The following is a 72,089-nucleotide window of genomic DNA, read 5'->3' as shown; positions in this document are numbered from 1 at the left end:
TGGGGTGCAGTGGTGTTGCATGTGATAAGTGAAATGACAAACCACCAGCCTGGGTTTCTACTGAATGTGAAATCAGGAGCATTAATCTTAATCAAAAGCTGAGTTTTCAAGACCACCAGACTGTGGAAAGTTTCTCCGCAGGTTAATTTTAGCCATGTTTTAGATTTATTTTTGCTTCAAACTATTCACCCATGCTATACATCTTTCTTTATAAATCAGACTCAATGATATGTACTAGTAAAAACCAGTTAGTCAAAATCTGTTATTTAGAGGACACAGCTAGAATCACAGGTCTGAAGTCTCCCTTAGTTCAGCCACCAGACTCATCAGCTTCCCAGACCTCCAAGTCTCCTTCCAGCTCTAGAATTTAACCACATGTATTTACTGAGTTCTGCTAAACATGAGACATTTTGTATACTGAAAGATGTATGGAGAAGTGTAAGATATGTTCCTGATCTCTTGTTTTGGAGACTTGGCATAAAAATATACGAAGATAAATAGCAGTTATAAAAGTTAATAATCATGCCATTCAACAAATAAAGTATGTGGTATAGACCAATGGCTACTCTGAAAGCCGGTATTTCTGGCTGGGGGCAGAGAGAATTTTACAGAGGAAGGGTTTCTTGAGCCACATGTGTAAAAATAAGAAGAATTTTGATGAAATTCATGGATAATAAGAAAAACTGAAGTAAGCACCAAAAAATGGAGACTGAGAACATGTTAAACGTTTTTGATAAGAAAAAAAAGGAAATGTGCTTGAGAAACACCAGGAAGATCAATTTAACCTGAGTAGGAATTTTTAGGAGAATAGTTTGAGATAAGACAGGAAAAGGAAGCTGAGACATGATGATTCTGTAAATGCAAGGATAAGAAAGTTTGAGCTTATTCTTGTAAGCAATTGAAAAGCATTGAAGATTTCTGGGAAGGAAAATAAAGTGATAAGAACTGTGTCTTAAGAAGACTCACCTGACAATCACATGTAGGAGGGAATGATTCTAAGATGTGAAAAGATGCCCTGAATGTGTAAAAGGCAGAATGGTAGAAAGAGGGTTTTCAGGGTCACAAATGTGTATGTAAAAGCAGAAAAGAAATCTGGCTCTTTGATACTTTTTTGTATCACACAATATACTCTAACTTAAAATAATTCTAAAGACATTTTAGAATAAACTATATATAGTTTATATACATAGTTTTAGCTAAAACTATGAAACTGTTAGAGGAAAACATTGGGGAAATGCTTCAGGACATTGATCTGGGCAAAGGGTTGTTGGGTAAAACCTCAAAAGCTCAGGCAACAAAGTAAAAATAGGTAGATGGGATTACCTCAAGCTAAAAAGCTTCTGCACAGCAAAGGAAACCATTAAAAAAAAGTGAAGAGACAACCTACAGAATGGGAGAAAATACTTGCAAGTTGTCCATTCAACAAAGATAAATAACCAGAAAATACAAGGAACTCAAACAAGTCAATAGCAAAAAACAAAAGAATAAAACAACAACAACAACCAAAAAAAAACCAAAATGATCCAATTAAAAAATAAGCAAAAGATCTGAATAGACATTTCTCAAAAAAGACATATAAATTGCCAACAGGTATATGAGAAAATGCTCAACACTACTAATCATCAGGGAACTGCAAATCAAAAACCACAACAAGGGAACATCTTACTCCGGTTAGAATGACTGTTGTCAAAAAGACAAAAAATAACAAATGCCGGTGAGGTGGAGAAAGGGGAACACTCTGACACTGTTGGTGGGGATGTAAAGTAGTATAGCCATTATGGGAAACAGTATGGAGGTTCCTCAAAGAACTAAAAATAGAACTGCCATATTAGCCAGCAGTTCCACTGCTGGGTACATATTCAAAAGAAAGGAAATCAGTAATCAAAGAAATTCCTGCATTCCCGTGTTTATTGCAGCACTATTCACAATAGCCAAGATATGGAATCAGCTAAAATGCCTATCAATAAATGCATGGAAAAAGAAAATGTGGTACATGTACATAATGAAATATTATTCAGCCATAAAGAAGAATGAAATCCTGTCATTTACAGCATCACAGATGGAACTGTAGGTCATTATGTTAAGTGAGATAAGCCAGGCACAGAAAAACAAATATCACATGTTTTCACTCATATATGGGAGCTTACAAAGTTGACTTCATGGAGGTAGAGAACAGAATGATGGTTATCAGAGGCTGAAAAGAGTGTAGAGAAGGGGAGATGGAGAGAGGGGGGTTAATGGATATAAACATACAATTAGATAGAAGAAATAAGTTCTAGTGTTCAATAGCACAGTAGGACGACTATAGTTACAATAATTTATTGTATATTTCAAAATAGAGGAGAAGATTTTGGATGTTCTCAACACAAAGAAATGGTAAATGTTTGAAGTGATTGATATTTCAGTTATCCTGATTTGATCATTACACATTGTAGGCACTTATCAAAAATATTACATATACCCCCAAAATATGTACAACTGTGATATGTCAATAAAAATACAAAAAAATAATAATTCTGTACATTAACCAAGGGAATGGTCACATAGAATGAAAGAAAATGAAAAGTAAGAAAAAAATAGCTAAAGAGAAGGCTTCCGACCCAAAGTCTAAGAGAAGCATTGACCGTGTTTTAAAGACCCCAGAGACATCTAGAAGAATAAGAATTGAGAAAAGAATCGTTTCACAATGTAAATAATGCATAAATAATGAACTAATTAATTGATTGACTAATTTTCTGTCATTATAAAGGTTTGGGCAGGAAGGAGACTTAGAAATCATCTTCCTCTCAGGACAGTAACAATTTGTGCAACAACCTTTTAAATAGCCTTCCAACTTCAGTGCTGGGTCCAATAACATGAGGTCACTCCTGTGCTAAGTGGACTATCCAAAGACTTGCAAAACCCCCATATGATTACACATATCTCAACACCCATTTTTCCTCCAAAGGTTAGATCACCACAGCCATTCCAGATTGTCCATTTTGTCAATGTCCTTCTACAAATGGGGGCCAGCACTACTGAGCACATTGCTTTAAAAGTGTCCTAAAAATCAGAGTACTGAAGAGGATGATAACATCTCCCTGCTTTGGTTCACACAGCAGAGCCTACAAGTGTGCTCAGTCTGTGTCTGTGCAGGACTAGGGGGAGGATCTTTTTATTAGATACTCAAGTAAACAAGGTTACTTCAGACTACACTTGTGCATTTCACTGTGCTGAACCTAAATGTGGCATGTTTTTGTTACTCCCTTTAGTGTTTTATTGTTTTTGACACCATTTCAGCCCAGACCTAGCACTAGATCTTGTACCTGGAAAGTGTTTAATATTTGGTGGATAAACAAATCAAAGAATATACTTTTTAAATTTCAATTCTGTCAGCATATATATTTATGCTTTGTTTCAGTTTCCAAACATTCGAAAATCTGACAAGTATATTATATCAGTTAGGGATGCTTTTGGCAGCAAGTAACAGAAAAATGTGTGCATAAAACCTAAACACATGAGTTTAATTTTTCTCACATAACAATAAATCTGAGAATAGGCAGCCCTGGTCTAATGTTGCCAGTGACACCATTAGGGACCACATTTCCTTTCATCTTTTCAGATTCATTATTCTTAGCAAGCTTACTTTCATCCTCACACTTTTTGTCCCTCCGTCTCGAGATGCCTATCGCACCTACAGACACCACATGCACATTCCAGGCAAGAACCAAGGGAAAGGGCAAAGGGGCAAATTCCATGCCAGCTGGGTCTGTTCCCTTTGTATCAGAAAAGAAAGAACTTTTCCAGAAGTGTCACTAACCATACTTTCTTTTGCATCTTATCAGCCAGAACTGGATCACATAGTCATCCTTGACCAATGACTGGCCAAGAGGAATAACTGGCTTAGCATTATTATTAATTTCCAGGGATTAAGAGTGGGCCCTTCCTCCCTGAAACCAAAGGGCTTCTGCTACTACCCAAACAAATTTGAGTTCTGTTAGCAGGAAAGGAGGGATATGAATATTGGGTCAATAACGACAAGTACCTAGCACACATGCCTTTCAATGTATATTTAGATAAGCAAGTCTTTGTGTGACTTCATTCAAGGTCATCAAAATCATGTTACTAGTACAGAATTTAATAGAAGACCCTAAAAATGACTTGTTTACCTCCCCATTGAGGTTATTAATTATCCACCATGAACCTAGAATAGGAACTTTTAAAAACCTTAAATGTGCACAAGTGTTCCAATTTAGAATTTTAGGCCTGGCTACTGTATTAGTCCATTCTCATGCTGTTAATAAAGACCTACCTGAGACTGGGTAATTTATAACGGAAAGAGGTTTAATGGACTGATAGTTCCACATGGCTGGGAAGGCTTCACAATCATGGCAGAAGAAAAAGAAGAGCAAAGGGACGTCTTACATGGCGGGAGGCAAAGAGCACGTGTGCAGGGGAACTGCCCTTTATAAAACCATCACATCTCCTGAGATTTATTCACTATCATGAGAACAGCATGAGAAAGACCCATCCCCATGATTCAGTTCCCTCCTACCAGGTCCCTCCCATGGCATGTGGGGATTATTACAATTCAAGGTGAGATATGGGTGGGGACACAGCCAAACCATATCAGCTACTTTGATATCCTACCAACACCCAACACTTCATTTCTTCACCTTATGCTCTGTGTCTGTCTACCATAAGCATCTGAGTTTGTTGGCTGGGCGCAGTGACTCACGCCTGTAATCCCAACACTCTGGGAGGCCGTGGTGGCCGGATCACGAGGTTGGGATATCGAGACCATCCTGGCTAACACGGTGAAACCTCGTCTCTACTAAAAATACAAAAAATTAGTGGGGCGTGGTGGAACGCACCTGTAGTCCCAGCTACTCAGGAGGCTGAGGCAGGAGAATCACTTGAACCCAGAAGGCAGAGGTTGCAGTGAGCCAAGATCACACCACTGCACTCCAGCCTGGTTAACAGAGCAAGACTCTGTCTCAAAAAAAAAAAATAAAGAAAGAAAGAATCTGAGTTTGTTTAGGGTAATGATTATGTTTTCTTCATCTCCAGACATCACCAACACCTAGCACAACAGTTAGCATGAGCTCAATGAATATTTATTTTTAAAATAAAGTCCAAGTTATTGATGGATTAGATAGTATTATAATATGAATGTTCTATTCTCATTAGAAAGACTGTCTTGGAAATACATTTTTTGGTGCTACTAACATTTCAGCAAGTTAGTTTTCTTCTTGTGTGCATCTACTATGGAAGCTATAAATGCAATGCATACTTAACAGTCAATACACTTGTATATCTATACAATGAAATATGGCTTGGCAAGATAAAGGAACAAGCTACAGATATGCACTGTGATGTGGATGAATCCCAAAAGCATTATACTCAGTGAAAGATGCCAGGCAGAAGAGGCTACATGTGCTGGGATTCTATTTATACGAAATATCCACAAAAGGCAATCTATAAAGATAGAAAGTAGATTCGTGGTTGCTAGGGACAGGGGATAATGGAAATTAGCAGTAAATGTGCATGAGGGATGGAATTGGCATGACGAAAATGTGCTAAAACAGATTTATGGTGATGGTTGCACAACTTGGTGAATTTACTAAAAATATCACTTGAAAAGAGTGATGTGCAAAATATGCTTTGATAACAGTTTTAAAATCAGTTTAGGTCTCTGGAAGTTTTCTGGCATTCTTAAGAAAGACCAGCACCTATCTGCGTAAAGTTCTGAGTCGTCATGAGCACCCCTCACAGGAGGGCAGTTGTCAAATGTGAGAGCACAGAGGCATTCGAGGAGCATATTACCACCCCAGATAAATTTTTGTTTGAGATAGGGTCTCACTATATTGCCCAGGCTGCCCTCAGATTCCTGGGCTCAAGTGATCATCTCACTTGTGCCTTAGTCTCCCAGGTAGCTGGGACTACAGGTGTGGACCACCATGCCCATTTCCCCCCCAAATAAGTCTTTAATGGACCCTCCAATACACCGAGATTAAAGTTTCCAATACCAGTACTGGCAAAACTATAAAGGCATTTTCTCCACATGACCCATAGGAGATGCTCCCTGGATTTATGTGCCTTTCCCCACTGCAGACCTTCAAATCAGCGCTGCAACTGGATTCATGTGTCAGATGTGCTAGTTAATGCTGTGGGTCCCAAGGGAATGAGATGTGTAATTCTGACTAATTTTGATTGAAGGTAAGTGCAATGTCTACACAAACAAAAACAACAATAAAAAGAGATCTTTTAGTGTGTCAAACATGACTGCTCTTTAGCGTAACTCTTACTTGTTGTTTGTAAGTATGCTTTAAAGTCTCTCTCCTTTTTCCATTTCCCACATCGAGTTCCACTAGAAGGACTCCCTTCTGTTACTCTTTGTACATGCACTGCCTCACAGAGGAGGTAGAAAGGCTTCAGGAAGGGAAAACTGAGGGGAAAAAAGCAAAACCATCATACCACCAAAAAACTAAACAGAATATTCCTATCTCTTGCTGTCTTTTTCTTTTTTCACATTATACCATCAACACCTTCCCTTATATTAAAATTCGTGTTTCGTTCTGGTAGTAGCTTTCCCATGTAGTATTCGCAGCATTTTGCTGTTCTGGCTGGAGTGGGTGTGAGAAGCTTGGACTCTCCCACACTCAGCCTTCCCAAGATCATCATGGGAGACCCCCCCGGGCTCTGTGGAACACAGTTTGAATGGAATGATTGGCAGCATCCACTTTAATGGTTGAGCAGCATTTTATTTATGGATGAACCATAATTTTCTAAACATATTCCCTTTGTTGGCTATACAGTTTATGTCCAGGTTTTTAAACACAAGATTGTAGTAAGCAGCATGTTGCTAAGTCACTTTGCATATTCAGGATATTTTCTGAAACTTCTAAAAGTGTTACTGGCGTTCAAATTTCTGCACATCTGCATATAGGTTGAAAAAGCACACTCTAAAATTTTTGTTCCAATTAACCCCTGGCAGCAGTGCGTGAGTATTTGATTCCTTAGTAACTGAGTGTATCCTCTTTTTTAAATCTCTGCCAGGCTGATAGGTAAAAAATTGTGTTCGTTACGTAAATTTACAATTCTTTGGATAGGAATGAGGTTCAATAATTTTTCTATTTTGATTTGCTTTTTATGTTGTTCTGTTATTCTGCTCTCATGAGCATTTTTTTTTTTTTAAGATAGAGTTTTGCTGTTGTTGCCCAGACTGGAGTGCAGTGGCACGATCTTGGCTTGCCGCAACCTCCACCTCCCAGGTTCAAGCGATTCTCTTGCCTCAGCCTCCTGAGTAGCTGGGATTACAGGCGTGTGCCACCATGCCTGGCTAATTTTGTATTTTTAGTAGAGACAGCATTTCTCCATGTTGGTCAGGCTGGTCTCGAACTCCCGACCTCAGGTGATCTGCCCACCTAGGCCTGCCAAAGTGCTGGTATTACAGGCATGAGTCGCCGCACCTGGCCTAGCACTTTGCTTTTTAATTGGCAATTCAGTTACATTTCCGGGAAGGAAAACATTGGCTCATCTTTAGCTATCCTTGAGCCCAGACTCAAGTTTATGTTTCAAGTACTAGCCAGCAAGACAGACTCCAAAGTTGCATTTCAGGTCGGAATCCGTGCAGTTCTGGATCACTCTCGACCACTTTCAAGTGCATGACCATCTCTTGAAGCACAAGTTTCTTGGGCACCTAATTTAATTTAAAAACCTCAAAGAGTTCTTTGTGTCGTCTTTGAGGAGAAAGAGAAGCTCAGAGGTCTTGGAGGTAGCAATCAGATAAGCACCTTACCAGAGAATCTTTGCTGAAAAATAAATTTAAATAGCAATTAATGCTTTTGTGTAAAGTTAAAGAGGAGTCTTGAGAATGTGATAGTCCAGCTGAGCAGTGACTCACGCTTGTAATTCCAGCACTTTGGGAGGCAGAGGCAGGCAGATCACTTAAGGTCAGGAGTTTGGTACCAGCCTGGCTAACATGATGAAAGCTCGTCTCTACTAAAAATTAGCTGGGTGTGGTGGCAGGTGTCTGTAATCACAGCTACTTGGGAGGCGGAGGCAGGAGAATTGCTTGAACCCAGAGGCAGAGGTTGCAGTGAGCTGAGATCACACCACTGTACTCCAGCCTGGGCAACAGAGCAAGACTCCATCTCAAGGGAAAAAAAAAAGAGAGAGAGAGAGAGAGAAAGAATGTGACAACCCAGCTCACCTTTGAGAAGTCCTTGGGATTCGCATTGTCATTGCTTAGTCAATCTCACCTGCCTGCTTGCTTGCCTTCCTTCCTTCTTTCTGGCCTTCCTTTCTTTTCTTTCTGCTTTTAGCGCCTCCTATTTGACAATACCGCTACAAGACATTGTGGGATTTCAACAACAACAAAAAAGAAGTGTAATAAACTCTGTCCCAAAGGTGTGCATAGGACAAACATTCAGAAAATAATTTTAAAATTACCCCTTTCCTTTTGAAAAATAATGTGTTGATACTTTTGCTTCCTACAACCTAGTAAAACGGAGATTCCCAAAGGTGAATTTTTGATGTTTAAAATTTTTTATATACAAAACTAGTAAAAGTTCATTTACAAAATTTAAGTAATATAAGACTATAAAGCCCAGAGTAAAAGTGCCCCAATGCATGCACTCTAACATGGAAAAGAAGTCACAGATGTTATCATCCCCAGAACAAAGGCCTGAGTAGTACTTTGCAGACACTTTCCCATGTTCATACACATATGGAGCATATATGTAACAAAATGCTGCTTGAGTTCTCTCCTTTTGTTTTGAAATCTTGGCTAAATCTTCAAAGCTGAAGCCAGTCATCTCAACAAAGCCACACATTCTAAACACAGTGCCAAAGAGTTGCCCAAATCACCCTTCAGCCTTATAAAAAGTTGGCAAAGTTGGCCCTTCTACCTTGCCCTTCCACCCCATCTAGCTTCTAGAAGCAGAAGGTCAGACTCATGAAGGAGAAAGGGAGTCATCCAGGTAGTGAGGTGCATGCCCAGGGAAAAAGTGCTTTGGCAGAACCAGGAATGTCCCCCTCCAATCCCTCAGCCCAATCCAACCAAAAAGGGCACCAAGAGTGCCAATCATAGAGAAGGAGGGTGTCAGCACCAAAGGGAGACTGGCATCTGTGTGCAGCTGCATGCTTACTCAGCTGTGGGACTTTGTGAATGAGCCTGCAATGTGTCCTTTCACATGTGAACACATAGAAACTGGCACCTGCTTTTCACCTGGAGATTCTGAAGTCACTAATGTCCCCATCACCCCTGAGGGCACTAAGGCTGACTGGAGCTGCACAGAAGAGAGAATAGCAGCAGGATAAGGCGACACACTCACCATTCAGCATGGCAGTGGTGTGTGGTCTTAGTCCCTGGTTATTAGGAAAACACAAATGCAAATATTGAAACATCATTGTGTGACAGGTTGGCAAAAATGTAGAAGATTTATAAAATCTTGTGTTGGAAAAAGTGTGTGGAAAAAGGCACTCATACATTATATATAAGACTATGTCTTCATCTTTATTCTGTTGCTAAAACTGAATACCACAGACCAATGTACAAAGAACAGAGGTTTATTTAACTCACAGTTCTAGAGGCTGAGAAGTTCAAGAGCATGGCACCAGCATCTGATGAGGGCTTTGTGCTGCCTCATAACATGGTGGAAAACACCACAAGGCAAGAGAGGAGGCAAGAGGAAAGCAGGAAAGCCAAAGTCACTTTTTTTTTTTTATTATTATTATACTTTAAGTTCTAGGGTACATGTGCACAACATGCAGGTTTGTTACATATGTATACGTGTTCCATGTTGGTGTGCTGCACCCATTAACTTGTCATTTACATTAGGTATATCTCCTAATGCTATTCCTCCCCCTTACCCCTTCCCCACAATAGGACCTGGTGTGTGATGTACCCCTTCCTGTGTCAAAGTGATCTCATTGTTCAATTCCCACCTATGAGTGAGAACATGCGGTATTTGGTTTTCTGTTCTTGCGATAGTTTGCTGAGAATCATGGTTTCCAGCTGCATCCATGTCCCTACAATGGACATGAACTCATCCTTTTTTATGGCTGCATAGTATTCCAAGATGTATATGTGCCACATTTTCTTAATCCAGTCTGTCACTGATGGACAGTTGGGTTGATTCCAAGTCTTTGCTATTGTGAATAGTGCCACAATAAACATACATGTGCATGTGTCTTTATAGCAGCATGACTTATAATCCTTTGGGTATATCCCCAGTAATGGGATGGCTGGGTCAAATGATATTTCTAGTTCTAGATCCTTGAGGAATCGCCACACTGTTTTCCACAATGGTTGAACTAGTTTACAGTCCCACCAATGGTGTAAAAGTGTTCCTATTTCTTCACATCCTCTCCAGCACCTGTTGTTTCCTGATTTTTTTAATGATTGCCATTCTAACTGGTGTGAGATGGTATCTCATTGTGGTTTTGATTTGCATTTCTCTGATGGTGAGTGATGATGAGCATTTTTTCATGTGTCTGTTGGCTGTATGAATGTCTTCTTTTGAGAAGTATCTGTTCATATCCTTTGCCCACTTTTTGATGGGGTTATATGGTTTTTTCTTGTAAATTTGATTGAGTTCTTTATAGGTTCTGGATATTAGCCCTTTGTCAGATGAGTAGATTGCAAAAGTTTTCTCCCATTCTGTAGGTTGCCTGTTCACTCTGATGGTAGTTTCTTTTCCTGTGCAGAAGCTCTTTAGTTTAATTAGATCCCATTTGTCAATTTTGGCTTTTGTTGCCATTGCTTTTGGTGTTTTAGACATGAAGTCCTTGCCCATGCCTATGTCCTGAATGGTATTACCTAGGTTTTCTTCTAGGGTTTTTATGGTATTAGGTCTAACATTTAAGTCTCTAATCCATCTTGAATTAATTTTCGTATAAGGAGTAAGGAAAGGATCCAGTTTCAGCTTTCTACTTACAGCTAGCCAATTTTCCCAGCACTATTTATTAAATAGGGAATCCTTTCCCCATTTCTTGTTTTTCTCAGGTTTGTCAAAGATCAGATGGCTATAGATCTGTGGTATTATTTCTGAGAGCTCTGTTCTGTTCCATTGGTCTATAGCTCTGTTTTGGTACCAGTACCATGCTGTTTTGGTTACTATAGCCTTGTAGTATAGTTTGAAGTCAGGTAGCCTGATGCCTCCAGCTTTGTTCTTTTGGCTTAAGATTGTCTTGGCAATGTGGGGTCTTTTTTGGTTCCATATGAACTTTAAAGCAGTTGTTTTACAATTCTGTGAAGTATTGCCAGTATTTTATTGAGGATTTTTGCATCAATGTTCATCAGGGATATTGGTCTAAAATTCTCTTTTTTTGTTGTATCTCTGTCAGGCTTTGGTATCAGGCTGATGTTGGCCTTGTAAAATGAGTTAGGGAGGATTCCCTCTTTTTCTATTGATTGGAATAGTTTCAGAAGGAATGGTACCAACTCCTCCTTGTACCTCTGGTAGAATTTGGCTGTGAATCCGTCTGGTCCTGGACTTTTTTTGGTTGGTAGGCTATTAATTATTGCCTCAATTTCAGAGCCTGCTATTGGTCTATTCAAGGATTCAACTTCTTCCTGGTTTAGTCTTGGGAGAGTGTAAGTGTCCAGGAAATTATCCATTTCTTCTAGGTTTTCTAGTTTATTTGCGTAGAGGTGTTTATAGTATTCTCTGATGGTAGTTTGTATTTCTGTGGGGTCAGTGGTGATATCCCCTTTATGATTTTTTATTGCATCTATTGATTTGAATCTTCTCTCTTTTTATCTGTATTAGTCTTGCTAGTTGTCTATCAATTTTGTTGATCTTTTCAAAAACCAACTCCTGGATTCACTGATTTTTTGGAGGATTTTTGTGTCTCTATCTCCTTCAGTTCTGCTCTGATCTTAGTTATTTCTTGCCTTCTGCTAGCTTTTGAATGTGTTTTCTCTTGCTTCTCTAGTTCTTTTAATTGTGATGTTAGGGTGTCAATTTTAGGTCTTTCCTGCTTTCTCTTGTGGGCATTTAGTGCTATAAATTTCCCTCTACACACTGCTTTAAATGTGTCCCAGAGATTCTGGTATGTTGTATCTTTGTTCTCATTGGTTTCTAAGAACATCTTTATTTCTGCCTTCATTTCCTATGTACCCAGTAGTCATTCAGGAGCAGGTTGTTCAGTTTCCATGTAGTTGAGCAGTTTTGATTGAGTTTCTTAGTCCTGAGTTCTAGTTTGATTGCACTGTGGTCTGAGAGACAGTTTGTTTTAATTTCTGTTCTTTTACATTTGCTGAGGAGTGCTTTACTTCCAATTATGTGGTCAATTTTGGAATTACTGTGATGTGGTGCTGAGAAGAATGTATATTCTGTTGATTTGGGGTGGAGAATTCTGTAGATGTCTATTAGGTCCACTTGATGCAGAGTTGAGTTCAATTGCTGGATATCCTTGTTAACTTTCTGTCTCGTTGATCTGTCTAATGTTGACAGTGGGGGTGCTGAAGTCTCCCATTATTATTGTATGGGAGTCTAAGTCTCTTTGTAAGTCCCTAAGGACTTGCTTTATGAATCTGGGTGCTCCTGTATTGGGTGCATATATATTGAGGAGAGTTAGCTCTTCCTGTTGAATTGCTCCCTTTACCATTATGTAATGGCCTTGTCTCTTCTGATCTTTGATGGTTTAAAGTCTTTTATCAGAGACTAGGATTGCAACCGCTGCTTTTTTTGTTTTCCATTTGTTTGGTAGATCTTCCTCCATCCCTTTATTTTGAGCCTATGTATGTCTCTGCATGTGAGATGGGTCTCCCGAATACAGCAAACTGATGGGTCTCGACTCTATCCAATTTGCCAGTATGTGTCTTTTAATTGGACCATTTAGTCCATTTACATTTAAGGTTAATATTGTTATGTGTGAACTTGATCCTGTCATTGTGATATTAGCTGGTTATTTTGCTCGCTAGTTGATGCAGTTTCTTCCTAGCATCAATGGACTTTATATTTTGACATGCTGACATGTCAACATTTTTTTGTTTTTTTTTTTTTTTTGAGATGGAGTCTCACTCTTATCCTCTAGGCTGGAGTGCAATGGCGTGCTCTTGCCTCACTGCAACCTCTGCCTCCCGGGTTCAAGCAATTCTCCTGTCTCAGCCTCCTGAGTAGCTGGGATTACAGGTGCCTGCCACCATGCCCGGCTAATTTTTGTATTTTTAGTAGAGACAGGATTTCACCATGTTGGCCAGGATGGTCTCAAACTCCTGACCTCAAGTGATCTGCCCACCTTAGCCTTCAAAAGTGTTGGGATTACAGGCGTGAGCCACCACGCCTGGCCCTAAAGTCACCTTTCATAACAACCCAGTGTGACAGTAACTAATCCAGTCCCAAGAGAGCAAGAACTCACTCACTTTCTCTAGCCAGCATTAATCCCTTCATGAGGGTGAATCCCTCATCATCCAAGGGCGTCTTAAAGGTGTCACCACCTGTCAACACCTTTACATTAAGGACTAGCCTCAACATGAGTTTTGATGGAGATAAACCATATACAAGACATAACTAACTACAAATTTAAATACCTTCTTTGGATGATGATTGTCAATGTATATTAAAATGTTAAAGACATATGCCTTTTCAGCCAACAATTCCACTTCCAGCACTCTATTTAAAAAAATAATAATAGGCTGGGCGAGGTGGCTCAAGCCTGTAATCCCAGCACTTTGGGAGGCTGCGACGGGTGGATCACGAGGTCAGGAGATCGAGACCATCCTGGCTAACATGGTGAAACCCCGTCTCTACTAAAAATACAAAAAAAAAAAAAACTAGCCAGGTGAGGTGGCGGGCGCCTGTAGTCCCAGCTACTCGGGAGGCTGAGGCAGGAGAATGGCATGAACCCGGGAGGCAGAGCTTGCAGTGAGCTGAGATCCAGCCACTGCACTGTAGCCTGGGCGACAGAGTGAGACTCTGTCTCAAAAATAATAATAATAATAATAATCTCCCAAAGTTCTTGAGAGATGATTTCTAACCCACCAGTGTGGAGGTAGGAAGAGCAGAACTGGTGGGAGGCTTTGAATAAATCCAGATAAGGAACAAAGAGAATGACTGTGAGGATGAAGAAGAGGAGAGTGACTAGAAATTGTTAACAGTTTGAATTAACAGGACTTAAAGGCTCTCATGGATTGAATTGTGTCCCACAAAAATGTATATTGAATTCCTAATCCCCAGTACCCATGAATGTGACCTTATTTGGAAATGGGGTATTTGCTGATGTAATCAAGTTAAGATGAGGTCATATTCACACGTTAGGGGGGCCCTAGTCCAATACGACTGATGCCTTTATAAAAAGAGAAGAGATACAGACATACAAGGAGAATGTCACATGATGATGGAGGTAGAGAAAGGAGCAATGCCTCTACAAGCCAAGAAATGTAAAGGATTGTCAGGATTACCAGAAAGGCATAGAACGGATTCTCCCCTGCAAGCTTCAGGAAGAGCATGACCTTGCTGACAACATGGTCTTGGACTTCTAGACTCCAGAATTGTGAGAGCACACATTTCTGTCATTTTGGTTGTTTTCAGCCACCCAGTTTGTGGCACAGTGCTCCCCTTTATCCACTGTTTCACGTTCCACAGTTTTAGTTGTGTGTGGTCAACTGCAGTTTGAAAATATTAAATGGAAAACTCCAGAGGTAAACAATTCATCGTTTTTAATTGTGCACCATTCTGAGTAGTGTGGTATGATCTCACACTGTCCACTCCATCCCACCAGGACATGAATCATACCTTTGTCCAGCAGATCCATGCTGTAGACACTGCCCACCTGCAAATCACTTAGGAGCTGGCTCGGTTATCAGATTGAAAAAAAAAAAAAGGCCACAGTATATATAGGGTTTGGTACTATCAGTGACTTCAGGCATCCAATGGAGTCTCAGAACATATCTCCTGCAGATAAGGGGGGACTACTGTATTCTGTTACAACAGCCCTGGGAAACGAAAAACGAATACAGAGGCCAACTGGTGAAAGTGGCCAGGAAGAGAGAAAATCAAAGATGACTTCAGATGAGCCTGGCTTGGGCCACTGCGTCCATGCTAGTACCGTGAACTGTGCTGACAGATCTAGAAAACATAGAAGGGGAGCAGCTCGGTTGGGGCAGGACATGAGTAAGGAATTTACTGTCTGATACGGTAAGTCATGGCCCAGGGTCTACCTGTGTGGACATGTCCAGTCAGCTAAGCTGAGCAGAGAGGTCATAATAGCCTGGACTATGGGTGAATGGGTCTAAAGAGATATCAAATTCAGTTTGAAACGTGTTAGTATTCAGATTGGAAAATCTTCACCTTCATTCTCTCTAAGGTGAGAGAGACCCTACTCCATGGCAGAGAAACACACCTCTCAGCAAAAACGCACCCAGAACAAGCATGGTGAGTTCTGGGATCTAGGTCCCTTTCCTGCTGAACAAGGACCCCATTCTCGCTGACTCTTTGGAGCTGGTGTGGTTCCTCTCTGGCCTCTGGGCTTCCCCATGAACTGGACAGCACTGCTCCCCAGAGCGTTGTGGAGACATCCTGCGAGAAGAGCCACGAGGCAGGGTCTGGGGGCACCTGCCTCTAACTTGGGGTGTGGTCTGGCCTGAGCACTTAATGACTCAGAGCCTCTCCCTGGGAACCACTCACTGGGAAGTAACAGTGGAGCAATGCATAAAGGAAGGTGAGAACCAAAGTAACTCCATAGTTAGTTCAAGCATTTTATTTTACAGAGGAGCAAAGAAGTTAAGTAGTGTATTCAAGGTCACAGACAAATGGGTTTTGAAGTTGGAATTGAAAAGTGCTCTTTTCATTAAAGCATTTCTACGGTCTCTTTCAGTCTTTAAATCCCCTGGTTATAAAAGCAATTTATAAATAGAATGGGGTGCTAGAAGTTTCTAAATATCACCAGACACCAAAAACTGCTGTTTAAAGAGAGGAACTAATTGGAATTCATCGCAATTCAGAGGCCACACATTAATGCTGTGCAGTGGAGCAAGACCTGTATGGCAGATCATTTGAATGCAGGAGGTCAGTCAGATAGATTGCTTCTTTAGATCTTCAAGAACATTCAAGAACACTGGCAAAACCTTTCTGTTACAAACATTTGCAGGTTGGTTTTTCAATAATGTTTCCTGCTATACAGAAATGGGGCGGCTTGAAAACTTGCCCCTGCATGCCCCCACCCCAGCTCAAAAAGGAAAACAAATGTGGTTGCAGCAGCTTTGCCCTAAAGTCGATATCCAGACAGAAATTGTGAAAAATAGCAACCAGTCGCTTCCCCAGGTGACCTGTTCATTGAAAATGAACTCCCCTCAGGCCACATGGAGGCAGGCTCCAGGGTCTGAGCTAGACTTTGAATGTGTCTAACAAATGAAGAGACAGAACTAGAGAGGTGTTCCCCTGCCACCAGCCACATCCAGATGTAACCACAGACCAAGGCTAGCTGCTGCTGGAAGCTCAGCCTTCCCAAGCAGAGAAGAAAGAAGAATCTCCTACCCTCCACCCACCCACCCATCCTAACTCCTCTTCCTCTTTTCTCTGTCTTGGACCATCCAGATTTCCCCTGAGTTTCCTTTCTCTTTTCTTTGTCTTCATTCTTACTCTCCCCTCTCTGCTCCTCTTTCTAAATCTTTCATATCTTTCTCTTGACCATGTCTCTTCTCCCTAATACCCAACCCCAACTCTGGTCTGTCTATTCCTGGACAGACAGAAACAAAGTCACTTTCAATCAATAAAAATCAATAATTCCAATGCCATGAAAAGGCTAGTCATATGGTAATGAGTAGGGCCAATCCTTTCCTCCTAATAGGCTACAGTGACTCCAAATGGTCATGGACTGGCCACCATGGAATCATCAGCCCCAGAAGGATACAACAAGCTCCATAAGGCAGTGCCATCTTGGTTCTCAGGTTCTCTGAATGGCCAAACGTCAAAACCACCAGAACGGAAAATTGAGCATGTATAGGAAGCTCTCCTTCCACTCCCAACATAAAGAATGGGTAGAAACACATGTGTGTGTGTGTGAATATACTAAATGCCACTAAACTGTACAATGGTTAAAATGGTATATGTCATGTATATTTTACCACAATAAAAATAACAAGGACAGCCAGAGTCAATCATTGCAAAGATAGGGAGAATGGGAGGTCACAGTCAGTGGAAGGAGAGGCCACCTAAGGGTGTGTGTGTGTGGACAGAGATAGAGATAGATAAAAGTTATGTAACATAGTCAAATTCAAAAGTAAGAAACGAAAATTTAAGAATAGGACTTTTAAGGACACAAGAATGAGAAAGTGTTAAAGCCAGGTAGCCCTCAGTGAGTTAAGAGGAAACATGTAATTCAGAACTAGGGTTGAAGCCCCAAGCACCTGCTCAGCAGGTGTTTGAACTGTGTTCTATGCATAAACAGTGAAAAAGCGAAATGCTATCACTGAAGGATGACCAGAAAACTCTACCCAAAGGTTATAAAAGTACTAGCATTTCTTCCAATAACCCTAGAGGCTGATCAAACCATAGCTCTAACAATGGTCCCTCTCTGAAGACTTTAGGCAGAAATCAGGACCAGAAGAATCTTTGCAATGAGCCAGGCGTGGTGGCTCCCACCTGTAATCCCAGCACTTTCGGAGGCCAAGGCAGGCAAATCACGAGGTCAGGAGTTCAAGACCAGCCTGATCAACATGGTGAAATTCTGTCTCTATGAAAAATACAAAAATTAGCCTTGGGAGGTGGCATGCACCTGTAATCACAGCTACTCAGGAGGCTGAAGCAGGAGAATCGCTTGAATCCAGGAGGCGGAGTTTGCAATGAGCCAAGATTGTGCCACTGCACTCCAGCCTAGGCAACAGAGTGAGACTCCATCTTAAAAAGGAAAAAAAAAAAGAATCTTTGCAATGAAATCTACTCCAACTCTGTACCTTGGGTCTCATGTTAGCAAATAAGCAGTTAGCATAGAAATAGACCTTTGGTTTCCGAAGCTGAAACTTTGGAATTGTGCCTGGAACCAATCATTATTTTATTTGCCCAAATCCTGTACCAGACATAGGTCATATGCATCCAACAGGCACCCCTTATTGGCTTTTTATGGATGTTCATTAACAGCTCCATTGAGCTGAGACACTGAGCTGGAAACACCAGCTGCTTCACGAAAGTTATGGATACAGCTGAGCCTTCCACCGAGGGTTGTAAAGCCCTAATGGAGTGGCAGCACGGTAGGGCAATTCAGGCCAATTTAGATTTTGTAGCATGTACATAAATGACTATTTCCTGCCCTGCTCTGATTTTTTTTGTTCAAACCCTTTCCATTCACCTGGAATACTAACCTAAGGATGGTGGTTTCCACTTATCATCCAGGCCACTGACATACGGATTTACAAAGAGTTTTTCCATTCCCTCAGACGCTAATGCCTTCCATTTGTACAGAATGTTTAACATTTACCAAATACTTTCACAGTACCATCCAGTTCCTATGAAGTAGGTAAAAGGGTCGGTGTTATTATCCTTGAGAAAAAGAGGTTCAGGGAGGTTTTGGGACTTGCTCAAAGATACACAGAAATGCTGGAGCTTGCAGGAGTCCAGGCGGCCTTTCCTTCCAATGACCATGACCTTCCATTCTCCATGTCTTGACACTGATTAACTCTGGCTCTTTATTTTTATTGTAGTAAAATATACGTAGCATAAAATTAACAATTTTTAAGTGTACAGTTCAGTGGCATTAAATATACTCACATTGTTGGATTTATCCTCGTGCACCATAGGTGGCACAGGCATCAAGATGTCCAATCAAGTGGTCTGCCGGGAAGTCAGTCATGCTGGGAGCTGGTACTCAGCCTCAGGACCACCGCTGAATGCATAGCTAGAAGGTTGGCTTTCAGAAGTACAGTCTACAAAAAGACCTGCTAGAGCCATTATTGCACTCCATGCAGGATATACGTACTGTGGGTCTTGTGCCACCCATGCTTACAAACAAGTGGATCCATCTATTACCCAGAGAATTTTCACCCTTGGGCCTTCTCATCATGTGTCCCTCTCTCAGTGTGCACTTTCCAGTGTGGATATATACAGGACATCTCTGTATCATCTTCATATTGACCAAAAGATTTACAGAGAACTGTGGAAGACAGGGATGTTTGAACGCATGTTTCTGAGACAAAATATGAACATAGCATTGAAATGCATTTGCCTTACACAGGTAAAGCCATGCAAATCCATAAGGATGAGTTTACCATAATCCCTATGCTGGCTGGAGCTCTGAGTGAGTCAAAAGAACAGGAATTCAGAAAACTCTTCAGTAAATACCTAGCGGATCCTAGTAATTTCTTCGATGGTTTCTTCTGATTTTTGCCATTGGGGTCAAAGGTTTCGTTACAGTTACTATGATGAATCCCACAGGGAGACTTATAGATCCATTGAGTATCTAGATAAAATGGGTATGAGTATTATAGAACAATTAGACCCTATATCTTTTAGCAATTACTTGAGGAAATACCATAATATTATATGTGGAAGACATCCCTTTGGGGTATTATTAAATGCTATCACAGAGCTCCAGAAGAATGGAAGAATATAAGCTTTTCGTTTTTGAATTACGCCCAGTCAAACCAGTATAGAAATTGGCAGGACAGTTCAGTGACTTATGCAGCTGCAGCACTCACAGTCCACTGAAGCTCTGAATCCTCAGGGAGGCCACCTGCACATTCTCATACTCTGTCCGGGGTCCTAGCCTGACCTTTACCAAGATATTGGTCCTGGTTTGGGGGGATTATGAAACCTCAAACTAATAGAACTTTCTTCTCTTTTTTTCTAGTAGGCATAGTCCTTAGATTTCAATTCATTAAAAAATGCTTTATAGTTTAGGGCAATGGTAGTGTGTCCAGAATTGGTGGGTTCTTGGTCTTGTGACTTCAAGAATGAAGCTGTGGACCCTCGTAGTGAGTGTTACAGTTCTTAAAGATGGTGTGTCCAGAGTTTGTTCCTTCAGATGTTCAGATGTGTCTGCAGTTTCTTCCTTCTGGTGGGTTCACGGTCTCGCTGACTTCAGAGGTGAAGCTGCAGACCCTGGTGGTGAGTGTTAGGGCTCTTAAAGGCAGCGCGTCTGGAGTTGTTCATTCTTCCCGGTGAGTTCCTGGTCTTGCTGGCTTCAGCAGTGAAGCTCCAGGCCTTCAGGGTGTTACAGCTCATAAAGTCGGTGCGGACCCAAAGAGTAAACAGCAGCCAGATTTATTGTAAAGAGTGAAAAAACAAAGCTTAGACACGTGAAAGGGGAACCAGGTTGCCGATGTTGGCTCAGGCAGCCTGCTTTTATTCCCTTATCTGACTCCACCCACATCCTGCTGATTGGTCCATTTTACAGAGAGCTGATTGGTCTATTTACAGACAGCTGATTGGTTCATTTTACAGAGAGCTGATTGATCCGTTCTGACAGAGTGCTGATTGGTGCCTTTACAGTCCTTTAGCTAGACACAGAGTGCTAGACAGAAGAGTTTGCAAAGTCCCCACTAGGTTAGCTAGATACAGAGTACCCATTGGTGTATTTACAAACCTTGAAGTAGACACAGGGTGCTGATTGGTATATTTATGATCCCTTAGCTAGACATAAAAGTTCTCCAAGTCCCCACTAGACTCAGGAGCCCAGCTGGCTTCACCTAGTGGATCCCTCACCCTGGCTGCAGGTGGAGCTGCCGGCCAGTCCTGAGCCAGGCAGCACTCCTCAGCCCTTGGGAGGTCAATGGGACCAGGCATCACGGAGCAGGGGACGGCGCCCGTCAGGGAAGCTTGGGCCACATGGGAGCCCACCACCGAGGATGGGGACTCGGACATGGCAGGCTGCAGGTCATGAGGCAGCTGAGGCCTGGCGAGAATTCCAGCGTGGTGCACGTGGGCCGGCTGTGCTGGGGGACCTGGCACAACCTCCACAGCTGCTGGCCAGAGTGCTAAGCCCCTCACCACCCTGGGCCGGCATCACCGGCTGGCTGCTTAGAGTGCCGGGCCGCTGAGCCCGCGTCCATGCCCACCGGAACTCACGCTGGACTGTGAGTGCCACGGGCAGCCCTGGTTCCCTCCGGCACCTCTCTCTCCACAACTCCCGGCAAGCAGAGGGAGCTGGCTCCACCCTGGGCCGGCCCAGAGAGGGGCTCCCACAGTGCAGTGGTGGGCTGAAGGGCTCTTCAAGCACTGCCAGAGTGGACGCGCAGGCCAGGGAGGCGCTGAGAGTGAGGACTGCTAGCACATTGTCACCTCTCAGAAGGAAGGCTGGCATCAAAATATTTTGATTAAAAAAAGATAACAATGTAAAGGCTCAGTTGTGGCAGACAGCTTTTTGAAAGTAACTTGTAAAGCATTTACCATATCCTAAATTTGCACTCTTCGCAGACTTGTGCATGTATATTCCACTTTCAGAATAGTTTTGCAAATTGTAGACAAACAAAAAAGGTGGAAGCTTTTCAATAAAGAAATTGCATTTATAAATGGTCTGTATTATAATATAATAAATCTCCAGTTATAGTCAATTACTACCCATGTTGTACAACAGTTATCTTCTATTTTAGTTGCTAACAAAGGGCTACACAATTCAAAATAAATAAATAAATAAATTCACATTGTTATGCAACTATTATCATCAATCATCTCCAGAACTTTCTCCTCATCCCAAACTGAAACTCTGTTCCTATTAAACAGTAACTTCCCATTCCCCTCTTCCCCTAGGTCTGGGAACCACAATTCTACTTTCTGTTCCTATGAATTTGACTACTCTGGGAACCTCATATAAGTGGAATCATACAGTATTGATTCTGTTTCTGACTTTTTTCCCTTGGCATAATGTTTGCAAGGATCATCCATATTGTAGCATGTGTCAGAATTTCAATTCTTTTTAAGGCTGAATAATATCCTATTTCATCTCTATGTACAACCTTTTGTTCATCCATTCATTTGTTGATGGTGCCCTGCACTCCTACTTCCTTTTTTAGGAAATAGCACGTCATTTTTTTTTTTTTTTTTTTTTTTTTTTTTTTTTTTTTTAGATGGAATCTCGCTCTGTTGCCCAGGCTGGAGTGCAATGGCATGATCTTGGCTCACTGCAAGCTCCACCTCCCGGGTTCAAGCCATTCTCCTGCCTCAGCCTCCCGAGTGGCCAGGACTACAGGCGCCCGCCACCACACCCAGCTAATTTTTTTGTATTTTTAGTAGAGACAGGGTTTAACCATCTTAGCCAGGATGATCTCAATCTGCTGACCTCGTGATCCACCCGCCTCGGCCTCCCAAAGTGCTGAGATTACAGGCATGAGCCACTGCGCCCGGCCCACTTTTTTTTTTTTTTTTTTTTTTTTAAAGAAATTATCTTCCCCATTGGGTAAAGTCTGGTGGAAGTATGAAGATTCTCTGGGCAGAAAACAACCCAAACAACTGCTTTCTCTTAGAACTTGAAACCCAAGCAACCTGATAAATAGAATAAAAATGAAATGGGCTTTTAGAAAATATATACACAGCTCTACCCAGGCAAGTCTGAATCATAGTTTTGGCTACATAGAGATGTTTCCATTCTAATTCATTTCCAAGCTTGGTTTTCCACACTTCCCTTGCATTATGCAATTTACACCATGGCCAATGTTAGATTCTGCTGCTGGAAACCAAAGAATTCTCACATTCATCAAAACTAAATAAGGGATACCCCACTCTACAGCCTCCATTCTAGCTATGGGCATGACTTATTTACTCCTTAAAGAAGGCATCTAGGCCAGGTGCAGTGTCTCACACCTGTAATCCCAGCACTTTGGGAGGCCAAGGTGGGAGGATCATCTGAGGTCAGGAGTTTGAGACCAGCCTAGCCAACATGGTGAAACCTGTCTCTACTAAAAATACAAAAATTAGCTGGGCGTGATGGTGGGCACCTGTAATCCCAGCTACTCGGGAGGCTGAGGCAGGAAAATCACTTGAACCCAGGAGGTAGAGGTTGCAGTGAACTGAGATGGCACCACTGCACTCCATTCCGGGTAAGAGTGAGACTCCTTCTCCAAAAATAATAATAATAATAATAATAATAATAATAAAATTAAAAAAGAATGCATCCAGTGTTTATTTTTGTAACAACTTACATACATTTGTGGGGACAGGATGCAGAATGTAGGAGGTAGGGAGAGGGGAAAACAGGATAGGACTGTGGTACCCTCTATTTGTCCTGTAGATGAACTTGAATTTCCTTTAAAAACCTATTTAGAGTCACTTTGGCTTATTTTTATGTCAAATCTGAGCCAAAGATATAAGGCCATAGCTGTCAGTATTTCCAGGCTTTACAATTCCTTCCGGTCTTGTCTCCTCAGATATCTTGGGGGTCTTTAAAATATGTTTCTAGGGTGTTCTATTTTCCTAAGTGTTCTACAATACCAAATACCGTCAGTAATGCTCCTGCTTTCTCCTACAAAAAAAAAGAATTCTATTTCCCTCAAAATATTCATTCAGTCAGTCAACAAATATTAACTGAACACTTAAAATATACCAGGCACTGGGCTAAGTCTATGGACCCAGCAACAAAAGGACAGACATGCCCTCTATCCTCAGGAAACATGCCTTTCAGTGGGAGAGGCCAGCAGTAATTAAATGATAGGGCAAAAATATGTAAAATTCCAACTCAGCTAACTGAGAACTTTGAAGCAGGATGCCACCTGGTCAGGGATGCAGAAAAGGTTTCCCCAGAAAAGGGTGACTGAAATTAGGTTTTCAGTGTTGTTTTGTTTTGAGACGGAGTTTGGCTCTTGTTGCCCAGGCTGGAGTACAATGGCGCAATCTCGGCTCACCACAACCTCCGCCCCCCGACCCCTGGTTCAAGCAAGTCTCCTGCCTCAGCCTCCCCAGTAGCTGGGGTTACAGGCATGCACCACCACACCCAGCTAATTTTGTGTTTTTCGCAGAGACGGGGTTTCTCCTTTTTGGTCAAGCTGGTCTCAAACTCCCAACCTCAGGTGATCCACCCGCCTCAGCCTCCTAAAGTCCTGGGATTACAGGCATGAGCCACCGTGCCCAGCCCGAAATGAGTTTTTAAAGCTTAGTATGGCTGGGTGCAGTGGGTCACACCTGTAATCCCAGCACTTTGGGAGGCCAAGGCCAGTGAATTGCTTGATCCCAGAAGTTCAAGACCAGCCTGGGCAACATGGCAAGACTCCATCTCTAAATAATAATAATAATAAAAGACCAGTAGACTAAGTAGGGGTTATAGAGGCCTACAGGAGGAAGAAAGGGCTTTTGCAGAAAAACAGACAGCCGAGACAAAAGTTCTACACTTGAAGATGCCCTTGCGTCTCTGTCTTATAAAATTTCTATGGAAAAACCTCCATTCTTATTTGACCTGAGTTTTCACATGAATTTTCTTTCTGAAATTGCTTTAATATACCATACCTAATGTTGAATTCACAACAGCCCTGTTAGACCAAGAAGTATCAGGCTTAGGCAAAGTCCCAGCATCTGTAGCTCATTTTTGTCCCACCTTTTTCCCTTCCTCTGGACACACATCATTCACTTGACCTTCACCTCTAGGTTCAGCCCAGCTGAGCCTTACTGGGCTGAGAAAGGACTGATTCAAGGACTCCAGGTTCAAGTCAATGTGGTGGCTAGCTTATCCCTGACACGGTGCTTCAGTTCTGATAATAGGTCACTAAGATAAGACTCTCTAAGTTCCCTGAAAACACAGTAAAAACTCCCTGTCTGGATAACCCTGCCGGTGCTCCCATCACTGTCTAGCACTGGGGTTCTGCCTGGCTTTTTTCCTATCTCCCTGCTGGGAATCAGAGCCTCACCCCTGAATTTCAGCAGAGCCCTGCTGTCTATAACCAGGTTTCCTGATGCCATACTCTGCTTGCCAGAATTTGGGAACCTCTCCTGCTTCCCACTGTAATGCCCTGGCCCCATTAAGACAGGAGGTGCCCTTCTGCTTCCCCCTACTTGCAGCAACCACACCCCCCATGGTCATTGCCATAGTCATGCTCTCAATTCCTATCAGAGTTCTGCTGGGTGTCCTGCCCTTCGGCACTCGCCTCAGTCCTTTGGGAACATCAAATGCAGGGTCCTGCCCCTTACTGGTCTCCTACAACAACCAGGCCATAGCCCAGTCGCACCACCAGGCCCCAGCCTGAAACACAGCAGAGCTACCTCTCCTAAACCCCTGGTCTAGGACTCTTTCACACTCCATCCAAGTAAATAAAACTAGCTCTGCAAACTGGGATTTGTGAGCTCAGATTCAGATGTCAAAAATAATTCATGATTAGAGAAGGATTTTATTTTCATTGTACTGAAAATAAAGGAGCGTCATTGTACTCAGTATGATGTTTCCTTGGCTTCATTGCAGAATGCTATTTTGATTAGCCATCTTCAGCCTGATGAAACTCATACTGTCTACAGAGGGACAGAGACCGTGAGCCATAGACCAGGGGGCCAAGGGCTATGATGATTAGGTCAGGATATACAAAGAGATCTGACCAGATCTCACCCACTTCCCCTCCCTGAAGTCGGCCAGGATTTCTGCAGGGACAGGCCGCAGAGAGCCGCCGAGTTTCTCTGCTCAACTCTCAGCAGCATCACGCTCCCAGCCCAGCGCTTTCCCACACCAGGGCCCTCAAGGCAGTAGAAAAGTAAAAAACGTCGATTATTTTCAGTATTGAGCAGCTCCATGTAAGGAAACACTTAGCTAAAAAGGAGCCTATATTTGCCCAGACATCTTAGCAATCACTGTACCTAGGAGGGAATTTCAGCATGAGTTAGCTCACATGCCGTGTCAATGGTAACAACCAGCCAGGCTGGACTTTTTTTTTCCTGTTTCTGATCTTCAGCACAATTTGAAAAGAAGATAAGATGGGTGTCTCCTAACATGTCCCCATTCCCTGCCACTCAGCCAGAACAAAACCACTCAGCCATTTCCTTGAAAACTGCACAGGTTGCAGAAAGGCCAAGCTAGGAAAATGTGCCAGGGAACATTAGTAGTCACACCACCTCACATGATGTCTCAGGATCTGTAACCTAATACAGATCCCCGTAATCTTAACACTTCATCTTATTTAGCACTACTCAGTGACACAAATGCATGTACAGATTGCTGAGGAGCCCATGATCCAAGCTCTGGGTACAGGCTGTTCCGACGGTATCGAAGAAATCCTTAAGAGTAGGAGAGAGGGAGGAGGGTGAAAAATGTTCGATGGCGCAGATGTTTTTAAAAACCCAGAGATCTGTAGACAAAGTTACAATGTAAAACATACCAAAAAATAAAAATAAGGAGAAGGAGGAGAAGAAAATGGAAGAGGAGGAGAGGAAGTAATGTAAAATGAGGGAAGGTAAGGAGGCTTCCCAAATCCCCACACCCAGAGTAGGTGCCCACACGAGCACACACCATGACAGACACTTATTCCTGTAGGCCCTCTACCTGGTTCCACAGAGAGAGTTTAATGTTCCTAAAATGACCAGCCCCTACCTCCTTAACTTTGGTAAGCAAACTTACCATCCCTAGACACCCACACTCCTCCTCTTATCACTTCTCCATGATTTATTACCTGTTTTTAAGATTGTATAAAGCCCCCCAAATTTAACCATTTCTTTGGATCTTCTTTTCTACGAAGACTTTTGTGCATGTAAATATTAAATAAAATTGTATGGTTTTTTTTTTTTTTTTTTTTTTTTTTTTGAGACAGAGTCTTGCTCTGTGGTCCAGGCTGGAGTGCAGTGGTACCATCTCAGCTCACTGCAACATCCACCCCCAGACTCAAGCAATTCTCATGCCTCAGCCTCCTGAGTAGCTGGGATTACAGCCATGCGCTACCATGCCTGGCTAACTTTTGTGTTTTTAGTAGATATGGGGTTTTATTCTGTTGGTCAGGCTGGTCTCAAACTTCTGGCCTCAAGTGATCCACCCGCCTTGGCCTCCCAAAGTGCTGGGATTACAGGCATAAGCCGTGGCATCCGGCCTATATGTGTTTTGTTTTCTGTTAATCTGTCTTTTGTCAGTCTAATCTGCAGGTCCCAGACACAAAACCTACCAGGATAGAGGAAAGTTTTTTCCCCTACCTTCCCTATATGTCTATTCTATCCATTTAAGGAAACAGAAAGGAAAAGCTATTCAGAAGTTATGATAAGAAGAGCAAACTGAAATGTGATATGACTTGGATAAATAGAAGGGTAAAAGTAAAAGGAATCCATTTTTTCACCTTTTTGGGTGGATATTTTTGGCAACATAAAATGGTCTTTCCATCTTTATGGACCGTACATACTATTTGATTCTGCAATTAATATTTATATTATATTTTGTTTGAGACAGGGTCTTACTTTGTCACCCAGGCTGGAGTGCAGTGGCACCATCATGGCTCACTGCAGCCTCAACCTCCTGGGCTCTAGCAATTCTCCCACCTCAGCCTCCCGAGGAGCTGGGACTACAGGTGCACGTCACCACACCCGGCTAATTTTGTTTAGTTTTTGTAGAGATGAGGTCTCATCATGTTGCCCAGAATGGTCTTGAACTGGCCTCAAGCAATATTCCCACCTCGGTCTCCCAAAGTGCTGGGAGTACAAGCATGAGTCACTGCGCCCAGCCTGTATATTATCTTAATATTATGAATTTCTCTTATTGGTTTTTATCCTTCTTTATTTAAAGTCAAGCTGTGGACAAAGTACAAAAAGCTAACTTAAAATTACAGAATAGAGTGCAGAAGTTACTAGCCTAGATAATGAAATTAATCAGCGGGCGAGTTTAGAAGGGAAAGGATGGAGGCCTGGGATGGTGGTTACCATCTACTTTCCTCATCTTACAGAATAAGGAGAAGGTAGATAATGTCAAAACTCGATAAATCAACAGATTAAAATTTATACATATTAAAGTTATCCATGGAACCATTAAATATCTTAATATATATTTATATATAAATATAAAACTATATGTTTATTAAATATAAATATATTATATATTTATATATAATATATTTTTATATAAATATATTATATATTTATATATAATATATTTTTATATAAATATATTTTTATAAACAAAATATATATAAACATTTTTTATATAAAATATATTTATATACAAATAAAAAATATATTTTTACATACAAATAAAAATGTATGTATATATATTTTTTGAGATGGAGTCTCACTCTGTCGCCGAGGCTGGAATGCTATGGTGCTCACTACAACCTCTGCCTCCTATTCAAGCGATTCTCCTGTCCCAACCTCCCAAGTAACTGGGACTATGCTCAGCTAATTTTTGTATTTTTAGTAGAGACGGGGTTTCACCGCGTTGGCCAGGTTGGTCTCAAACTCCTGACCTCAGGTGATCCACCCGTCTCGGCCTCCCAAAGTGCTGGGATTACAGGTATGAGCCACCACGCCTGGCCAAATGTCTTAAAATATTAATGTAACTAATAAAAATTGGAAGGGGAGTTGCAGATGGGACGAGGTAGGGTACATGTACTGAATTTCACACCTTTCATTGTAGGAAACTGAAAAACTGTGTATTATTTGAAGTTGATGTGGCCAGAAATGTGCAGCCACATATGGGTTAGTTCTGTTGTGTAGAAGACATAGAAGACCTAAATCCAGAGCTATTTCTAAATGGTTAAATTCTGGGAAGAACAATTAAGGATGGAGAGGGGAGTGTTTAGCTCAACACAGAGAGAAATACTTTTACTTTCATTTGCATCATTAGGCACTCTTAAGATTATTTTTGTTTTTATTTTTTTACATGTCACAATCAGCCTTTTTATAAATAATAATGTATGTATTTACAAACTCCTGTTGCTGCTTTGGGAGTAGGAACTGGGAAGGTTGAGCTCCATGTTCTCCAAGGGTATCCCAAGTCTCTAGCCCTCTTATCCCCAGCTGCTTTAAGGAATCTGAGATTATCTGGTGTCATGACACACCCAGGGACCCTGGAGAGAACACCTTCCCCAGAGACAACCTGGAAAGCCTGATCCAGATGAGATCAAAGGAGGACATTGTGCTCTAGTGCCCCAAGTGCTGCTGGCTGCTCAGCAGGAAGACCTGGAGAGGCAGATCTCCTGGATACCAACTTCCCACTGCACTACCCCCTGTGCCAGGGCCTGGTCTAGGATGCTCCACCTGCCTTCAGGCCATCCATGTTAGATATTCCCATAAGCCACTGAGCTCAGACTTTTGAAAGACAATTTTGGCCAGGTGCAGTGCTCACACCTGCAATCCCAGCACTTTGGGAGGCCGAGGCGGGCAGATCACCTGAAGTCAGGAGTTCGAGACCAGCCTGGCCAAAGTGGTGAAACTTCGTTTCTACCAAAAATACAAAAATTATCCAGTTGTGGTGGTGCATGCCTGTAATCCCAGCTACTTGAGAGGCTGAGGCAGGAGAATTGCTTGAACCCGGGAGGTGGTGGTTGCAGTGAGCTGAGATCGCACTCAAGCCTGGGTGACAAGAGCAAAACTCCATCTTTAAAACAGAAAGAAAGAAGGAAGGAGGGAGGGAGGGAGGGAGGGAGGGAGGGAGGGAGGGAGGGAAGGAAGGAAGGAAGGAAGGAAGGAAGAAAGAAAGAAAGAAAGAAAGAAAGAAAGAAAGAAAGAAAGAAAGAAAGAAAGAAAGAAAGAAAGAAAGAAAGAAAGAAAGAAAGAAAGAAAGAAAGAAAGAAAGAGAAAGAAAGAAAGGAAGAGAGAGAAAGAAAGATTCAAAGCCCTTGGTCCTTGCTTCAGATCTGCTTATCTTCTGGGAATTTCCAGTATTATTTGCTTGGGGCTGCCCACAGCTGACTATAACTCCATTAATATAGGGTAGATTCACCCCTGATATGTCCCAGGGCCAAGCCTCTCACTTCAGGCTTTGTTCATGAGGGTTTCGGGTTGTAGTGTGGGGAAGATATTTTGGTCCTGGGTATCTACAGCAAACCTTCTGAAATGCATGTAACAGTCCAGAACAGTCACTGTCAGTCTCTGCTGCCAAGCTTGTCGGTGCCTCGTGTCAGTGCTGACTCACCTAAAGGCCGGTGCAAATCATCATCATCACGATTCTGAGTCTTCTGCCAAACAAATCATAGGCCGCTCTTCGGGGAAGAATCGTAATTCTGATTGTAGCTGGCCATTCATCAGGTGCTGGGAATCTGCCTAATCTTGTCTATTGGCCTAGGATATGCCAGCTCCACGCATCTGATGATGACTTTCCCATCCCACACCTCATCACAGCCCTCCTCCACATTCCTCAGTCCAATCTTACCCTTGGAGCGATCAGAACATTCCAACCTCATCTCATAATGGCAGTTCATTCCAGTGTGACTCAACAATTTCCAACAAAGCCTTGAAAAATACTCCTGGAATATTAAGGATTCATGGAGTCACTGAATCATAACAATGTTAATTGCCAGGGATGTTGAAATCACCATGTGTAGCTCTCTCCCCAGTGCCAGATGGACAACTGAGGCACGGAGAAGCTTATTGGCTCACCAAGGATCTTACAGCAAACAACTCCTAAACAGAACTAGAATACAGAATATACAAAACCTATAGAAATAGACAAGCATCAAAGAAGTAGAGGTATTCTGAGGACAATGACAACTAATTGCAATTTCTGATTAAGTATTTTGGAGCTCCTGCCTACATATAATAAGCAACTGGCCTCTATGTGTTCTTAATTATAGCTGTTGGCATTGAGTTACATGTGAAACAAGTACTCTGTTTTAATATTTCAAGCTCAAACACAGGGAATGGCAGGAGAGGGTGGAAACCCCTTCCCTGCGGGACTGAAGGTGGAGTGGGGCTATCTGGGGTGGTTGAGCTGCTGTGTGGGGAGCAGCCTCTGATTCTACACAATTTATGTGACAGCCCCAGAGCCTCAGGGTCTGTGACTAGAGATGCCAATTGCCTGCGGGAGCAGGTTCCTGCACAGAGCATAAAATGCTCTCCGGAAGCATCTTTTGAAAGTGCCTACATATCAGGTCCCAAGGACTGCCACTGGGAAGTAAGCAGCAGGCGCTCATGAATTTCTAATAGAGGAAATCTGATTTTCATGCAACATCCTTGAGAAATCAAAGCATGTGAGAATCATCAAGATAGGTAAAAATTTGAATATCAGCATATTTATCTCTTCAGGGGATTTTTGAACAATTTCTCTGATGTTTCAAGTTCAGCAAAATACATACTTCTGAGGTCTCTTTGCATTGATTTTAGGTATTTTAGGGGAAATGCATTTTCCTACTAATAATCCACCAGAAAGCAGCTCTGAGGGTTTCTCTCTAGTAACTCCTGGGGTTCTGAGGCTTAGGCCTTGGACTAATCATCAGACAGTTAGTGGTCTGCATTCAGGTTGAGTTCAGTCATTGGGATGGAAGTGATACGGTGCCCCATGGAAGCGATACCAAAGTGCTTACCGAGCGCTTGCCTCAAGCTGAGATGACTGAACTCTCCTCCCCTCTCCCGCCCCTCCCTCTGATATCCTAAATAAAGGGAGAGAGTTCACAGCTCCTGGACAGTATTCGCAGAACATGTACTGCACCCTTTCCTCAGGATGTATTCAGTGCATCCTAATCTCGAGAAAGATTGACTCCCTGAACTTTAAGGTTAGAAATAATTAGACAAGAAAATCCCTTCTCTGAATTTCTTGTAACTGTCAAAAATGATGAGTAGGGGAAAAATGGCTTCAGGTCAGACTTCTTGCTCTCCCTGAACCTTTGCACTGTATTGTGTATAAAAAGAATATAATGTTCCTGTGGCATGATAGGGTGAATGTTGCTATTTCTGCCTTTTGACTGTTCATTATCATTTGCTGTCATAAGCCCAGGCCCTGATAGATAGCTGCAGAAACCTAAATAAATGCAATAATTACTCAGGACTATTCAACCCACTCATCCTCTCATTCACCTCTCCTGTGCCATAGAAAATACCTCCTTTTGTCTTGGCAAACACAATTTGGAAAAATGATTTAAGCCTTGGCAGCAATAGATAGCTATTTATATTCTATTTTGATTGCCTTAGAGGTTAGCCATCCAGAAAGCAACGTTTCATTTCTGCGTTCTGAAGAATCTTAAGGCATCCCAGTCCCATTTTTTATTTTTCTTTTTTCTATTATTTATATAGTTTTAAATATACATAAGCATTATCTCTATGCTTCATATGCAGTGCTCTGAAAATGCATTCCAACACTCTTCCATTCTTCATAGAGTGCAAACTCCTTGAAGGCAGAGATTATTTTTCATATTAGATGTATGCCAGGATTTATTTTATCCCTATAGATTCAAGATCAATTACATGGACAGCATAGAGACTCCACAAAAATCTGCTGCACTGAATGTAATACAAATCAAAATCACTATAGTAATTGTCCTGTTTCCTGGAGAAATGACACACTAGTTTACAATGAGGCAGAAACCAAATTATAATTGCTATTCTAGTCTTTATTGATTTCTGAGTAGCACCCACACATCCCATAAGTGAGAATATGGAAGCCAAGTGCCCTGGCTCATCAGACAGTGCAAAATCTGCTAACAGGTGCCTATTGCTTGGCAAGGACTATGGCCCAAAGAGTGAAGAATGGAGCCAGAGCCCTCCGACCGCCACCACGACAGGAATGCCCTGGCCCAGCCTACTGCTCAAGTGAATCGTATTTAGAAAGTTCATTACCCCTTGAATAGCCCTCTCCAGGGCGCTACTCTCCATCACGTGATTGAGAGACTGTGGTTATAACTCATAGAGTGAATCACAGCATTTCTATAATGTTCTCCGAAGTATGTGCTTGGGCTTTGAAAGAGAAAATAATACTTTGTAGTTGAAAACTTAGGAGGGAGAGTAGGTACTAATAAATCAATCTAACAAGAAAAAAGTCAACTTGGGAGTATGGAGTAATACTTCGTAGGAATTTACTGACTCAAGTGTTTTGGATCAAACTTATTAAAGTAATGAATTCTTCTCTTATAAAATGAAGCCTTCTAGTAGGATGATCTGACCATTTAATGAGGAGATAACATCCTGGCCAGAAAAGTCCCTGGGGCCAGTACTTAATCATGTCATCCACAACCTCTAATTTTAGCTCCTAAAAACTCTGAAGCCGTCTTTTCCTCCTTTTTTTAAAAAAAAATTATTCCTGTGCTAGTTCTAGAATCATGGCAAATGTAAAGTTTTGAATTTGATCCATGCTTGACAAACACAAAGTAGACGAACATGTTTTTTATCTTATTTCTGTAGGAGAGGAAAACTTTTCCTCTACCCTCTTCAGTTGGGCCTTGTGAATTAAACTGGCAAACGTCAGATTGACAGGGGGAAAAGGCATACAAATTTTATTTTACATTTTATGTGTATGGAAGCCCCATAGAAAAGAAATAAAAACCCAAATAAGTGGCTAGTCTTGGGGCCTTAAGTACCATTTCAACAAAAAGTGGTAAATTGTTGAGAAATGAGTAACAAAGAAGAGGGGGTTTGGGCTTTTAGAGCCAGTAGATTGTAGAAAGGTAAATATCTGGAGGAAAAAACCAATTAAGGTAAATGTCATTTTGTAAGGTTTGTTTATGCAGACATCTCAGCACCATCTCCATCTCCAGAAATAAAGGTTATTCTTTCTGTCCTGGTACAGGAGAGAACACTATCATAAGGGAATGTTATGCTCTCCTTTTAAGCAAATAGGGGGAAAATAGCTTTTCCTGTGGCTGCTTTTTCTTAACTACCCTCAGCTCAAAACAATCAATGTGCCAAAGTAGCGTATTTTGGGGTGGCATATTTCTGTTCCCCTTTAGCTTTTTCATATATCTAAGATCTTCCAGATTATTAAACCGTATTTTAAAATCCACATTCTTTTTAAAGATGTTCTTCAATCACCACGTCCTGTCTTCCCTGTCCTAACTTGAGCCAATAGCTTTCTAGGACTCTTTTTAATATCTAACAACTTAAAATTTATTTTCATTTCATTCTTCAGGCAGTTCTTCTGTTCTGTTGAATTCTGCTTCCTTTTGCTGCATTACATCCCCAAGTCATACCAGAAAGGATAAATAGGGAGAAACTTTTCGAGTCATTAAATATCTTATTGTACCTTCATTTGCAAATAAGAGTTTGGCTGCATATAAATTTAGGTTTAAAATAATTTTCCTTGAGAACTTTGAAGTTTTCCTCCTCTGTTACTTTTAGCATCAATGTTACTAATGAAAAGAGTGATGACAATCTTATGTGCTTTTTTTGGGTAGGTATCCTGTTGATTCACTCTGTAAGCCTTACACTAGGATTTTTTTATTTTAGTTTTAATATTTTGAGACAGGGTCTCGCTACATTGGCTAGGCTGGTCTCAAATTTCTTACCTTAAGATATCCTCCCACCTCGGCCTCCCAAAGTGCTGGGATTACAGGTGTGAGACACTGCACTCAGCCTACACTAGAAATTTAAAATTTTCCACCGAGTATTTCTTGAAACATGGTATTTTCCATCTAAAAAGAGTTTCTCTAGTTCAGACAAATTTTATTTTTCTATTTATTTGGTTATTTTCCCCCCGTTTGTCTTCTTTTTTTTTTCAATATCTTTTGGGGAACAGGTGGTGTTTGGTTACATGGATATGTGACTTAGTGCTGATTTCTGATATTTTGGTGCATCCAGCACCTGAGCAGTGGACACTGTACCCAATGTCTTTCACCCCTCACGCCCCTCCCACCCTGCCCATCGGGAAACTCAGAGTCCATTATATCATTCTTATGCCTTAGCTTAGCTATCACTTAGAAGTGAGAACATAGGATGTTTGGTTTTCCATTTCTGAGTTACTTCTCTTAGAGTAATGGTCTCCAACTCCATCCAGGTTGCTGTGAATGCTGTTATTCCATTCCTTTTTATGGCTGAGTAGTATTCCATGGTGTATGTGTATATATACATATAAAATATGTATATACACACACACACACACATATACCACATTTTCTTTATCCACTTGTTGGTTGATGGGCATTTAGGCTGGTTCCATATTTTTGCCTTTGTTTTTACATTTTGAATTAGTTACATATTAATAGCTCTCTAGAACTATCCTGCATCTCACCAACTCTCTTAGATTTTTCCTTTTCTGTCATTCTCTACATCCTGAGCTATCTTCTCAACTTTATCTTCCAGACTACTAATTTGTTTTCAGCCCTATTAATGATTCAATTCTATAAATTTTTAAAATGTATTTGGAGAATCAATTGTTTAATTTCTCAAGACCCCTTTCACGTTGTTTGCTTGCTCCTTTTTCATAGAAGCCTGTTCTTATCTATAAATGCGCTATCCCCTCACATCTTTCTGAGGGGACTCATTCAACTTTTTAGTGTCTCTGAAAAATTTGATAATTCTTGGTTGCTTGGTAATTTTTTTGCTGTTGGGTATTTTTTGTTTTGTTTTGTTTTGTTCTGTTCTGAGACAGAATCTCGCTCTATTTCCCAGGCTGGAGTGCAGTGGTGCAATCTCCACTCACTGCTGCCTCCACCTCCCAGGTTCAAGCAATTCTTCTGCCTCAGCCTCCCAAGTAGCTGGAATTACAGGTGTGTGCCACCACGTATGGTTAATTTTTTGTATTTTTAGTAGAGATGGGGTTTCACCATGTTGGCCAGATTGGTCTTGAACTCCTGACCTCAGGTGATCCACCCACCTCTGTCTCCCAAACTGCTGGGATTACAGGCATGAGCCACTGTGCCTGGCCAGTAATTTTTAAATAAAAATGATATTGTTGGCTGGGCTCAGTGGCTCATGCCTGTAATCCCAACACTTTGGGAGGCCAAGGCAGATGGATCATTTGAGGTCAGGAGTTTGAGATCAGCCTGGCCAACACGGTGAAACCCTGTCTCTACTAAAAATACAATAATTAGCCAGATGTGGTGGCGGGTGCCTGTAATCCCAGATACTCAAGAGGCTGAGGCTCAAGAATGGCTTTAACCCAGGAGATGGAGGTTGCAGTGAGCCGAGATCGTGCCACTGCACTCCAGCCTGGGTGACAGAGCGAGAGTCTGACTCAAAGAAAAACAACGACAAAAAAAAAAAAAAAAAAAGATATTGTTGATTGGCATGGGTAATTGACAAAGTTATTTTTTGAAATTTGGAAAAACAGTTTACCCATAAGACCCATTGCTGAATGGGGGACTAAATCCCCATTTTCTGAAGCAAAGAAGCTTCTTTTTAAGAAGTGTGGAGAGTTTATCTTGCATCCTCATTAACTACCAGTGAGGAGGACTTTGCCTTGGGTGGTGACATTTTGCAGTGCATGTCACTCTGAGACGGGGCTGCCTCTCCCTTCCTCCTCCCCAGTGTTGCATGGAAGGTCCTGAGCTATCTCAGGCTTTGTGCCTGGAGCCCCATTAGAGGCATTCCTGGGAAGTTCTTCTACTCTAGTGTCTCCAGCAGGGAGCAAATGTAGCCAGCTTCTCTCGAAACCTAGGAAGAGGAGAGGAGGCACCTGTCTTCTAATCAGTGTCTTCTAATTCCTTGACACTCCAAGTGCAATCTCAGGTCCCACCACAGAACTACTGAATCCAACTCTGTACAGAATCCCTGGTGATTCAGGAGCACTTCCAAGTCTAAGAAGCACTGCTCCTCAGCTGCTGTCCATTCCTGAGCCTCAAGCTTAGGACCTCTGGGCTCTGTCAGGAGGAGTCTCTCTTAACTTCTCCTCTCAGCCTGTTCCTGGCTGTCCCTTCAATATGATCCACTTTCCTTTTTTGGTATATAAATAATTCTGACTTATGAAATAATATAGTGAGCACTTATGCGCCCATCAACTGACTTAAAAATAAAACCCTTGTGGACACCCTCACCCCAATTCTGTCTATCGTCAGTTCTGAGCACAGTACAGCAGGGGTGTGGAAGCCCCAAGCCAGGATACACCAGTCCTGTGGGACTCTGCTGCAGTGTAGGCACAGAATGGAGTGGTGCCTCCGCTGCTGTGGGGACCTGAGACCGCATGGATGGCCTGGGAGGAGTTCAGTCTCAGATCTGTAGGGGCTGGAACAACACTAGGGAAGTTCTAGCTCGACTGCTAAGACTCAGACAGTGTTATAACAACTGACGGAATAGTGTTGGTTGGAGGAAAAGCATTTGCTCAAATAGGCATTAATGAGGCTGCCTTGTGAGCTCAGGAGGAGTTTTAGAGATCCAAAAGACCCAGAAGTAGGGAAATGGCATCCAGGGTGTCTGTCAGCCAGAAGCAGGCCCCTCCGCAGGCAGGACCCAGGGCCAAGACAGGAACCAACAAGAGCAGGGCTGACTCTGAGCCCTGGAGAGAACAGTTTCCTGGACCAAGACAAGCCGGTGGAAGGTGGCTGTCCAGGCACAGGGAGCAAGGAGTCAGTTGCTAGAATTTGGAATGAAGATATGGTTTGGGTCTCAGGAATAAGGATGAGCTTCAGCCAGCCCATTTACAAGAGTGAAGATGCAGATTCCTAGAGACTAGAGTTGCTGAAATTCCTCCTGCTGATGTTCAAATTGGTTCTTCACTAAAGTGATTAAGGTCAAGGGGACTCAGCTGAGGAAGGGAAGAGGCAAGGAAAGGAAGAGGGAAGGTAAAATCTAGAGTCAGGTATAATCCAACACCATCACTTGATCTGAAAGGGGCTGGCTTTTATTTCTCAGCATTTGCAAGTAAGCCAATCTATCTGAAATCCTAAGCAAAATTATAAAGCTTAGTCTTCCCCTCTCATCACCCTCAACCACACACACACAAACCATGGAACAGATACCCCAGAGCACCAGGAAGACTTTGTTCCCTTCCCAGAACTTGCTTTGAGCACCTTCTGTATGCCAGGCACTATGCTATGAATTGAGACTCTTCAGAGTGCAGTACCAGCAGGCTTGGCCTTCGACACTCCTGTCCAGTTACGGAGACAGACATGCAAACAGATCACTCCCATCAGTGCAGGAAGGCCCATGCTAGAGGTGTTCCTGAGTAGCATGACTACTGAGGAAGGGTCTTGAAATGGAGGTGGGTAGGAGAGAGGATGGGGGAGGCAAAACAAGAAGGAAACTTGGAGGGGAGATGTAACACCATGTGTGCCAGGAACCACAGGTACTCCACTGCTTCCTGAGCACCAGCGAAGGCAAGTGGAAGCGGATGAGAGATCATGGGTTTTGGAGCCTGAAAGTCCTGGGTTCAAACCGTACCTCTACCCATACCATGTGTGTGACCCTGGTTATGTTGCTCGACCTCTATAAACCTCAGTTTTCTCCTGTGATCATTTGGGGATCCAAAAAAGAAAAAAAGAATTTGAAATCTTTATTACTTAGTAAAATGTCCATATTCCTAAGAAGATGGGGATAAGGAGGAACGCATTCAAAAATAAGATACATGCCATACTGGTTACTAAAATTGCTTAACATTTATTGCTTCTTTTGGGGTTAGTAAGTTGTAAGCCTCACTAGATGCATACACTAAGAAATGGAATTGATTGGACTTGACCATAGGAATAGATCAAACTATGTCCTCTTCTTGTTCCAAGTTTCCTCCAAAAGTGGTAGTTATTTTGTTTTTCTTCATGCCCTTGTAGAGATACATTTAGTAGAGCTTACCACATAAGCTTCGCCTAACAAATTCCAAAGACATCCACTGCCTCCTTACATAATGAGGTACAATCAAAGATCAATTAGCCATACTAGTGGCTAATAGACAAGGAGAACATCTCCATAATCTCTCCAAAGATGGCAAATTATGGCTATTTGTTTCTTTTTGGGTTTGTAGCATTTTTTTTTTTAAAGACAAGGTCTCACTCTGTCCCACAGGCTGAAATGCAGTGGCATGATCATGGCTCACTGCAGCCTCAACAGCCCGGGCTCAAGTGATCCTCCCACCTCAGACTCCCAAGTACCTGGGGCTATAGGCAGAGGGCACCACACCCAGCTAATTTTTAAATTTTTGGTAAAGACAGGATTTCACCATGTTGCCTAGGCTGATCTCAAACTCCTGAACTCAAGTGATCCGCCCGCCTTGGCCTCCCAAAGTGCTGGGATTACAGGCATGAGGCACTGTGCCTGATTGTAGATTTTTTTTTAATTTACCATATACTTGCAAATGAAATAATCTGATTATCTGGAGATTCCGAAGAGTTCAATGAAGATGATGAAAGAAACACTATAAAAACATAACCTGGGAGGAGCTTGACAACTGTTTGGCATCATTGTTCTGTCTTCCTACTTAGAAGTCTTTTCTTCTGAGTCCACATTGAAAATAGACAGTACCTCTTCACTAGTGGGTAAAATTACTAAGAACTGAGGATAAACTAGAGATAACCTTCTGCCAAGTCAAGGCATAGCTGGAATTCATGCCATGATTTTCATCCAACGCGTTGAACAACTGATCCCAGCAGCCAGGCATTGGCCATAGTGGCTCCACCATTAGCAAAGATCAGTGTTTAACGGTGATGGTTTTGATCTCAGTGAAGAAGTCGTAAGAGTCCTTGGCTCCTTCTCTACCTATTCCAGAACTCTTCATCCCCCCAAAAGGAAGGTTCAGCTCCCTGATGAGCCAGCAGTTGGTCCAGACCAAGCCAGACTGCAGCTTCTTAGCCACCCGGTGGACACGTCCCACATTGCTGGACCACACAGTAGCTGCCAGCCCATACTTAACGTTGTTGGCTCTTTCAATCACCTCCTCTTCACTATCAAAGGGGACGACACACGTCACTGGACCAAATATCTCTTCCGTCATGCAGCAGGATTCATCCTTAATGTCTGTTATCACCGTGGGAAGCATAAAGTAGCCTGCCTGGTTCCTGGTGGGGAGGTTCAACTTATCCACTCCCTCACCGCACCAAATTTGGGCACCTTCAGCAAGAGCTCTCTTGACGTAACTTCTGACCTGCGTGGGTAAAAATCATAGTTAGCAATGTCTTACCATGTGGCTTCACACAAATCAGCAGAAAATTCAATGTTTTCTAATCAGCTCAGAAGGAGGGATAAGGTCATTCCTAAGAAATCTAGGGTCAATTATCTTATCACTCAGCTGCTAAGCAGGAGGGCAGAGGTGCTCCAAGCATCATTTGGGCATTCACCTTTCATACATAAGTGAGGGAAGTAATTATTTAATGTCTAAGTGCCAGGAACTCAGATAAGTGCTTTTCATACAATCTCAGTTGATTGCCTCAAAACATTATTAGCTATTGTTAATCTATTATTATCTTCTATTTGCTGATAGTATAATTGAGTGTGAAAAATATAAATGGTTCATAGAGCTAATAAACAGTAAAGTTAGAATTCACACTCATGTATATTCTGTAGCTAAATACACGAAAGAATATTTTCTCCCTTTTTGAGAGCTATGTCCATTGCAGAAAATAGGAAGAAAAAGATGTGTAAGATTTAGTTAAAGGCCAGAGTGGCCTTTAATAGATGAGCTTCCAGAACAAATCATTTCTAATTTCTAGTCTCATTACTGAATATACTCTGAAAATATACCTAGGTAATCTATTTTAGCTAACTATAATGGGAAATAAATTATGTAGCAAGTTAACTCGTAATAATTATATATATAAATAAACATTGTTGAAGTCACAATTATATGTTTTTCTACCCCAAGGGGTATTATAAACAAAAGAGAAGTAGTAAAAGTAGTACTAAAAATTAAAAATGTAGAACAGCAGTAAAGAAGTACACGAAAGACAGGGTAAATTTTGCGATAATGTTTTGGATTTTTACTTATCTATTGAGAATTCTGCCCCAGGATTACATTAGAACTCCATTGTAGAACTATATTCAGTGTAGAACTATATTCAGTGTAGAACTATATTCAGTGTAGAACTAGATGTGTATTTTCTATGTAAAATAGAGGTAATATTATTCTATTATTAAATTTGCTCCAAGTCTGTAGAATTAATAAGCCATGAAGTTAAAGACTTTTTTTAGAGACAGTGTCTCACTGTGTCACCCAGGCTGCAATGCAGTGGCACGACCATGGCTTGCTGCAGCCTTGAAGACTCCTGGACTGAAGAGATCCTCCCACCTCAGCCTCTCGAGTAGCTGAGACTATAAACACAAATCATCATGTCTAATTCATTTTGTTTAAATTCCTAAAGAGATGGGGTCTTGCTATGTTGCCCAGGCTGGTCTTCAACTCCTGGTCTCAAGTGATCCGCCCAAAGTGTTGGGATTACAGGAATGAACCACCACACCCAGCTCAAGACTTTTTTAAAAAGTGGAACATTTGGTACAGATTTATATTCCCTTCCATTAACCTCCACCCCCAACATCCATAGTGATCTCGAAGTTTTCCCAGAATACACGCTATTCTAGTTTGTGGGTAGAAAATAAAATAAGTTTGTACCTCTCTTGATCCCTACTCTCTTTCTTTTTTTGAAAATAATTCATCCACATTAATTAAAAGTTTCCAAAGGTGAGTGTCCTGTGTGAACAGGGGAATTGAGGTGCAGCTGTCCAGAGGCCCTGCTGGGATGCAGTGGCTGGACTTCATCAGTGATTCAGCACGGCACAAGGAGTACCTGGCTTTAGACCATTATGTCTGAATGAGATCACATGATTTATCTCTCAGAAGCTCTTGGAATAATAAAAGATAAAGAGAAGTGCCAGTCTTCAAATTGTGAACTTATCAAAACATTTAATATCTAAGGTGACACACTAATTGAATTCATTTCCTGAAGAAAGTATGACTAGATGATATCTACCTTAGCAGCTTGGGAACAGAGATTTTCAATAAATTCTGGGGGAGGGGAGGGGAGAAGAAACCATGACTAGTAATATGCTATAAATGTAAGAAATTATTATAAAATTTTTTCTTCAGGAGAGAGAATAGTTAGTACTCAGTAGCTTTAGACATAAAATCAGAGCACAGGGGTTAGAAGAGTAACTCCGAGAGCCAAGCTGTATTCAAACCCCAGTTCACCCATTTACTAGCTGAGGGCTTTCAGATGTCCTATGCCTCAGTTTCCTTATCTGAAACATAGAATTACCACAGTCACTAATTCATAGGGCTCTTGAGAGAATTAAATAAAATAATATACACAAAAGATTTAGCATAATGCCTGGTACATAGTAAGCCTTTTTGACTGTCAGCCTCTGTTGTTACTGATGATGTTGGTGATGACAATGAAATGACTGACCCGACACTTATTAGCAGAGAGACCTCAGAGACACCCCTCATTCTGTAGGTCAGGTTTTTTATCTGATAAAAGGGGACAGGAAACTGCAACAGTGGGCCTTGGTTAGGTCTGAGTCTTGGCCCTAGCAGGGGATGCACCCGTCAGCTTTTTCTGTGCTGCCTCCAGTCTCATTGTAAACCCTGCAGAATTCTCTCTATATAGTTGCCCGCATCTTTAGGCAGACAGGTACACAGCCAGATCCTCCAGAGTGTCAAGTAGGGAAGGATTCAGGAGGTAGAAAGAAAAACAAAAAGCAACCCTGCAAAAAGGCAAATGGAGCCTTATCTTCAATCCACAAGGATAGAATCCCCTGCAGATTACTAAGCATTCCATGGAGTCACTGGGACCCTGGGAAATCATACCTCCATTTAGGAGCATGTTGTATCTCCATAAGTCCTTGAGCCCTCAGCCATTACAAAACAACTTGCACGTATTCTAATTGGATTCTTTTGCCAACGGCATTGCCACCTATTGCGGCAATCACGCAGAGGTAGGACGGACATGAAAACTCCAGACTCCACATGGCCAATTTGATTTGGAGAAGACAAAAACACACTGTAGGGGCAGAGAGTGCTGGCATGCAGATGGCAGCCCGGTCTTCCTGGGCACTCAGCCCCAAAGCTTTCTGGGGTAACACAAGGAAAGATGACCATCAGCAGAGGGCATCCGCTGCCTCCTCCAGCAAAGATGGTTTGGCACACAGAACTGAAGCGTCACAATCTGAAGAGGCCATACTTAACATTTCTCTAGGTGTTTCTATTAGCTCTCTCCCAAAAGGCAGAGACAGCAGGGCTTTCTCACTAGAACTCAGCTGAAAGCCTCATGAGGAGCCCAGCTGGTGGGAGGCTCACTCAGTGTAAACCCATATCTCATTTCATCTGTGCACACACTCAGAGTGAAGCAGTGAGGATGGCAGATGCCCACTGATCCTCTAAGCCACAGGAAGATGGGGTCAGCAGGCTGTTTCCCAGCAGAAGGTAGATCCTCCTGAGGCTTTATACAGAGGAGGCATTGCGGGCAGAGCTGAGAGGAGTTCTACTCTATGTGGGAGGGATTGAACAGAGAGGATGACAAAACAAGGCAAGCTACATATATACCAGCAGTTCTAGATGTGCTGTGGTTATGGAAATACCATCCTTATTGTTTTTCTCTTAAAAAACTTGGCTGCTAATAAGTACCATTTTCAAGTTTTCAACAGTGAATAACTTTCTTTTTTTTCCTTTTTTTGAGACAGAGTCTCACTCTTGTCGCCCAGGCTGGAGTGCAATGGTGCGATCTTGGCTCGCTGCAACCTCTGCCTCCCAGGTTCAAGCGATTCTCCTGCCTCAGCCTCCCGAGTATCTGGGGCTACAGGTGTGAGCCACCCATGCCCAGCTAATTTTTGTATTTTTAGTAGAGACGGGGTTTTACCATGTTGGCCAGGCTGGTCTCAAACTCCTAACCTCAAGTGATCCGCCCTCCTTGGCCTCCCAAAGTGCTGGGATTACAGGCCTGAGCCACTGTGCCCGATCTAACAGTGAATAACTTTTTAACCATGTCCAAAATCTTTCCCCTTTGAAGCAGTGGAATTTTGGAGCTTTCTGAGATGAGTACAAACTATTTAGCTATACTTAGTTTTAATAAGAATAGTTGCTGAAAAATTATTTTCTATAAGGATCAAGCAGAAAATCAAAAGTAGTTGATTGAAAAGTCTTCAGTTGAGTTAATAGTAACATGCTGGTTTCTTAGCATGAACAGATGTACCTTAGGACTGTAAGATGTCAACAACAGGAAAAACTGGGTGAGTGGACATAAAAATTCGCTGCCTTATCTTTGAAACATTCTATAAATCTTAAATTATTACAAAGTAGAAGGATTATTTTATTTTTTGAGACAGCATTTCACTGTCGCCCAGGCTGGAATTCAGTGGCGTGATTTCATCTCACTGCAGCCTTGACCTCCTGGGGTTCAGGTGATCCTCCTGCCTCAGCCTCCTGAGTAGCTGGGACTACAGGCATGCACTACCATGCCTGGCTAAATTTTTTTGTATAATTTTTAGAGACAGGGTTTTACCATTTTGCCCAGGCTGCTCCTGGGCTCAAGTGATCTTCCTGCCTTGGCGTCCCAAAGTGCTAGGATTACAGGCATGAGCCACCATGCCCAACGAAGATTTATTTAAAAAAAAAGAAAAAGAAAAGAAAAGAAAAATTGACTGAGACAAAGTGTTCAATGGTAAAAATATCTTGGGGCTTTCAAAAGTTTTGCTTAAAAGATAAATATGAGTTTATGGCCTTTTATTTTAATGTGGTCAGAAAAAATTGGTAACTGCTAAGATTCATCATTTCCAAAGTGATCCATGGCACCTAAGTATACTAAATTGAAATAATATTAAGATAATACAACTAACATGTGAAACAGATGCTTGATTTTCAGGCATAATTTGGTTCAATAGAAGATGGCATTTCTGGACTTAGATATGTCCAGGAGAAGCTGGTCTAGGGCTTTGCCAATATTTCAAGTTTTAAAAATGTTGAATATAGTAAGTGGTTTAGCTCTATTAGAAATCTTGGTTTTTGTCCACAGCTTCTGCAGCTGTGATGCTAGAAATAATGAGGAATGAGAAATGAGAAATAGTGGCCTTTCCATTTCTCCTTCCTTTAGGGGAAGATGGGGTTGGTAAAAACATGGTGTATAAGATGGGGTGATGTAAGCACTACATTAAGGCAAATTTGTTATTGGGGAGGTGCAAAGGATGAAAATTAGTTGTAAAAATATTAGGAGCTCCGACACAATAATCTTCCTGGGAGTCATTGTGGTCAAGCCCAGCAAAGTACTCTAGGTCCCCCGATTCCCTGCATGCACAGCTTGGAGCTGGCCAGAACAAGGTGAGCCCTAGGGAAACCAAGCTCTCCCTGCATGTCTTAGTCTGGATTCAGATAAGAACTTGCTTGACAAAATCCAAATAGGGAGCTGGGCTGAGGCAGAAGGAGGGCCGGCCAGAGAGGGGCACATCTTCAGAAACTCAGAGTAGGGTGTCCCTCCACATGTATGCCTGTGCTACCGGGACATGAACTTGCAAACTGAGTCCTCTGCTACCATCTGCCACGGACAGAGTCCTCACATATATTTGCCTGATAACAAAAACTATCGCAAGATACTCTACCAAAACCACAACCTTGCACAAAGGCCACCGCAACCTTGCCCAAAAAATACCTCAAGGATGTTTATACAGCAACTGTCCCTTCAACCTTGGACTGGTGCTCCCATTTAAAAATAAATCACCCTTATTATTGATTCTTGTAGCCAACGATAATTGTTTCAAAACAACATTCTGTCACCTTCCTCATTTTACCTTTAAAAACCCTCGTCTTCCTTTACCTCCCTAGCTATGCCTGGAATCCATCAAAACACGCATATCCCAGTTTATAATCTTCTGGCATTAATTCCCAAAGAAAGTCGCTTTTATTTTCTTTAGAGAGCCCTTCTCTATGTTGTTATTTTAGGTTGAAAGATTCTAACCACAAACCTACTGAAGAAAAGGTAATCTAGGTCTTCTCTGTGGAGTCACTCATAGACACAATGTTCAGGGTATATATTTTACTCTAGGGAAAAATATGGATATTTTATGCTGAAGTATTCTGACACCTAAACTCGCTAAATTCTGTGTTTATTTTATGGGTGATGAAAACTACTAGGAATCACCAAAACACAAAACTAAAGTTTAAGAATTTGGGAGGCATTCCAAATGTGAATGGTGTCTATAACTAAAATGTGTTATAATAGAAATATTTTGGTACCTTTTTAATAAGTTGATTCTTGAGAAACACAAGGACAGTGGAGAAATATGAACCTGCAGAAATTTTTTCACTTGTATACTTGTAGTAATGCTATAGAAATCTGAAATTATTTTTGATAATAATCTAGATGTAATTTTTTAGATTCCTAAATTGGCATTTAAAAAGTTAGATTTGTATACTGTTGAGGTATTAAAGATCCCTATTTAACCAAATGTTTTCAGAAAACTAGAGTTAGATACCAAAACTACTTGTGACCTAAGCTGGAATCACCAATACTTGTACCAATTGTGAGCAGTTAAAGAGGAATTTCAAGCCAAACCTCAAAGGCACGTATGTGTCTATACAGCTCCTTAATCATTGTTATGATTTAGTGATCAGTGATACTAGAGGCTCCAGGCTCAGATGGTTCAAGCACTTTCTTGGAGAAAGGCTGGGTTTTAGTTTTTGGATTTATTTTGTTTTCCTTTCAGAATCTTGATGCTGAGTCATACTGGCCAGAGATGGCCAGGACCTGTCCATTTTGGACCGAATTCCAGGTAGTTTAATCTAAGGATCAAAAAAAATTCAAGGAAAATGGATACCTTAAATTTGGGGGATATACTGTAACTGGAACACATCATGTGGTGTTAATTCAGTCATTCGCCCAACAAATACTATGTACCTACTACGTTCCAGGAGCCTTCTAGAGTCTAAAGATACAGCAATGAATAAAACAGACCAAGAAGCTGACATTCTAGTCCAGGGAAGATAGTCAGTAAAGGGGTAAGACATATATATTGCATGTCATGGAGAAAAATATATATTGCATATATATTGCAAGAACCATGGAGAAAAATAAAGCTCCAAAGAAGTCAAAGTTGTAAAAGGTACCACTGTGTATAGGGTAGGCAGGAAAGCCCTCATTCAGGTGACATCTACTCTAAGAAGGGGAAGGAGAGAGCCATGCATACATCTGAAGGAAGAGCATTCCAGGCAGCATGAGCAACAAGAGCAACGGCCAAGAAGGAGGAGGGTGCCTGGTATTTTCCAGGAAGAACAGGGAGGCCAGTATGCAGGAGTGGAATGAGGAAAGGGAAGGGTCACAGAGGTAATGGGAAAGATCGTAGCCAGTTTCTTAGGTTATTCTAAAGACTTAGGCATTGACTGTGAGTAACATGGGGTATGACCATACACAGCATGACACATCATCACCAGTGATGAAATTACTACGATATTAGAGCAAGGTTTAAAAGGTAATTTCACTACATTAGAAATGTCAGCATGAACTCAGGAGCCTTCTGTTGTTGCTGTTGTCGCTATTGTTGTTTGAGTCAGGGTCTCATTCTGTGGCCCAGATTGGAGGGCAGTAGCAGAATCTGCAGCCTCCACTTTCCAGGCTCAAGTGATTCTCCTGCCTCTGCCTCCCAAATAGCTGGGATTATAGGTGCGCGCCACCACTGCCTGGCTAATTTTTGTGTTTTTAGTAGAGACGGGGTTTCACCATGTTGGCCAGGCTAGTCTTGAACTCCTCACCTCAAATGATCCACCCGCCTCAGCCTTCCAAACTGCTAGGATTACAGGCATAAGCCAACGCACCCAGCCAGGACCCTTCTTAAAAAAGGCAGTGTGGCCGGGTGCGGTGGCTCAAGCCTGTAATCCCAGCACTTTGGGAGGCTGAGATGGGCGGATCACAAGGTCAGGAGATTGAGACCATCCTGACTAACACGGTGAAACCCTGTCTCTACTAAAAATACAAAAATTAGCCGGGCGTGGTGGCGGGCGCCTGTAGTCCCAGCTACACGGGAGGCTGAGGCAGGAGAATGGCGTGAACCCGGGAGGCGGAGCTTGCAGTGAGTGGAGATCGCGCCACCGCACTCCAGCCTGGGTGACAGAGCGAGACTCCGTCTCAAAAAAAAAAAAAAAAAAAAAAAAAAAAAAAAAAAAAAAAAAAAAAAAAAGGCAGTGTGGCCAAGCATAGTGGCTCACACCTTTAATCCCAGCACTTTGGGAGGCCAAGGTGGGCAGATCACCTGAAGTCAGGAGATCAAGATCAGCCTGGCCAACATGGTGAAACCCTGTCTCTACTAAAAATACAAAAACTAGCTGGGCGTGGTGGCACACACCTGTAGTCCCAGCTACTTGGGAGGCCGAGGCAGGAGAACTGCTTGAACCCAGGAGGTGGAGGTTGCAGTGAGCCAAGATCGTGCCACTGCACTCCAGCCTAGGTGACAGAGTGAGACTCCATCTCGAAAAAATAAATAAATAAAAAATAAAAAAAGGGCAGTGTGTGTGAAGCATCACAAGGTTTTAAGCCACCTCTTCTTGACCTCTTCTTGGATGTCATTAAGCCACTTGTTATATAATAGGAAATCCCCTAATGGTCACCCTTAAGAGCAAATGCTGGGCTTGATCACCACTCTCCACTGAAAGGAACCAAGGCTCAGCAGAGAGAGGTCTTGTTGTCCACGTGTAGCAGAGCAATTGAGACCACCTGAGGCCGCCTGTTGTCACAGGACGGAGATGTCTACAGGTGGGCCTCCAGTGGGCTCAGAAGGACAAGAGAGCAGGTTAAAGAGAGGGCTCCTGGAGTGGTTTTAAAGGTGAGGGCATGTGGCCTATTTAGTGTTGCATTTCATAAACACATAGAATCTGCAATCTATGCCAATTACTAGAACTCATTAGCGTCTTGTTTAAGTCATCACAATATTAAATATTTAATTCTCCAACAGTGGCTCATTTCAGCTTAGTACATGTTAAAAAAATATATATATAAGAAGCCTCCTGTGGCCAAGGAGGAATATACTGGGCATCAAAAATATTGTATGAAAGTCCACAGGAATTACAATGTATTGAAGACAAATATTTAGAGTATCACAGAGAAAAGCCATAACCACCAATATGAGTCAAAGTGTGGCATCGATTTCTCTCTCTTACACACACAGAGAGAGAGAGAGAGACAGAGAGAGAGATCGATCACTCAACTGATACGGAAAAGTCACTACTTCCTATTTGTTTCACTAATATATATTCTCTCACTGGGTAACTAAAATAGTTATTATGGTAGCGACTAAAATAGAAAAAAATAGTGTATCTGTTGAGTTGATACAGAAAGAACTTTGAAATTCTGAGTGAGTGAGTTGCACAGGGAACCTCACACCGCAGTACTGCCTGAACCTGCTGAAAGGTACTCTAGGAGGTTAACTTTTGTTCCACCCCTTCCTGTTTCCCAGGAAGCGGTCGGGGATATACTATACTGGTTTTTCACCAGTCATTTGCAGGTGTGGGCAGGCAGGCAGGGAGCCCTAGTGTCCAAAAGAGCCAGAATGAGAGAGAACAGGGGAGTCTCCTGCACCTGGAAAATCTTCACTCCATGCAGGACCATCAACAACTATTGGTCTCACTGGACATTCTGCGGACCATTGTCTATGTACCCGCAATCCTGTAGGTAAATTTAGCTGGAGAAAAACACGCCATGCTAGTCAGCCTCACTTTAAATAAATGACTACAAGCCTCAAGTGAGCCCTTTGAACTGTTCTGCTAATAACTTGGTGATTTCCCAGTTCTTTTCTCGTGACCTACTGCGAGATTATTTCATACCCTCTCCTCCCTCCTGAAACCTTCAACACCTTTTCCCCTCCTCACCCTGATGCCTATTTCACTGAGAAAACAGAAGAAATAAGGGCAGGCCTTCAAGCTACTTCATCTTTCCATCTGTAAGCAACTGTGTTGCAGTGTCCTGAAAGTCAAAGTTAAATATAGTTAATGTGGGAGTGCACTGTGCAGTGTCAGGGATTTCTACAAACTTACGTAAATGCTCTGTCTCTCATTGGCTGGCTGATGGGGACAAGTTTCCCTCAGTGGCACTGAGCTGAAAGCAGAGTCCTTCTGACTCCAAAATGTATGACTTATTTTGGGAGTCACATCTGGTAATAAATTAAAATAACCCTAAATTGCAGTCAAGGGCCAGATCTGCTTTTCTTAAAAAATGACCCTAAAGATCTGAGTTTCATCAATCACTCAGAGACTATCAGTGGTTTCTTCCAGATGGGCTACCCCTGGTCCCCCACTGACTAAGGACGACACAATTTGGACTGTTTGTGTCGGCACTTCTGGCTATAATCCAGAGGCAGACCTTTTCCAAAGAGAATGCTTGCATATGGAAATCACTGGCACTCTTCCACATCACCCTTATTAGCTGATCTTTCTGTTTTGAAATTTGGCTTCCCCTATCTACTGGTAGTATCTCCAGACTGACTTCTCAAGTTCATTAATTTCATGTGGATGCACTTTCACCGGGACTGCATTTGCATATTCTTATCCACAGTGTCTAGACTCTGTGTCCAAAAATGGGGTAGTAACTAACAATATTTCAGAGTCTGATGTGTGCAATGCTCATACTGAGCTTCTCTTCAAATAAGAACTTATTCTGTAACTTACATGGCAGAAATTTACTCACTTTCTCCAAATGTGCTTTACTTATCAGAGCACCCATGCTGGCCAATGGATCAGAGGGAATGCCGACTTTCCACTTTCTGGTAGCTTCTACAAATCTCTGTAAAAATTCAGTATAGATGCTCTTCTGGACAAAGATCCTGCTGGTACAGAGACAGATTTCACCCTGCCAAGAATGAGAAGAAGGACAAGGCTGGAGACACTCTCCTTCATGGATAGAGCACTCCGCACTTTTGAGTACCTGCCATGTGTCAGGCACTGGTCTAGGCAATGGGGTACAATGGTAAATAAGACAAACTCCCCACCATGTGGAACACATAGTCTTGTGGGAAAGACAAACAAAAACACAAGTACATAAACTTAATAAATAATATAACTTCAGGTTGTGATCAAAGCCATAAAAGAAAATTAAGCAGAGGATGGGAATGGAAACTGACGGCAGGGGCAGGGGCAGCTGTTTTACAGAAGGGAGTCAAGGGGGGCACGTGCAAAGAGGGTGTATTTGCCTGGAATCTTGACTGATGTGAAGCCACGAGACGGAAAAAGATCTGGAGGTGGGGAATTCTTCAGAGTAAGTACAGAGGACCTGCAGCAGGAATGAGCTGGTGTGCATGAGGAAAAGCAGCTGGAGGGGCTGAGGCTGGAAGAGGAGGCAGGGACAGGAAGTGCATGGTAGGAGAGGAGGTCAGGAGGCTAGCAAGGCTCTATTGTGCAGTCTTGTAGGTTCATAAAGAGATTATGTTTTATTCTCAGTATCATGAAAAAATGAGGGAAGGTTTTAAGCATCAGAATGATACGATCAGATTTACATTTTAACATGCTCATTCCGGCAGCCGTGGGAAAACAGGATGGAAGGAAACAAGTGTAGGAACAGAGCAGAGAAGTTAAGAGAATATTCCAGAAGTCCAGATGCGTGTAGGTGGCTGGGACCAGGGAGGCATCCACGGAGATGCAGAGAAGTGAAAAGGACCCACTGAGTTCAACAGATTCTTCCAGGGGCCCGGAACCTCCGAAGAGTGATGAAGCTGGCACAGATGCACTGGAGAAGTGATGGGATTCAGGATATACCTTAAAGACAGAACCAACAGGACCTGTCGATGGAAAGAGAGGGCAAGAACAAGAGGAGGCCGCACAGGGGATGGTGGTGCTGTTCCCTGGAAGGGCAGACTTGAGGTGGGAAGAGGATTGGTATTGCAAGGAAGGGAGAGGGAGGGAAATGAGAGCTCTGCTTTGGACACGCTGGGTTTCAGATGCCTCACAGACATCAAATAGAGATGCTGAGTGTGCAGGGGAGGGGTTATAACAGATTTCTCAGTGAAAAATAACCCTATCATTTGAATATAGCATGTAACAGTTTACAAACCACATTCTAGACTTTCAAAGCGTCATTTATGCATGACAAGTACATAAATGCATAAATATTTTTGCCATGTTTGTGTTTGACTTCACAAAAATCCTAGGAAATAGAAGGCTCCTGATTGTCCTGGTATTTGTACAAAGATTCATTGTCCAGATTAAACCATTAATGTTTTGAAATAATACATTCTTTCTGCAACCAGGATTGCTGTTAGGATCATCTCCATATCTAGCTTGGGAAATGTCTAAACACTTGATACTTTCATTTGCACAAGTGCCCTGTGACATCAGGGAAGGAGAGCATGACCAAGAGGCTAGAGGGGTTTACCCAGTTCCCTGTTGCTCAGTGCCCAGAAAGCATAGGTAAGCATACCAAGATGCCCAGAAGAAAGACTTTGGAGAGAGTAAGAAAAGGACAGTATCATTCATTGAGTGCCTATCGTCAAGCCAGACACTGCGCAGGGTGCTTTCCTCATTATAAATAATTCTGTAGCCTGTTAGCTTTTCCAGTTTACAGTTAGGAAAAAATGCTTTGAATTAGTATATGTCCAAGGTCACACAGAGATGCTTCAAAAGAGCCAGTTACATTCAATTAAGGAAGAAATATGCATGACATAGAATTCATTGCTCAGCTAAATCAAGCTGCTTTATTTATTTTGCCTAACATCCATTTGTGACCTTGGATTAGCCGATGAGTTAGGTGTATGTCTCTTTCCCCATTTACATTTTAAAACACTCCCAAAAGGAAGGTTATCTGAGCAAACTCAAATCCTTGCACAATTCTGGTAGGAGAGAAGCTTACACTTCTTATTTCCATGCTCAGACTTTGTTTTTTTGTTTTGTTTTTGAGATGGAGTCTTGCTCTTATCACCCAGGCTGGAGTGCAGAGGTGCAATCTCGGCTCACTGCAATCTCTGCCTCCCAGTTTTCAGAGATTCTCCTGCCTGAGCCTCCCAAGTAGCTGAGATTACAGGTGCCCACCACTATGCCCAGCTAATTTTTGTATTTTTAGTAGAGACGAGGTTTTGCCATGTTGGCCAGGCTGGTCTCGAACTCCTGACCTCAGGTGATCCACCCACCTCGGCCTCCCAAAGTGCTGGGACTACAGGTGTGAGCCACCACACCTGGCTCCTCAGAATTTGTTTAGTACAGAGTTTACCTTTCTCTCATCTTAGTTTCTCAGTCCACAAAATTTGTGCCTCTGTTGTTGTCTCTAAGCCATGAAAACACTTGGTTTAATTGTTCACTTGAAACTTGCTTAATGGTTAAATTAGTTGTATTGTAAAAGTACATTGTCTATTGATCCAGAAACTGTCTTTCTAGCCACTTCAAGAGTTACAGTGAGAGAAATAATTACACTTATGATTATCATGAAGATAATAATTGAAAGTAACATTTTTCACTCTATACTCATGAAAACCCTGTTAGAAGACATCATTATTGTTCACATGATTTTATCAGTGAAGCAATGCAGGTTCAAAAGCTTATGCAATATTCAATGTCACCTGAGTTAGCTCAATACAGATATCTCTCATTTCACTGCTCTTTCCTTCTGTGAAGTTCTAGGTCTTTGGCCTATGTCTTTATTCTCTGTTAAAATAAAAATATCCTTTGAAGAAAATCATCCAGTGTTTATGTACATCTGCTATATCCTAGGCAGTATTCTAAGCATTGGCATTGAAAATGCCACACAAAAGCAGGCACTGTTTCCATCTTCTTGCAGCCTACTGTTTAGTTGATCTGGTCTAGTGTTCTTAACTCTTTGGAATGCCATAGCCTTAAAGAATCTGCCAAAAACCACAGAGCCCAGAGAAATATCTGTTACGGAATTTTAGAAGCTACAATGATGCCCTGAAGCTGATCCATGAATCCACGCCGAGAAATCTTCTCTAGTCAGTTTCAGGTACTTGGAACTCAGTGTACGAATGCATTTGGAATACTTTTGAAATGAGAGTAAGGTTTACTGGGAATAGGATATTTGAACCACAAGCAAAGACAAGGTTTAAGACAAGAATAAAAGACAAGACAGGGCAACTGTGTGAATAAGAAATGGAGATGCTCGGAGCAGCAAAATCAATCATTCCACCCATGGCTGGTGCCTGATAAAAGCTGTGCAACTCAAGAAGAGGAATTTGCTGAACAGAAGCTGTGACTCCACAGGGCCACTAATTAATGTTCAAATTGAGCAGAGAGTTAAGGGAATCACACAATGTACTGATCCTGGCTTCATGGAAATGGCACTGGATTGACCTGCTTGGTCCCAGGCATTGCACTGTGATGAAACAGATCCAGCTTGATAGGGCCATGGAGGGGAGGGAGAAGAACCCCAGGGGACATACCTGGTTGGCAAAGCTGGACCTGACCGTTGCCGGAATGCACTCATCCAGGTTGGCGTCCTCAAAGATGATGGCAGGATTCTTGCCCCCCAGCTCCAGGGAGAGCTTCTTGCAGTGAGGAGCGCTCAGCTGGGTGATCCGCTCGGCGGTGGGCTGGCTCCCGGTGAAGGAGATCAGGGGCACCTCTGGATGGGACACCAGAGCCTCACCCACCCTGGGCCCAGTTCCAAACACAATATTGACCACACCTGGTGGAACACCTGGATAGGAAACAATATCGGTTATAGTAATTCTCGGTATGTTGAAGAGTTCAAGTTACATGGAAACTCTCCTTGAAAGTCCAATCGCTTGAATGGGAGTGGGTGGGGATGGAGGAAGCACTTGGGTTTTACAACACTTGGAACTTTCATGGCTGCCTCTGGTTTAATAGCAAAGCAAAACCCACAGAGTCACCTCGGCCCACAGTACACCCCAGGTAGGATTCCACCGGTTGCTTTCCTAGAGACATGCAGGGTGGAACATATTTTAGGTGATTCGTTCCATAATACTGGCTAGGCCTTAGGGCTTGAGGATGCAGAGATAGTCTCAGGCAGGTCAAGCCCACTAGGGGAGCAGCCCCCTGCTCCATCTTGGTGTCCAGGAGTCACAATGCTGTGTGAAAATGTTAAGTAGAGAGGTGTATACATGCTGCAGAGGAGCAAAGAAGAAATAGACTATCTTGGCCCAGGGAAGCAGGGCAAGGCTCCCCAGCGAGGGTGGGTTTCAGGTTGGAAGTCCTGTGCACCATGCTTATAAACAACATCATAACACTGTAGGGCCAACTTACAAGTACCACAAACAACCAAAAATGGGTGCCCCAATCTTTTCTATCACAAGACCCTGCTACCCTGTATATTCGTGCATTTGTGCATGCGTTTTCTTTTTTATTATTTTATTTTATTTTTGAGATGGAGTCTGGCTCTATCGCCAAGGCCGGAGTGCAGTGACGCCATCTTGGCTCACTGCAACCTCCGCCTCCCGGGTTCAAAAGATTCTCCTGCCTCAGCCTCCCAAGTTGCTAGGATTACAGGCATGCACCACCATGCCTGGCTAAATTTTGTATTTTTAGTAGAGAGGGGATTTCATCATGTTGTCCAGGCTGGCCTCGAACTCCTGACCTCAAGTGATCTGCCCACCTCAGCCTCTCAAAATACTAGGATTACAGGCATGAGCCACTGCACCCGGCCTATCCATGTGTTTTCTGGACTTACGTGTTCATTGCCTGCACACAACTAGAAGGTACACTAGCTAAGGGCAGAAACAGTATCTGTTCTTTGCTCTCCATTGTATACTCTGTGCCACAGCCTAGTTTGGCATTGAGAAATAAAAATAAAATCCTAAGCTCCCCCAGTTCACTGAATAGACCCTCTCTTGGCCAAAGGGATACCAGAGAAACCTTAAAAATGGAATTCCCAGCCATTATAGGATGAGAGGTCAAACATGCCATAGTATGACCCTTCCTTATTAATCTTTAACCAGAATTCTTTCCTGAGTGTAAGCAGAAACCAGCTCTAAAAAACAAGAAATGGACAACCTATTCCTTTATCGCCTTTAGCTAACCATCTGAAACTGCAACCAAATTTTCCTCCCTCTTTGCAGTTTGGATGTGGCAGCTCACCAGTCTCACAACGCATCCCTTCCTAAAAACTGACCACCATCTCTGGACTGGTTTTGGCCAACTTGCTGAGGGTATGTCGTGAGGGTTTTCATGTCCTCTGCTTCACCTTTTGATGTCAGATGACCAAAAAATCCACCCTCGGAACGTGCTAAGGCTGCCATCTTTTTGAGCACGTGATCCAGTGAAGACACATGAAGCTCTCCTGTGCGTGCACCTGTTTCTCCTTTCATAAATATTCGTGACTCCTCCCATATCTTACTGAACATGAATATTCAGCCACCCTGCTCAGGAAAATTTCTGTTCCCTTTACCCCTCCTCCAAGTACTTGTTCTCCACTTTGGGCAGAGGCTACGCTTCCCAGCCAGCAAGATGGCCAGTCTGCAGGCTGCAATGCTTTATAAGAAATAAAACCCTCCTTTCCAAATGCATGAAACTTATGATTCTTCAGTTGATAGCACATGGAACTCAGACTAGTAAATGCAGACATTAGATAGGGTGCTTACTGTGGGCTCACCACTGCTATCCGTGACTCACACCCTTCAGGCCTCACAACAACCTTAGGAGATAGGTAGTTTTATTACACTTAGTTCACCAGGAAGAAATTTGAGGCAAAGTGAGATTGAATAACAACCAGTAAGCAGCAAAGCCAGCAGGTTAATAACTTTTAAGTAAATGAATGAGTGAATGAATGCTTAGTGTACATTATTCAAATTAGAAATGGTTCATGAATGAGGAAGTTTTAAAAAGAAAATCATCTCTATAATGTCCAAAAAGAAAGTCATCTGTGTCTAGGCAGTTCTTAGGATTGGCCTAAGTGTTGCATCTCTGTACCCAACATGCCCATTTGTTGAAATCTAACTTAGGTCAGTCCCAGATTGTAGGTCACTGTCAGACGAGTGGCTGGCACCATGTGAGAGCACCCCAGCTCTGGGTTGGGGCAAAGAAAAGTGTGGAAGGAGAGGCCTTCCCTTGGGATGAAACAAGGACAAGTTTCCCACAGTTTCCTGGGCGGGGCCCAGCATCTCCACCAGTGATGGGGTGTGCATGTGGGTGAATGGGGTGTGGGGCAGGAGGGGGTGGACTGTTAGACTTTATCAATCCTGAAGGCAAAAAATGAATGGAATCACTGCTAATGTTCACAGTAGTTTCTTGGGTTTTTTTTTTTTTTTTTTTTTTTTTTTTTTTGAGACAGAGCGTCTCGCTCTGTCACCCAGGCTGGAGTGCAGTGGCGCTATCTCAGCTCACTGCAACCTCCACCTCCCAGGTTCAAGCGATTCCCCTGCCTCAGCCTCCTGAGTAGCTGGGACTACAGGCACCCGCCACCCCCAGTTAATTTTTTTGTATTTTAGTGGAGACGGGGTTTCACCATGTTGGCCAGGATGGTCTTGATCTCCTGACCTCGTGATCTGCCCGCCTCCACCTCCCAAAGTGCTGGGAGTGCAGACATGAGCCACCACGTCCGACCCACAGTAGCATTTTAACCGAGTGTGAGAGAGAATGCAGAAGCACTGCATATTTATCCCCACGGTGAAATGAGCCCATGCGGCAGTGAATTGCCTTCCCCTCGATGGTGTTAACATTTTGATTACATTCCCTTGGGCTTGGATGCTAATGTTGGCTGGCCATTATTTCCCAGTACCATTTTGACGTTTTATCCAGAAATTAATGGAATTTTTCTCAAGATGTCCGCCCTCTAACCTGAAGACATTCTGGTGATAAGAGAAGGAAAGCAGTTTAATTGACAAATAACAATTTAGCAAAACTCAGGGGAGGTGGCTAACAGACAAGTTAGGAACAGACGAGAACAGACTAGAAGGAAACCCCTCAAATGCAGGGGCTTGGCAGGCTGGCAACAAGAAGAATTTTAGGCTTAAATAGAGCACACACACACACCCTCACACACACACATCCCCTGCCCCACACCCACACCCACACACACGTTCCCTACCCCCCCCCCCCCCCACACACACACACCCTCACACACACATCCCCCACCCCACACAGCTAATGGGAAGGGCCAGGAAAATGCAGTCAGTGGGCACTCTGGGAATTAGGGCAAATATTTGATGCCCCCAAGAAACAATGACTATTCCAGGAATCCCACAGAAGTATTCACTGTGTCCTTTTAAAAATGAGTTTATTTCAAAGGAAGGTTATCTGTCAAGTCTGTTTAAATGCCCAGGACTAGAGGAGCTAACTCTTTAAACATCCAGAATGAATTAGTTATTTTCGCTTTTCCCTCCCCTACTAAAAGCTTCTCTTACATTACTCTAAAGCAGATGACACAGATGTGGTTCACATTCCTCCCAATCCCAGTGGAGAAACCGAGGGCTCACGAGAGGAGCAAGGTGAAGATGACACGCTATATTTGTCAGGGGAGGAAGTTTCAGCCCATGGAGGAAAGAGGAGAAGGGCTATCTTAGTTTCCTGGGCTTATTAGTCCACAAGAAATAAGATCAATGCTGTGCAGAGATGGAAACAGAAACTCTCATGCAGGCCAGATTCAGGACAGACCGGCTGGGAAAGATAACTCATCATTGATCCAGACGTGCTTGGTCTCAGGAGAGAGCGGTTAAGGGAACACGGCTCTGCGGCGCCACCCCTGCCTCCGAGTCCCAGTAGAGGGGAAGCCCCAGGCCTAGTCCACTCTGGGGAACCTGCAGTCACCAGGCAGGGAAGAAACATGTCGAGCCTTTGCAGACACCACAGACTTCATTTTACAAAGAATGGGATTAGACCGTGGGGTCTTCTGTAGAGGAGAAACACGGGAAGGGTCGGCACTTTTAAATTATATATCCCGCCCCACTCCCTCCACCTCGAAGCCTGGGATCTCCATAGATGACAACCCAGGGTCCTAGGCTGGAAGGCCTCATTCCTCTGGAGGACCCTGGGATCCTACAGCCCAGTGCCATTCCCTAAACAGCCTCAGTTTTGAGCCATCATCTTCCTCGTGGAATAAAGAACTGGCTAGGGTTTAGTGGAAGTTAATGTGTCTGTCTGTGCTTCTAAGAAAGGTGTTCTGAAGAGGGAGAGAGGGATGGGCTCTTACCCACCGGGCATTCTGTGGATACAGGAGAGCCCAGCAGTGCCCCTCTATGAGCTGAAAGGCAGCAAGGAAAGACTCAGCTAGAAAGACGGTGAGTCTGTCCCCACCACCCAGCACTCCTGCCCTGGCTGTGGGGTGACGTGGCCAAAAGACCTTACATGAAGGGGACTTCTCACAGGAGGGCTGCTGGGGTCTCCCACCTGCTACCTTGAAACAGTGCCAGCCTGTGCCTGTGTGGAGCTATACCCCAGAACAAAACCAGGAGTGCATCCTGAATGTGGTCAATAAACGATTAGCAGAAAAAGAACAAGGAGCAAACGCGTAAACCTTGATATGCTAGGAAGAGGCCATATTGTATTAGCTTTCCAGTAGCGGTCCCAAAGGCAGGGAAAACTGAAGGATGTATATTTAGAGCTCTTAAAATCAGGTTACTTCTACTAGGTAACCTATAGCTAAGCACACTATAAGTGTACCTAGCAATATTCTTATTGTCATCAAGATTAACTTGTGATTCCAACTTAAGATTTTATTTTATTATTATTATTATTATTATTATTATTTTATTTATTTTTTTTTTTTTGAGACAGAGTCTTGCTCTGTCGCCCAGGCTGGAGTGCAGTGGTGCAATCTCAGCTCACTGCAAGCTCTGCCTCCCAGGTTCATGCCATTCTCCTGCCTCAGCCTCCCAAATAGCTGGTACTACAGGTGCTCGCCACCATGCCTGGATAATTTTTTGTATTTTTAGTAGAGACGGGGTTTCACCATATCAGCCAGGATGGTCTCGATCTCCTGACCTCATGATCCACCCGCCTCGGCCTCCCAAAGTGCTGGGATTACAGGCGTGAGCCACTGCGCCCAGCCCAGACTTAAGATTTTAATTGACTCTCTGGAGCAGGCTGGTGTCTTTGATTTGATGGGGCTGTTTAAGTCTGTGTCACGATTGTGCTGCCAGTGGCCCACCCTGGGGAGTGGAACTCGCCTGCAGTAGCACCATTCTGGCGTTGAAGACAGGAAGCAGGATGAGGGAACCCTGTGGGTGGAGGGGATTTCCCAGACAAGGATCAGAAGACAAAGCCCAAGACGTCACTGGAATCAATTTTGCTGCTGAGTGGAAGACTTCTATAAAATATAGCTTTGCTCCAACTCTGTGCCTGCCCCCCAACCCCAACACCTAATTACCTGCTTTATCCAGGAGTGTGCACAACATCCACGCCGTCACTGAAGTCAGCTCACTGGGTTTGGCCACCACAGTGTTCCCTGCAGCCATCGCTGGAGCTATCTTCCAGGTCAGCAAGTAGAGTGGCAAATTCCATGGGCTGATTAGACCAGCTAAGGGATGACAGCAGAAGCACTGCCTGTGACAGCACACCCCTCTGAGGCGGACTGGCCAAGTGGGGTTATTAACGCAAAACTCCAGCATGCTGCAGGAAACTTAGCTTACTCTTCTAACTTCTTCCCAAGCTTTGTTTATATGTAGCCACCTTCAGGGAAATGAGTCTAAAATATATTTCAAGCAACTGCACCTTTTAAAACAGAGTAAAGTCAATATGATTTACCCATTTCTTGATGGTTCATGATTATGAACAACAGCAATACAAACTCCAGAGCTAAAGAGTTGTCACCTATCATATAGCCAAAGGAATATAAATCATTCTATTATAAAGATACATGCACGCGTATGTTCATTGCAGCACTTTGCTATTCACAATAGCAATAGCAAAGACATGGAATCAACCCAAATGCTCATCAATAATACACTGGATAAAGAAAATGGGGTACATATACACCATTGAATACTATGCAGCCATAAAAAGGAACGAGATCGTGTCCTTTGCAGGCACATGGATGAAGGTAGAAGCCATTATCCTTAGCAAACTAACACAGGAGCAGAAAACCAAACACCTGAATGTTCTCACTTATAAGTGGGAGCTGAACAATGAGAACACATGGACACAGGGAAAGGAACAACACACACCAGGGCCTGTCAGGGGAAGGTCGGGGGAAGAGCGTTAGGATAAAGAGCAAATGCATGCTGGGCTTAATACCTAGGTGATGGGTTGATAGGTGCAGCAAACCACCATGGCACACATTTACCTATGTAACAAACCTGCACATCCTGCACATGTCCCCTGGAACTTCAAAAAAATATAAAAAATTAAAAAACAGTTGTCACCTATCACTAAACAGTTCCAGAATGTGATGCATTTTGAGATTTATAGACTGAGCTTTACTTTTTCAAAAACATCTCCTTCCTCATTATTTTAACTGTCTGGCTGTTATTTCTTCTAACATGTTTCTTTACCTTTATTTCAAATCTGTTGTGGGTTGAGACATAAAATCTCAAGCTTTATATAATTATTCATAAAATGGGGGCCAATAGGTTCAGAGTATTCCTTGTGAGGGCCCTCCTATCAGTGAAGCCAATAACCTTTGGTGCATGGACTGTGACATCCATTTTGGCTAAATATTTTTAAATAAAAATTATCTCTAGATTATCACTTGTATCCTGATCAGAGAGATTTGCTGGATGAATAATGTAATCAGTAGCTAGAATGTGTCTCCATGCAATATTCTGAAACTATCCAGGTTTCCAACCACAAAACACACAAATATGAAAATCTACCTTCTGAAAGGAAATTGATTCACCTTATTTTATACCTTCCCTCAAGCCTGGGCTATGAAAGTAAATGCATCTCTTAGATTATTACATTTCCCATTGAAAAATCCATTCTTTAGGGGATAAAAATATTTTTGCAGCAAAATGTATTAGCACGCTTCTTAGGAGGAGGTAGAGCTTTCCACAACGCCTTGAAAACATAATTTCTGAAGATTTCAAGGAACCAAAGTAATGAAATGTCCCAATTTATTTTTCCTTTTAACGTATAGTCATAAAATGTAACAAGTTAAAAAAAAAGATTTTTTTTCTCCGAGGAAACAGTGACATCTAGTGGAAAGTTTTAGTCATCGCAGACATTTATTTACACGTTCCTCCAAAGGTAAAGAGGCAAAGGAATGCATGAGGTAAGATAATTCTCAGTAGAGGCTTATTTATCACATACCTGGCACCATACTACATGCCCTACGCTTATTAATTTATTTAATACACATAAATAGTTCTTCCCTTTTTTTTTATTTTGAGACGGAGTCTCGCTCTATCACCCAGGCTGGAGTGCGGTGGCGCGATCTCAGCTCACTGCAACCTCCGACTCCCGGGTTCAACCGACTCTCCTGCCTCAGCCTCCCGAGGAGCTGTTGGAGATGGAGCCTCACTCTTGTCGCCCAGGCTGGAGCACAATGGCACGATCTCAGCTCACTGAAACCTCAGCCTCCCGGGTTCAAGTGATTCTCTCTGCCTCAGCCTTCCAAGTAGCTGGGATTGCAGGCGCCCTACCACATCCAGCTAATTTTTTGTATTTTTAGTAGAGACAGGGTTTCGCCATGTTGACCAGGCTGGTCTCAAACTCCTGACCTCAGATGATACACCCACCTTGGCCTCCCAAAGTGCTGGGATTGCAGGTGTGAGCCACTGCGCCCAGCCTGTTTTTTCCTTTTTTAAATATAAGTAGAAAAAAAAAAAATCCTAGCATGTGAATTTACGTATTTACTCTTAGCATCATTCTTTTCCCTATGATTTTCCAAGACAATGTTCCAGGAATAAGTCGAGAACATGAGGCCTGGCATGGTAGCTCATGCCTGTAATCCCAGCACTTGGGGAGGCCAAGGTGGGAGGATCACTTGAGGTCAGGAGTCCGAGACTAGCCTGGCCAACATGGTGAAACCCCGTTTCTACTAAAAATACAAAAATTAGCTACATGTGGTGGCTAGTGAGCCGAGATCATGCCACTGCACTCCAGCCTGGGCTACAGAGACTCTGTTTAAAAAAAAAAAAAAGTAGGGAATTTGACACAAAGAAAATAAACTAGAAATAGATTTTTTAGGCCAATGGATTTTAGGTAAAAGAAAAATATCAGCCTTTCCTTTTCCTTAGCCTGTTCCTTGAGGACAATGACATAGAATGTTGTGAGCATCTGCAAGCATAACCGGGAGGCAGGCTCTCACTGAACAGCACCTACCGACTCCCACCGGGGTCCGAACCGTGTAGTGCATGCAGCCCAGGTGGTCCATCTGCGTGCACTCTGACGTGTGGTGCAGGATGGAGGAAGCGAAGAACCTGAAGTTCTGCACAGACCGGGGAATGTCCATGGTTCTTGCCAGTGCTAAGGTTTTCCCTGTAAGAAGCAAACAACATAAAGTACTATTGGCTAATGGGGACACTCTATCCGTCAGCTTCCACCGCCCACGTGGCCCAACTCACACTGAAACGGCCTGGATTCCTTCTAGCCTGGGGCAGGCATTCCTTGACCTCACAAAGACTTGATCATGGTTTGATAAAACCATAAAATATTTAGGTATAAGGTTGGAAACTGAAGTGGGGGGTTAAAATTGAGTCAATAGTCTTTGTTTTGTGGACTGAACACATCATTCTCATCCTCAGTTTGCCAGATGCTACCACTTCGCCCACACAAACTCTTGCAATTCAGTCACCAGGCTTTGTACCTGTGACAAAGGTATTGAAATATGGGTGTTAGGACAGTTGTATTTGCACAGCAGGAAACGAAACACTTTCATACACATGGAATGTGTATTTCATGACCTCCCAACACATGGTAGAGTCATCAGAAGGGTGGCTGGGAACTCCCTGGCACGGGATGCTGTGTGGCACCTGCTCGCCCATCACATGCCCTGCATGTCCTAGCTCCTGGATGGAGTAGAAAGAGAAGCAGAAGTTTACCTGGACTGCTACTGAGTTCTCTTTAGCGATGTAGGGAGACTGGCCAGGAACACCAACAGAGAACTATTTCTTTTTCACGGGATTGGACTCAGGCTGCTTTCTAATTTGGGCTTGGTTTACAGCACACATATAATTTTTTAAACTCTTGCCTTATCCTAACAGATATTCTTGCAAACATTTACAGATATTTACTCCATTACCCTGACCTCAGGGAAGGAGTGGAAAAAAAATCAGAAAATGTATCGGGAGTGGAATGGTGACTGACATATCAGAAAACATCCTAAATAACCTGACTGCATAACTGCTTTTCGAATTATCTTTGCTTTGAAATTTTCTGCTTAGAATGAGTAGGAGACTGCATGATCAGCCCTAGTTCTTCATCTCTCCCTATGTCCATGCCCTTTGCTGTATATATTTGCACTTCCTTTCATCCAATGGACAGAGTATATTTCTTTGCCCCTCAGCTTTTGGGTCCAGCCATGTGACTTTCTCTGGCCATCTGAATGAGATGGGGTGGGCCAGCTGCAAATCCTGGCCTTCCCAGGCCTGGGGCAGGAGAGGGTTTGCTCTCCACTTCTACTGTTGCCAGAGGAGCAGGCATATGGGCTGGCCCGATGGCCCCAGGAGGGGTAACATGAATAATCAGAGATGCCCTGAGTCCCATGTTACAGTTAAGAGGCAACTCTCACCTTGGTCTTTAGACTCGGCCTGGGCAAACTCCTCCAGGGACTGCTCCAGCAAATCCGCCACCTGGTTCAGGACCCGCGAGCGCTCCTGGGGGCTGCGGGATGACCAGCCGGGAAAGGCTTCTCTGGCGGCCTTGACCGCAGCTTCGATCTTTGAGGAGCAAATGGGAGAGAGGGTCACCTTAAAGCTGTTGCTCCTGAGGGGATGGATGAAATCAGAATCCTCAGGTCTCCATACACCTCATTTTTTTGTTGTTGTTTTTTATAGACAGATTCTCACTCTGTAGCCCAGCCTGGAGTGCAATGGCGCAATTTTGGCTCACTGCAACCTCTGCCTCCGGAGTTCAGGTGATTCTCCCACCTCAGCTTCCCGAGTAGCTGGGATTACAGGCATGGCTAATTTTGTATTTTTAGTAGAAATGGGGTTTCACCATGCCGACCAGGCTGGTCTCGAACTCCTGAATGCAAGTGATCCACTCGCCTCGGCCTCCTAAAATGCTGGGATTACGGGTGTGAGCCACCGCACCTGGCCCACCCCTAATTTTGAATATTCAGCATGCCCCAGTGTTGGGCCACCCACCAAGTAAATGACACAGGTGTTTACATGACCAGCAAAGGAGGGGTACCATAGAAACAAAGAAACACACTCCATTTCAACCAATGCATCCTGAATGTGGTAATCAGAGCATTAGAAAGAAGCTATTTGAATTTTAACAGATGTACATTTTCAATCACTTCAGAAACTAAAATTTTTAAAAATATTGTGGGCCAGGAGTGATGGCTCATGCCTGTAATATTAGCACTTTGAGAGGCTGGGTTGGGAGGATCTCTTGAGCCCAGAAGTTTGAGACCAGCCTGGTCAGCATAGTGAGACCCTGTCTCTACACAAAGTTTTTTTAAAAAAATTAGTTGGACCCGGTGGTGCATGCCTGTATTCCCAGCTACTCAGGAGGCTGAGGTGGGAGGATCACTTGAGCCCAGGAGGTAGAGGCTGTAGTGAGCTGTAATTGTACCACTGCCCTGCAGCCTAGGTGACAGACTGAGACCCTGTCTCAAAGAAATGTATATGTTATACACATATTATATATATAGTGTATATATATATATAGTATATATATTACAGAAGAAGAAAATTAATCTAGATATGTGGAATCTCTAAAGCTTCTAACTCAGCTCTGACATATCTTATAAGGTCTGAAATTTTGGGTGAAATCACATCCTCAGATTGTCAATTTCACTTGAAATGACTAATTATATTCATAATTTATTGACTAATTTTTATATAAGAGAATATGCTAAATACTTTATACAAATTATTTTATTTAAGTCCTTTTAAAATTCTATAAAATAAGTATTTCTATGCCCAATTTACAGATGAGAAAACTGAGACACAGAAACTCAAGTAACTTGCCATAGGTCACACAGCTAATAAGTGGCAGAATCAGGACTCAAACCCAGATTTTGGTGGTTCCCAGGATCAGAGGTTGCTCTGCCTGCTGCCTGGTTCTGCCCAGTGGAAGAGGCCTTACTGGGGAAGAGGAGATTTGTGGCTGAACAGATGGCTTGGGTACCTGCTTTTAGAGTTACATACAAAAGGAAACAATATATGTATGGGAAGGTATGGGCAGGATCAACTCATGGCCAAAATGTGATGTAGGCAAAATAATTTTCAAGTCCTCTTCTGCCTTTCTCTTCTCTCCAGCAATGTCTAAGTAATGCCTTCTCCAGAGATGACAAATCCCTAACCCGTGTCTCACTCCTCTCCTTTCTCACATACATGAAAAATTATTAGAATCACAGCTGTCTTCCACCACTGGGCCCTGGCTCAGACTCAGAATCCTTTTCCATAGGCTTCTGGCAGCCGTGAGCATCTTTTTTGGAGGACTTGTCCTGAAGCAATCTAGCCACCCGAGCCTGTGCTAGCCCTCATGCAAAACCTGACCCACACCCCTCCTTCATTTTCCTCATGCAAAGTGACTGATATGGTTAGGTTTTGTTTCTCAACCCAAATCTCATCTTGAATTGTAATCCCCAGGTGTCAAGTGAGGAAAGTGATTCGTTTGTGGGGGCTATTTTCATGATAGTGAGTGAATTCTCGTGAGATCTAATGGTTTTATAAATGATAGTTTTTCCTGGGCTTCACACGCTGTCTCGCCTGCCGCCAGACATGCCTGCTTCCCCTTCGGCCATGATTGTAAGTTTCCTGAGGCCTCCCCAGCCATGCAGAACTGTGAGTCACTTAAATCTCTTTCCTTAATAAATTACCAAGTCTTGGGTAGTATCTTTATAGCAGTGTGAGAACGAACTAATACAGTCACTTTTAGCTGAGCTGAAGTAAGGTTTAAAATGATTCTCATCTTAATTAGAAAGTTCTAGAAATATGGTGGCTTCACCTCAAAAACTAAATCTTGGATGTGGACCTGTAGACAGGATGGGAGAGGAGATGGCTTTAGTTTCCTCCACCACTAGCTGCAGCCATGAGGAAGCCCCACTGCCAGCCAACAAGAGGAGCATGAGGAGCATGAATTCCTACTCAATGTAACACTCTGATCTTTTTGCTATTCAGAAAATTCAAGTCCACATATATTTTCCAAGTTTCCTTATAGCACATCTTATGTCCATGTAATATAGAATATACATTAATGTACTACATACAATAATATTAGCATAAGCTAATACATAGAAAGCATTTACTATATGCCAAGCACTAAGGGTTTTACACATATTAGTCTGTTTAATCCTCAGAATAACACTACAAAGTAGATATCATTATTATCCTCATTTTATAGATGAGGAGACTGAGCCTTGCAGAAGTTCAGCTCTAAGTCAAGGCCATGGTTACCAAGTGGTGCAGCTTGTCTTTGAACCAGGCAGTCTGACTCTAGTATGTGCTTATAACTGCAATGCTATAAGGCAAATGTGCTATGCACACAGGTGTGCATGTGTGTGTGCACACATGTGCACATACCAATGGATCTAAGCATCAGAGATGAGAGTGTTAGCACTGTCCTCTGTAAAATAAGGATCGTAATAGAGACTTCTAGGTTGTTATAACTTGCTTCTTTGGATAATCCATGTTAAAGCGCTTACTGAATGTACACTACCAGACTTTAAAATATACTACAAAACTATAGTAACCAAAATAGCATGGCATTGGTGTAAAAACACACACACAGACCTATGAAACAGAATAGATAATCCAGAAATAAATCCATGCATTTACAGCCAACTTGTTTTTTACAAAGCTGCCAAAAATATGCATTGGTGAAAAGATAGTCTTTCCAATAAATGGTGCTGGGAAAACTGGATAACCATATACAGAAGAATGAAACTAGACCCCTCTCTCTCACCAAATCAAATCAAAACAGATTAAAGACTTAGATAGATGTTAAGACTCAAAACTTTGAAACTACTATAAGAAAACACAGGGTAAATACTTCAGGACACTGATTTGGGCAAAGATTTTTTTGGGTAAGACCTCAAAAGCATAGGCAACAAAAGAAAATTAAATAAATAAATAAATAAAACATTAAGCTAAAAATTTTCTGCACAACAGAGGAAACAATCAACAGAGTTAAGAGGCAACCTACAGAATGGGAGAAAATATTTGCAAACTATCCATCTGACAAGGTATTAATAACCAGAATATATAAGGAGCTTGAGCTTTTATGTATACATATACAACTCAATAGCCCGCCCCCCACAAATCCAACTTAAAAATAGGCAAATGATCTAAATACATAGTCCACAAAAGAAGACGTACAAATGGCCAACAGGTATATAAAAAATGCTTAACATCACTAATTATTAGGGAAATGCAAGTCAAAACCACAACAAGTTATCATCTCATCCCAGTTAAAATGGCTATTATTAAAAAACAAAAAATAAAAAACGCTGTTGAAGCTGCATAAAAAAGGGAAGACACATACACTGTTGGTGTGAAAGTAAATTAGTGCAGCCATTATGGAAAACATATGAAGGTTTCTTAAAAAAAACTAAAAATAGAACAACAATATGATCCAGCAATCCCACTACTGGAAATGTATCCAAAGAAAAGGAAATCAGTATACTGAAGAGATACTTGTACCCCCATGTTTGTTGCAGCACTATTTACAATAGTCAAGATATGAACTCAACCTAGTGTCTATCAACAGATGAATGGATAAAGAAAATATGGTATATATACACAATGGAATATTATTCAGCCATAAAAGGGAACAAAATCCTGTCATTTGCAGCAACACAATTTGAGCTGGAGGATATTATGTTAAGTGAAGTAAGCCAGGCACAAAAATACAAATATTACATGTTCTCACTCATATGTGGAATCTTTAAAAAGTTTATCTCATGGAGGTAGAGAGTAGAATTATGGTTACCAGAGGCTGGGAAGGGTAGAGGAGAGGATAGAGGTTGGCTAATTAATACAAAAATATGGTTAAAAGGAATAAGTTCTAGTAGAGTGACAATAGTTAACAATAATTTATTGTATATTTCACAACAGTTAGAACTATTTGGAATGTTCCCAACACCAAGAAATGATAAATATTTAATGTGATGGAGATCCTAATAACCCTGATTTGATCATGACACACTGTCTGCATGTATCACAATGTCGCATATGCCCATAAAGATGTACAATTATTATGTATTAATTTTTTCATTTTTTTTTATAAAAGAGCTTAATGACTGCAAAGCACATAGAAAAGCTGAATAAATGGGAGCCACTGTTAGCAGCATCAGCAACATTTTTCTGGGTGATGTTTTGGGAAATTGGACATGCGGTTTGTATGGTAACCATATTTTTCAAGCCAGAAAAAAACTATGACTTATGGGATCAGATAGGATATTTGGAAGTTGGATTGCTGAGAAATTGAACATATCTATTACTCTACTAGCTAGTGCATCCATACCTCACTCTATTTTCTAAAAAGGTATGAGCAGTTAAGTGCAGGAAATATTTCAGCTGAATTTGGCATGTTTGTCATTTTTCACTTCACTTTGGCAAACAAGGAAGAGTGGGAAACACAAAGCTGGATTTCCCAGAGCTGTGTTAGGTCATTTGAAGCAAACAAAATTGCAGATTATAATTTAACCAATGCATTAACCAACATTTGCAAACATTAATCCCTAAGTCTAAAGGTTTATTTTAAATGCAAGACAGATTTGAAGTATTAACAAAAGAGAAAAAAAATTAGCAGTGTTCTTCAAAAAAAACTTTGTATAGAATATATATCTTTATATGAAGGCTATAATTATATTTTAAATAATCTAGTTCTTTGTGCCTTAAAAATAATAAATTATAATTCATAAGGCATTAGATGACTATATGTACATCAGCTACATTTACCACTTCAGATATATTTACATTCTTAGTGCAATAATTGATAGCTAATCAAATATATCTCAAATATTTTACAAAATACTCCAAGTAAAATTAATACTACATCGCTAAAAAAATGTAATGCATATGCCATTAAACACTTTGAATAAGAAAAAAGATGCTGTTAATTCTAACTCCAAAAATATATGGGAATTTAATTTTGAGTTTCATCATTCAGATGCTTGATTTTATTTTACTAGGTATTTTGAAGATATGAGAAATTATGAGAAGACAATCTAAAATAAAGCCCACAGTTTTTTGCTTGTTTGTTTGTTTTAGTAACGCTACACATTTTTTTAAATTCCATAGATATAGTGGTAAATTTAAGCAGTGCTTGGTGGAGAAAAGGGAATATTTAACAAAGCGATTACTCTTACAAATAATACTTTGTACTAGACACTGATTAGGAAATGTTCGAGAATTACAAAAAAAAAGAACTGCACACAGGGCTGTGTTAGGTTGGCTAGAAAAATGACTTACTTCTGAATATAAATCTTCCTAGAACTCAAATCTTCCTTCTATCATGTTTAACAATCCTACATCTTCCCCCAACTGCCTCTGCTTTTAGAAAACTGTTACCCATAATTGGCCAACATATTAAACACATTTCGGTCTTCTTTAAGTGCATATACTCACCTCATCTTTTCCACTATTTGGCACTCTGCAATACACTTCCCCTGTTGATGGGTCGTAAGAATCTATATATGAGCTACAAGGTAAAAATTTTCCATCTATGAAGTTTTCCAGCATCAAAAGTGCCTTTGTTCCAGCCATAGCAAGGAAAAATTCTGCCTTTCCTCTTTACGACTGAGCACTCAGGTTGTCCCCACCACTGTCTGGACTCCTGAGTGAGCTTCCCCCTTCCCAGCCCCCATCTCCCCTTTGCCAATCAGTGAACGTGGGAGGACACCTGACACTCTCAGAGAGCATTCCAGTCTCCAAACTCAGAACTAAGAGAGTGGCTGAATGTTTCACAGACTTCTAGTGCATTACTTGACACGGATAATTGTGTGTAACACTAACAGCTACTTACGTAGGTGTTCATAGCCCTTTAAAATCGTCAAAAGGCATCTGTGCGTGTGATTTTATCGAGTTCACACTGTAAACTGTTCATTGCTCAAACACTGATTGGATGTCAGGCCCCGAAGCAAGTCCTTTACATGAATTTACTCATTTGTTTCACACAACAGTCCTGTATGAAGTAACCGTTACTTCCTCTTTTTATAGAAGAAACTGAGCCTTGGAGAGATTAGACCACTTTTCCACGGTCACATAGTTAGCAGGGGATGAACCGTAGCCTTTTAATCTCCAAATCACACACTTTTTTCTCAACACATCACTGCTCACCCTGCAGAGGTGGCTGAAGACAGATGCCCTCTTTCCATGGCTCATCTGTGTTTCTTTACCTTGGCTGCCCTCTCTCGGAAGAGCTGTCTCTCCATCCCAAAACCGGGGCCACAGTGGCTGTTCACATCTTCCTAGATGTGCCATGGAAATAAAGACAAGCCAAAAACATGTGTGACACATATAGCAAGGGGTTTAGATCCATGATGTAGCTGAGAATTTCTACAAATTGGTAAGAGAAATGAGCAGCCCAACAGAAGTAATAAGCAAAAATACAAAAAAGCAATCCATAGGAAAAGCAACACAATTGACTAATGAATATATTAACAATGCTCAGCTTTGTTGTTAAGCAAGGAATGTGAAATACAGAGGTGGCCTGACTTGCCAATCAGACTGGAGAGCATTTTTAAAGATTGAGAACATCTACTCTGTGGGGACGTGGAGAAGCATCCCTAGGCCATAGGCGGGAGGGTTCGCAGAACACTGCTTGGGGCAATTTGTCAGTGTCTGGTCAATTTCCTTTCTAGGAATCTCTCCTACAGAATTACGTGCTCGTGAACAAGTAGGTAAGTCACAGGACATTGTTTTTTATGATAATTTAAAAATCAAAACAACCTAAATGTCCATGAATTGGAGAATATTACAGTATAATTGTTATATTCATAACAAGGAATACTACTTAGACATTAGAAGGATGTATTGTTAAGTGAAAAAAGAAAGCTAGTGAATAATATATATGGTATAATTTCTTTGGCTATTTACATAGTTGAGGGGAAGGCGTTTTTACTCTAAATACTTTTAAACTGCTTGAATATTTTATGGCAAGCCTATATTACTTTTAAAATTATGATTTATAGTTGTAATTCAGTTGAACGTTAGGTAGCAATATTCTAAAATTCATTGATCACATGGGGGCACTTGCTGGCTGTGTACCTCCTTAGGCCCTCTCTGCTTCCATCTTTATTGGTCCCTAGATATTCTCCAAAATTCTTGCTAATCTCTGATGCAAAGCAATAGGCAAACCCATTCCCTGTGGAACTAAGCTCCGGGCCCCTCTCAGCCTATCTAAAGACTATCTATGACACTCTGCTGAACAAAGGACCAACTTCTTGGTCTTTTCTTCTTTGCAGTTCAAAAGTTCTGCAGAAGCTTTGGAAATATAACTCATTATCTTTAGCATAACTACATTCTTTTTTTTTTTTTTTTTGACAGAGTCTTACTTTGTCGCCCAGGCTGGGGTGCCGTGGTGTGACCTTAGCTCAC

At 42.2% G+C, this 72,089-nt stretch overlaps 1 protein-coding gene and 1 pseudogene across 1 annotated transcript; one reads left to right on the top strand and one right to left on the bottom strand.

The window, feature by feature from the left end:
• Positions 1–18,729: 18,729 nt before the first annotated feature.
• On the top strand, positions 18,730–19,631 carry LOC104668123 (annotated as a pseudogene).
• Positions 19,632–38,232: 18,601 nt separating this feature from the next.
• On the bottom strand, positions 38,233–70,325 carry ALDH8A1 (aldehyde dehydrogenase 8 family member A1). The gene is made up of 7 exons (XM_010370754.2): positions 70,119–70,325; positions 64,106–64,253; positions 62,698–62,853; positions 59,804–59,953; positions 53,925–54,181; positions 50,234–50,395; positions 38,233–39,729 (listed from the first exon to the last, which is right to left on the bottom strand). Exons 1-7 carry the CDS (start codon positions 70,254–70,256, stop codon positions 39,277–39,279), a joined length of 1,464 nt encoding a protein of 487 aa, XP_010369056.1. The 5' UTR covers positions 70,257–70,325; the 3' UTR covers positions 38,233–39,276.
• Between the last annotated feature and the right edge of the window lie 1,764 nt (positions 70,326–72,089).

Source organism: Rhinopithecus roxellana, chromosome 4 (genome assembly GCF_007565055.1).
Source record: "Rhinopithecus roxellana isolate Shanxi Qingling chromosome 4, ASM756505v1, whole genome shotgun sequence".
NCBI classification, from domain to species: Eukaryota; Metazoa; Chordata; class Mammalia; order Primates; family Cercopithecidae; genus Rhinopithecus; species Rhinopithecus roxellana.
This window is presented reverse-complemented; position numbering and strand designations above follow the sequence as displayed.

What these genes read in the sequence shown, in the direction of transcription:
- ALDH8A1 (XM_010370754.2), bottom strand. Translation starts at nt 70,256, where the DNA reads ATGGCTGGAACAAAGGCACTTTTGATGCTGGAAAACTTCATAGATGGA. An exon ending in CAAATAGTGGAAAAGATGAG is followed by an intron (nt 64,254 to 70,118) that starts GTGAGTATATGC and finishes TGCTCCTCAAAG; the next exon opens with ATCGAAGCTGCGGTCAAGGC. An exon ending in TCGGACCCCGGTGGGAGTCG is followed by an intron (nt 59,954 to 62,697) that starts GTAGGTGCTGTT and finishes GTCATCCCTTAG; the next exon opens with CTGGTCTAATCAGCCCATGG.